At 40.2% G+C, this 72,089-nt stretch overlaps 1 protein-coding gene and 1 pseudogene across 1 annotated transcript; both read right to left on the bottom strand.

Moving 5' to 3' along the window:
* Positions 1–49,581: 49,581 nt before the first annotated feature.
* LOC138811436 (14-3-3 protein zeta/delta-like) lies at positions 49,582–50,843 on the bottom strand (annotated as a pseudogene).
* A 140-nt stretch (positions 50,844–50,983) lies between these two features.
* On the bottom strand, positions 50,984–59,073 carry LOC138811434 (zinc finger protein 25-like). Its single transcript, XM_069999175.1, has 7 exons — positions 58,998–59,073; positions 58,192–58,281; positions 56,551–56,642; positions 54,783–55,422; positions 54,525–54,718; positions 52,725–52,778; positions 50,984–51,079 (listed from the first exon to the last, which is right to left on the bottom strand). Exons 1-7 carry the CDS (start codon positions 59,071–59,073, stop codon positions 50,984–50,986), a joined length of 1,242 nt encoding a protein of 413 aa, XP_069855276.1.
* Positions 59,074–72,089: the final 13,016 nt, after the last annotated feature.

The raw sequence follows: 72,089 nt of genomic DNA on the forward strand, positions 1-72,089 counted from the left end.
CAGGCTTTGACAGCCCTGATGAAATTTCACACAGGCTAATCTGATTTTCCTGTCTACACAGAGATCAATAGACATCTATCACTCAGCAGAAGTGCATTGGGATTATACTTTAGGGACTCATGCTTTTATCTTTTAGCAGTGACAGAACTATTTTTAAAAATAACTACTGGTATGAATTCCACTGGAGAAAAACACTGAATTAAAAATTTAAAGAGCTCACATTTTTACTTAGGACCTTGGCATGTCTAAGACCACTCTCTTTTCCTTTAAAAAAACGGAAATAGGCACCAATAGCTCATGATTCTAATCCTAGTTACCCAGGAGGCTGAGATCTGAGGATTGCAGTTTGAAGTCAGCTTTGTCAGGAAAGTCTTATCTCTAATTGAAAACCAGAAGTGGCTCAAGTAGTAGAATGCTAGTCTTGAGCAAAAGGAGCTGAGGGATAGTGCCCAGGTCTAGAGTTCATGCCCCAATACTGGCAAAAAAAAAAGATTAGGATTGGATGCTTTGGCTCAAGTGGTAGAGCACTGGCTTTGAGCTGAAGAGCTCAAGGACAGTGCCCAGGCTCAGTTTAAGCCCCACAATCAACAAAAAATTCAGGGTTGGAGGCATGGTTTAGTTGGTTGGTAGAGCACTACCCAATGAGCCAAAGCAACAGGTACTAAGTTTGAGTTCCAGTTTTACACCAAAAAACAAAATAAGAAAATAAAAAGGGTCTGCTAAATGTATATGCCCTTTCTACTACCATTAGGGAGTTTTGAAACTCAAAGAAACTATGAACAAATGTTATACAATAAAAATTAAGTATGGAAGATAATTCTTTTAAATACTAAATCTTCTTATTTGTCTTTAAATGTACATTTTCTCTTTTTGACTTCATTTTTGTGTGTGTGTGCCTGTCATGGAGATTGAACTCAGGGTATTGGTGCTGTCCCTGGGCTTTTTCATTCAAGACTAGTACTCCACCAATTGAGCCACAGCTGTGGCTCAGTCCTCCTTCAGGGTCATTGCAGAGCTTCTTCAACAGCTTCTTCAACTTTCTCAAAAGAGTACAGTGTGAAATGTCCAAAGAACAGAAGTCTAGGAGAAAGATGACGTAAAAGAGGATGAAGTACTCAGTATTCACTGCACATGCTGGTATTTCCACCAGTCCCCTCCCTGCTTATTGCAAATAGCCACTTCTCCTTACCAGTTGACGAGCTACCATGGAAAACACTGAATTACAGTGTTTCTACTACAGTTGTCCACTATACTGTGACAAAAGGGATTCCAAAATCACTCTCATGGTTGCCAGAAACTATCCTACATCTATCAAAACATAAAGTAGTTAATATTTTATATGGTACATCATTTACTACATTATTAACAAGAGCAAAGCTAGGGAGGGCTACCTCAGCACCTGAGATACTGGCTGTGTGAACTTGAACTTGAGAAACCACTATCAAGTGTCTCCAGGTGGCCCCTGAGGTTCAGGGCTGGTCTCATTCTGTGCAGATAGGAAGTGGGAAGGCATCTTTACTATTACAGGTTTGTCATGACTTTGTGAAAGAAATCAACTTAGAGGATAATTACTCTTTGCTCGCTAGAATGAGTTGGGGGCAGTGCCAAGATGTCTTGGGATATCTTCTGTTAACTTCTTTTAAACTTCAGGTATCTTTTGTTAACTTCTGTTAGCCTAATATGCTTTTCACCAGGTTTTAGGCTTTATCTTAGGCATCTTTGTATGGACATAGTATGTGCTCAGTGCTGATTTACTGAGGAAATAAAAAGGCCAATGACAGAAGCTGGGTGCTGGTAGCCTGTGGTTGTAATTCAGCTTTACAAGAGGCTGAGAACGAGAGGATTTCAGTAGCTGAACAAATGCATCATTATTGGTATGTCTAACAAATCAATGCTGCTGTCATTGTTTTACACAACATGTCCTACTTCCTAAGAAGTTAATTTGAAGACAGCCTGGCCAGAAAAGTCAGCAAGACTCCATCTCTAATTAATCGGCAAAAAGTCAGGCTAGAGGTGCTGCTCAACTGGTAGTTTCAGCTGAGTAAGCAAGCTGAGCAAGAGCAAGGTTCCAATCTTGGCTACCATTAAAAAAAACAAAACACAACAACAACAACAACAAAAGAGATGAAAATAAAAACAAGAAGGAAGTTTTAGTAATCCTCACCAGTCAGAGATTTTGAAATGCTACTTTGAATCTGTACACTAAAATTTTAATTCCACCATCTTTTTAAAGTTTGCATCATCCCATGGAGTCTCTTTAAATAAAAGATCACAGCAATAAAAAAAAAAAGGCTAGGGAGGGCTATAGAAGCTGACTACCAAAGCAGGGAGAAGGGAACAGCAGATCACAGAAAGGGATAGCGGATCACAAGACCATTAAGCATCATCCAAATGAACAATGTCAATCTAATCTCTGAAAGGGAAAAGTAGTGAAAATTTAAGTAGTTGATGTAACTGATAGTTAAGTTTAAGGTGAGTTTTTGTCTTTGTTGCTTTTCAATGAAGTGGAGATATCACTCGAAGTTATATCTGTGATCCCAGCACTCAGAAGGCTGAGGAATGTGTTCAGTAGTGAACTTTCTCTTTCAATTTCATTCAAGAGTTGGAGAAGTATTGGTGTGAGCTCTGCTTTGAAGGGCCTAGTAGAATTCCACTGTAAAACCATCTGGTCCTGGACTTTTCTTAGCTGGAAGGTCTCTTATTGCTGTTTCTATTTCAACGCTTGATATGGGCCTGTTAAGCTGGTTTAATTCATCTTGGTTTAGTTTTGGCATGTCAATATTTGCTAGGAAAAGGTCCATTTCTGTCAAGTTCTCAAACTTATTAGCATAAAGATTTGAGAAGTATTCCCTTTTAATGTTTTGAATCTTGGTTGTTTCCGTGGGGATGTTTCCATTCTCGTCTCTGAGTTTATTTGTTTGGATGTGTTCTCTTCTTTTTCTGATAAGATTTGCTAAGGGTCTGTCAATTTTGTGATTTTTTTCGAAGAACTAACTCTTTGTTTTGTTGATTCTTTCTATAGTTTTTTTTGGATTCTAATTTATTTAATTCTGATTTAATTTTAATTATTTCTTTCCGTCTACTGAATTGGGGTTTATCTTGCTGCTCTTTTTTCAAGGAGGTTTAGATGTGTCATTAAATTGTTGGTTTCAGATCTCTCTAATTTGTTGATGTAGGCGCTCAAAGCTATAAACTTGCCTCTGAGTACTGCTTTTGCTGTGTCCCAGAGGAGCTGGTAATTTGTGTGTTCATTTTTGTTGAATAACCCTCATCCCAAAACCAGGCAGGGACTCATCAAAGAAAAAGAACTATACACCCATTTCTTTGATGAACATTGATGCAAAACTTCTCAACAAAATATTGGCCAGCTGACTTCAACAATTCATCCAAAAAATCATACACCATGATCAAACAGGATTCATTTCAGGGATGCAAAGCTGGTTTAATATACGCAAATCAATTAATATTATTCATCACATCAACAGGAGCAAGAAAAAGAACCACATGGTTATCTCAATAGATGCACAAAAAGCATTCGACAAGATCCAACACCTCTTTATGATGAAGGTTTTGGAAAAATTAGGAATCCATGGAACATTCCTCAATACAATAAAGGCTGTATATGACAAACCTACAGCCAGCATTATACTTAATGGTGAAAAACTAAAGCCATTTCCTCTTAACTCAGGAATAAGACAAGAATGTCCACTCTCTCCACTTCTCTTCAATCTAGTATTAGAACGCCTAGCTACAGCAATAAGATGCAGACATAAAGGGGATCCAAATAGGGAAAGAAGAAATACAACTCTCGCTCTTTGCAGAGGACATGATCTTGTATTTAAAGAATTCCACAGACTGCACTCCCAAATTACTAAAGCTGATTCAAAACTTTGGCAAAATAGCAGGGTATAAAATTAACCCCCCAAAATCAATGGCCTTTCTGTATGCCAACAATAAGAAAAGTGTGGCTGAAATTAGGAAAGCAACTCCATTTGTAATAGCCCCACAAAAAATAAAATACCTAGGAATTAACTTAACCAAAGAAGTGAAGGACCTCTATGATGAAAACTTTAAAATCTTGAAAAAGGAAATGAACACAGAACTTAAAAAATGGCAAAACCTCCCATGCTCCTGGATTGGAAAGATTAACATCGTGAAAATGGCAATACTTCCCAAGGCTATCTACAAACTCAACGCGATACCTATCAAAATTCCACCCTCATTCTTCAAGGAAATAGAAGAGGCAATCCAAAAATTCATATGGAACAATAAAAGACCCCGAATAGCAAAAACGCTCCTCAACGGAAAGAACACTGCTGGAGGAATATCAATACCAAATTTCAAACTCTACTATAAAGCCATAGTAATCAAAACAGCTTGGTATTGGCATAAGAACAGACCTCAGGACCAATGGAATAGAATTGAAAACCCAGAAATGAACCTACAGACATAGAGCCATCTAATGTTCAATAAGGGAGCTAAAACAATAGAATGGAACAAATACAGCCTCTTCAGTAAATGGTGCTGGCAAAATTGGCTAACTACATGTAGAAAACTAAAGCTAGATCCTTATCTATCACCCTGCACCAGAATCAACTCCAAATGGATCAAAGACCTCGAAGTCAAAGTAGACACTCTGAAAACATTACAGGATGGAATAGGAGAAATCTTAACTCTCCTTGGCTCAGGCTGAAATTTTCTGAATAGAGACCCGGAAACACAACAAATCAAAGAAAGTTTGGAAAAATGGGATTGCATATGGTTGCAGAGCTTCTGCATGGCAAAGGACATAGCTAGCAAGATCAATAGAAAGCACACGGATTGGGAGAGGATCTTTACTATCCATACAATGGACAAGGGTCTCATATCTAAAATATACTTGGAAGTCAAAAAATTAAATCCCCCAACAACAAATCCTCAAAGAAACAACTGCCCAATAAACAAGTGGGCGAAAGACTTAAAGAAAAACTTCTCTGTAGAAGAAACAAGGATGGCCAATAGACACATGAAGAAATGCTCAACCTCCCTAGCAATAAAAGAAATGCAAATCAAAACAACATTGAGATACCACCTCACTACAGTTAGAATGGCAAAAATCAAAACTCTAACAACAACAGATGCTGGAGGGGATGTGGACAGAAGGGAACCTTACTTCATTGTTGGTGGGAATGTAAACTTGTTCACCTACTTTGGAAAGCAGTATGGAGGTTCCTCAAAAGACTTCACATAGAACTCCCCTATGACTCAGCAATCACACTTTTGGGCATTTACCCAAATGTTTACAAACAAGACCACACTAAATCTACCAGCACAACTATGTTTATTGCAGCATTATTTACCATAGCTAAGATCTGGAACCAACCCAGATGCCCCTCAGTAGATGAATGGATCAAGAAAATGTGGTATATATACACAATGGAATTCTATGCCTCCATCAGAAAGAATGACATTACCCCATTTTTTAGGAAATGGAAAGACTTGGAAAAAATTATCTTAAGCGAAATAAGCCAGGCCCAAAGAAGCATAGGCCCCATGGTTTCCCTTATTTGCAATATCTAGTATATGTCTGAGTCAAGCAGAAAAGGTCAGATAATGTGATGTTAGGAAAATGAACCCTTAGATATGTATTTTAATATTTTTTTTCTTTCATGAATGTGTTTCTAACGCATTTATACGATTATTTCTTTGTTGCTTTGTATGTCCCTCCCCCACAGTATAACTCCTGCTTTCACTATATTTGATGCCAGTATAACTTGTGGAGGAGAGAGGGAAAAACAAGTCGTTTAAGGATACAGGTGGACCTGTTGCAACAATGAGAAATACAAGTTGTCATGTCCATAACGAGCTTTACAATGTCTGTGCGGGGGGGGGGGGCGAGAAGGATTGGGACTGGGGGAGAGGGGGGAGGCTGGGATGGATGTGAAGGATAAACAAAGGAGGAGTCTGCAATGCTTGGTAAGAAATGTACGCATTATCCAGCCCATGTAATTGTAACCCCTCTGTACAGTATGTTCACAAATAAAATAAATTAAATTAAAAAAAAGAAGTCTGAGGAAGAACTGAGAATTTCAAGGGCAGCCTAGGTAGACAGCAAGTTCAAGGCCAGCATGGGCTACACAGTGAAAACTTATCTAAAAAGAAGTGGTGATTCCTGTAGTCCTAGCTACTTGGGAGGACTACAGTTTAAGGTCAGCCTAGACAAGAAGTTTGAGAGAACTCATCTTGAGGGACCTCATTTCAACCAATAAAAATCTGAACATATAATTATATAGTTGTAGTTCCAGATATTTGGGGAATACAAATAGGAAAATTGCAGTCCAAGTTGGCCCAGACATAAATGTAATACTCTATTTGAAAAATAATTTAAGTAAACGAAGGGGGTGTGGCTGAGTTATACCTGCTTAGCTAGCAAAGCCCTGAATTCAAATACCAGTACTGCAAAGGAGTAAAAGAGAAAGGGAGAGGGGAAGGGAAAAGGAAAAGGGGAAAAGAAAAGGGAGGGGGAAAGGAAAAGGGAAAAATTGACCAAATGAGTCAACTCTTACCCTTCCCTTTCCTTTAGTTTACAATGGGTCCATGAATTAAGGCTTCTGATCTGCCAAAGCTTAAGTGGATTGATCCAGAACTCTAAGCATTTTGTCATAATTGCTGAGACCAAATTTGGCAGAAGTGAATAGTCAATTTCTCACCATCTGTTGGATTTCATACAATTTTCTTTCGATTTACAGGAAACAAGTATCAATATTTTCAGTGACTTATAAAAGTTATAGATTTTAAAAGCTCAAGACTTTCTTTTGAGGGTGATGATTAACAGAGATGGCAGACTCCCCTCACATGCAATAATATCAAGTATGAGTGCTGTCTGATTGCAAAGAGAATGACTACCCAGTAGAATAACCAAATTCTAAATAAAAACACTTTTGCTAATGGCTCATAACTGTAATCCTAGCTACTCAGCAGGCTGAGATCTGAGGATCAAAGTTTGAAGCCAGCCCAGGCAGGAAAGTCCATGAAGACTCTATCTGTAGCTAAGAAGCAAAAAGCTAGAAGTAGAACTATGGCTCAAGGGGCAGAGTGCTTATGTTGAGCAAAAAAGCTAAGGAAAGTGCCTAGGCCCTAAGTTCAAGTACTAGCACCTTCTCCCCCACTGCTCTGAGAAAAGAAAAAAAGGCTAAGCATGGTGGCTCATGCATGCAATCCTAGCTACTCAGGAGGCTGAGTTTTATGCCAACTTGACTCTCATCTCCAATTAACCAGCAAAAGGGCTGGAAGGGGTGCTGTGGCTCAAGTAGAACACTAGCCTTAGGCAATAAAGCTCAGCCATAGCTCTCAGGCCCTAGGTTCTACACCCAGAAATGGCACAAAAAAGACAAAAATAAGCTGAACAAGGTGGTGACACAGGCTTGTAATTTCAGCACTTGAGAGGCTGAAGCAAGAGAGGCTGAAGCAAGAGAGTCACGAGTTCAGGGCATGCCTCAGCTACATAGTGAGATATTGTCTCAACAAAACAAAAACTTCCAAATAACAAAAACAAAAGCAGAAATAACTATGGATCTGAACTGAAATAAGCCATGTACATACTTGATGCATGAGTGATAACTATCTGTTTTCATGGATTGTATATTGATACTCACATTTTTTCTATAAGGTACAGAGCAAGATCTTTAGCTCCAGAGTTGTGCTCTTCAGTTGCAAATAGCACCGGGAGAGCAGACTACCTTGCACAGACCAGAACAGAGAAAAGACCACAGAGCCAACTTCCCCTCGTGCCTCACTGAGCATCAACAGCTCACACTACAAAGAAACAGACAAACAGGAAATGTCCAAATAATGTGTTCCCAGAACTTGGGCAGGAACTATCTCTATAGAAGCAGCTGTCACTGGCAAAGCAAAAACAAAAACTTATGTGTATGGGGCAAAATTAGGAAAGACCATTCAATCCAGAAGTGAACTAAGAAAAATGGTGTTAAGAAAACTTCCCTATTGCTCTGCATTTTTGTGGAACATACAAATGTTTTTTTTTTTTTTTTTTTGCTCCGCAAGACAACTTCTGCACCCCAAGAATCCTACCCTATTGTTCATCTCTTTCTTGTAATGAATCTTCTGTCTCTGGGCCCTTCTCCTGAGTTTTCAATCAAATCTCCCATTAGCAGGGTTGAGGGAGAATTGAAAAGAAGGTGTGAGTCTGATCAAGGTACATTGCATGAGTTTTGTTTTGTTTTGTTTTTGTCAGTGGTGAGCCCTGCACTCTGGGCCTGGGCGCTGTCCCTCAACTCTTCAGCTCAAGGCTAGCGCTCTACTGCTTGAGCCACAGCGCCACTTCTGGCTTTTTCTGCTTATGTGGTGCTGAGGAATCAAACCCAGGGTCTCATGCATTCAAGGCAAGCACTCTAACACTGAACCACCTTCCCAGCCCCTACATTGTATGAGTACATGCACATGTCAAACTAAATCTACCCTGTACAACAAATTGATAATAATATATGGAAAAAATAAAGATAATCCATCATTGAAGGACAACAATAGGAAAATCACATTTTCTAAAAATTCATTTGAAAATGAAAATATAAATTCAAACATCAAAAATTGTTATGCTACAAGTGCTAGCCTTGAGATGAAGAGCTGAGGGACAGTGGCCAGGCCCAGAGTTAGGCCCCACGACAGGACCAAAAAAACAAAAACAAAAAAAATTTTTATGCTACAGTCATGTAACCTCTTTACTAGACTTAAACAACAACAACAACAACAAAAACAGAATTGCTAGTGATATCACTGATATTGTGTGACTGGGGGCAGTGATCTCACTAAATGTTAGCTCTTCATTTTTGGAAAAGTATGTCTAGTTTCAGGCTAAAGACCAGTGTCAAGGTATTTGAAAAACTAGCAGCTACATATTGTTTTATATGGTAAAAATATATCACTAAAAAGAACAAAAGCCTTTATTTGTTCTTTTTGTGCCAGTTCTGGAGTGTGAGCTAAAACCTGAGTGGTGTCCCTCAGCTTTTTTGCTTGAGGCTACTACTGCTCGACTACTTGAACCACAGCTCTACTTCTGGCTTTTCTGGGAGGTGGGGGGAGAGGAGGTGGTTAACTGGAGATAAAAAATCCTATATTCTTTCCTCCTCAGACTGGCTTGGATCTCAGCTATCTGATTAGATATAAGCTAGCACCTGGTGAAACCTTTTTTTTTTTTTTAATTTTAATTTTTGCCAGTCCTGGGGCTTGACAGAGCCTGGGCACTGTCCCAGAGCTTCTTTTGCTCATCGCTAGCACTCTACCACTTGAGCCACTGTGCCATTTCTAGATTTTTCTATATATATGGTAATGAGGAATCAAATCCCAGGCTTCATGGAAGCTAGGCAAGCACTCTACCACAAAGCCACATTCCCAGTCCAACCTTTAATTTTTTAAAGTGTAATTTACAAAGGATTGAAATTAGACTACTGTGTGGAATCTTTATATAAGGAAGAAGTTTTTAAAGGAGAATTGACTAAATGACTATAGAATTTAGAATTTGTAAATGGAAGAAGTAGCCTTGTAGCTTGTAATCTTCCTACCATTGAAAATGCTTAGAGATTTCTGTTGAAGATGAACATGTATAATAATGAGCCCAAACTTTAGAAATGTCCATTCAATTTGTGTCTGATTTTTTGTGTGCCTGAAAAAAACTTGTGCCTGTATATTGGAAGTGAAGATGGGATTTTCCCACTTTCATATTTTATTTTAAAAACCTGCTTGAAAATAATCCATGGTCCTTCTGTGACTCTTTGTCATCTTTGTTCTTTGGACTCTCTGAATGGGCATGTAGCCTCCAGAGGGAAATTCTGGCACATAAGAATTATGAAGTTGGAGCTGGGAAGGTGGCTTGTTGTAGAGTACTTGCCTTGCATGCATGAAGCCTTGGGTTTGATTTCTCAGCACCACATAAGCAGAAAAGCCAAAAGTGGGCTGAGGCTCAAGTGATAGAGCACTAGTCTACAGCTGAAGTGCTGAGAGACAACACCCAGGCCCAGAGTTCAGGCCCTACGAATGGCATAAAAAAAAGAATTATAAAGTAGCCTGGCTTCAGTGGCTCAGGCTTATAATCCTAGATACTCAGGAGGCTGTGATCTGAGGATCACAGTTCAAAGCCAGCCTGGGCAGAAAAGTCTATGATTCTTATCTCCAATAAATCACCAGAAAACTAGAAGTGGCACTGTGGCTCAAGTGGTAGTGCTCGCCATGAGCTGAAGAGCACAGGGACAGTGCCCAAGCCCAGAGTTCAAGCCCCAAGAAGAACATATAAAAAAAGAAGAACTATGAAGTAACAGGTGCTGGTGGCTCACACCTATAAAACTACCTACTCAGGAGGCTGAGACCTGAAGATCACAGTTCAAAGTCAGCCTAGGCAGAAAAGTCCATGAGACTCTTATCTCCAATAAACCACCAGAAAACTGGAAATGGCACTGTGGCTCACATGGTAGAGCGCTAGCCTTGAGTTGAAATGCTGAGGGACAGTGCCCAGGCCTAGAGTTCAAGCCCCACAACCAACAAAACAAAACAAAAAACTATGAAATATGCTAATATTAGCATTGTCTGTAATTAATTCTTTTAAACTAGAATCAAACCATATACCTCTCCAAGTAAAACAGATAATTATGGTATGTCATAAAGAGACTGTTGTGGTATACCAGTGAATAAAATGACAACACATGAATGAACCTCAAAAATATTGTTAAGCAAAACAAATATTTCACAGAAGATTGTATGCTATAAAAGTAAAAGACAGGCAATACCAACATGTTGTACAGGGATGACTAGAAAGAAAAACAAGGAACCTGTGAACACACACTTAAGAATGATATGACAGAGAGTTGTTTTCACTTATTGTCCATCCATATTTATTCTTTTGTAGTGAACCACATTTTGAAATGGTCCCTTCATGCTGTGGTTTTGCTTTTCCTTCAATCCCATTCTACTTGCTCTATTGGATCACTCCCCAGTTACCACCTGGAGAGCAAAGCCTCTCCACTGAACCTCAGGCTCTGCAATCTCTGGCCCTCTTTAAGTTCTTTCTCTTTTCTCTGCCGGAATTTCTTCCTGATACTCCTTCCTACTTTCCTGGATACCTTCCTTGTAGATTTTTCTCAAGATGCCCATGAGTGATGTGAGGCAGTCCCCAATCATGACTTCCTGTTCGTTTCTGGTTACAAATCTTTAGCCATAATGTCTATCTTGAGAGTGCAACTAGGTCTTACCACCTGAAGGACACTAAAACCATGAATACCACATGTTCAAAATCTACCCATTATCATCCCCTTTTTAGTCACCTGTTCCTTCCCATTTCATCACAGGCCCATTGTAGGTGTACCTCCCTCCATTTGAAATGTCTTTAACTTCCTCTTTGCTTGTTTAAGCCTATTCAAAGTAATGCCCTGAGCTCAGCACTTCTTTTCTAAAATGCTTTTCCCTACATGCCTTCCCTCTCCCTAGACCTGTGTTCATCTTTGACAGCCTGATGTATGGTCAAAACTATCTAATCACACATTTGTTTGGGCTTCTCTACCATTGTATCCTCTGTACCTAATGTGAGACCTCACACTCAACAGGCATTGGGTAGACATTGTTGAACTAACAGACATGAGAAAAATCCCAGGCTAAGTGTACTTTAGACTATTTTTACTTTTTTTTTCTCCTAATGTAACTCTGTCTATCTCCCTCCCTATAACCATAAATGCTTGCTTTTACAAGAAGCTAATTCAGCGGCTGCAATAATCTCTGGCCATCCATGGTTTCCCTTATTTGCAATATCTAGTATAGGTATGAGTCAAGCAGAAAAGGTCAGATAATGTGATGTTAGGAAAATGAACCCTTAAATATGTATTTTAATGTTTTCGTTTCTTTCATGCATGTGTTTCTAACGCATTTATAAGATTATTTCTTTGTTGCTTTGTATGTCCCTCCCCCACAGTGTAACCCCCGCTTTCACTATATTTGATGTCAGTATAACATGTGGAGGAGATGGGGACAAACAAGTCGTTTAAGGATTCAGGTGGACCTGTTGCAACAATGAGAAGTACAAAATGTCATGTCAAAACCAGCTTTACAATGTCGGTGGGGGGGAGGGGGGTATAATTGGGTGGGGGGAGGGGGGAGGCTGGGAAGGGAGGTGAAGGGTAAACAAAGGAGGAGGCTGCAATGCTTGGTAAGAAATGTATGCATTATCCTGCCCATGTAATTGTAGCCCTTCTGTACAGTATGTTCTCAAATAAAATAAAATAAAATTAAAAAAAATAATAATCTCTGGCCTAGAAGGTTTAATGGTACATACAATTTCCTCTGTATCACAGATGAGAGAAAGGGAAGAAAGGACAAGTACTTGATGTGCCAGTGGTAAGGGATTGTGGGAAATTCTTTTGGACAGTCAGTGGGATCAGAGTTGGATGACCCAGTTGAAGAGCCAGGTTTCAGTTTTGTTCCAGCGTCTTGAGCTCCTGCTTCGATCAAGTAATGAGAACCCTGAAGTTTTCTCCCAGTGGCTTTGACTGAGAATGGTAAGAGCTTGAAGAGGTTTTAGAGGTTGAAGAATATGCAGGATTGAGATGTGCTACAAGAGAAAGAGAAAGTATAGAAAATGGCAGAAATAACAATGGAGATTAGAATGATCTGTGGTGAACTGGAAAGACAGCACATATCAATGATCTTGTAGTGAGAATTTTAAGGAAGTCACAGAGATGGGCAGAATAGTCTAGACATATGAGAGAAAACTGATGTGATGGCAAAAATAATACTAAAAAACGTTAAGACTGTAGCCAGGTAGGGTAGCTCATGCTATAATCACAGCTCTAGTTCAAGGAACACCCAGAAAAAAAATCACTGTATCTTACCTCAAATGATATCTGGGGTGGTGTACCTGCTTGCCACTATAATTACTTGGGAGACCAGGACCAGGAGGATCTCAGTCTAGACCATGCAAAAACTGAGACACTATCCTCAAAATGGCAGGAGCAAAATGGGCTTGGAGTCACAGCTCAGGTGGTAGAGCACTTGTTTAGCAGGAATGAGGCATTGAATTCAAACCCAGTACTACCAACCCCACCCACCCTCCAAAAATTCCCCACAGTAGCTGTCTAATCTCACTCTTAAAGAATCATGAGGTAAAGAATGGAGAGGAAAATAGGAGGTACCTCTTGAGCAGCCACAGAAAGGAGGGTAATCATGACAGCTACGACTTCACCAATGTTCATGCCAACAAGGTCACTTTTCTCAGGTAAAAGTAGAAGGCCACCTGGGTCTTTTTCGCTGAAAAGACATAAACTCATTACACCTGTTTGTTGGAAGGGAATTTTCCTGGTAAGGTTCCAATAAAGAACCCAGAGAGATGTCAGCATCAGTCCTATGAAATAGAGGGGTTTGGGTCAGGAAGACAAATGGTAGTTACAACTAGTACTATGCCACTGTCTGTCCATATGTCCTTCCAAAAGCACAGGCACATAAACTACCTTGATATCAGTGTTAACTATATCTGATATCATGACTGGTAACTTGACAATCCAGGCTAACAATCCTTGTATCTTCAAATGCATAAGAAGGAAAACAAAAACCCTCACCACTGCTTTCTGAAAAGAGATAAAAACAAAGGACACAGGGTTGATCTACTAATAATCACTAGTGTTATTCAAGAAGCCATGTGCCCTCTATTTTTTTTGTGTAGGACGAAATAAAAATTATTCAATCAGCTATCTGGTAAATGTAAAGAATTGGGACAATATTCCATTTGCTAACAGAGTGCTTGTAAATACTTAAAGCAGCCTTGTACTCCAGTACTTATTCTGAGTAACATGACAGTATCTAAAAACTGAGCAATAAAAAAAACTGGAGAAACCTAACTTGGTATTATTGTTTTACAGGCATATTTTGAAGTATTGATGAATAAAATGGTCATATACTTACTCCAAAATAATACTGGAGAGGAGGGAGAAGCGTAGGTGAGGTATATTATAAATGAAACAAGATAAGCTTATTATTATTGAAGGTAAGTAATGAGTAGACTTGGAGGTGAGACAACTATCTTTTTTTTTTTTGTCGGTCCTGGGGCCTGAACTCTGGGCCTGGGCGCTGTCCTTCAGCTCTTCAACACAAGGCTAGCACTCTACCACTTGAGCCATGGTGCCACTTCTGGCTTTTTCTGCTTATGTGGTGCTGAGGAATTGAAACCAGGGCCTCATGCATGCAAGGAAAGCACTCTATTACTGAGCTACTTTCCCACCCCTCCCCCTCTTTCTTTTTTGTCTGTCATGGGGCTTGAACTCTGGGCCTTGGCATTGTCCCTCCGCTCTTCAGCTCAAGGCTAGTGCTCTACCACTTGAGCCATAGTACCACATCCAGTTTTCTGGTGGTTTATTGGAGATAAAAGTCTCATGGCCTTTCCTGCCTGGGCTGGCTTTGAAATGCGATCCTCAGATCTCAATCTCCTGAGTACCTAGGATTACAGGAGTGAGCCGTCAGCACTTGGACAACTTTACTTATGCATTTGTTTAAAATTTTCTCATAATTTGGTTGTAAGCATGTCATAAAGCTGGAGACTAAACTGTGACTTGTGAGACAAAAGCTTATACAATACAGATTAGAAATGGGCACAGGGTCATGTCCTTTGATATCTATATTGCATAAAGGCTTTAGAACTTCCTGATTTTACCTCTGAAATTTTAAATTATAAGCCTACCCAATCACAATTGGTTGACTGTTATTTGAAATGAGTTCACGGCCATCCTCAAATGAAGTATAATATGTAGTGAACGACTTAATGAAATACCCCCACAACCCTATTACAGAAATCCCATTTTTTTGCATCTAAGAGCATTTCTTAAAAGTGTACATTTTGGGGTCTGGGAAGGTGGCTCAGTGGTAGAGCGCTTGCCTTTTATGAGGCTCTGAGTTCGATTCCTCAGCACCACATAAACAGAAAAAAAAGCTGGAAGTGTGCTGTGGCTCAAGTGGTAGAGCGCTAGCCTTGAGCTGAAGGGCTGAGGAACAGAACACAGGCACAGAGTTCAGGCCCACCACTGGACCCAAAAACAACCAACAAAAAAAAAACACAACAAAGTGTGCATTTTTCCAGGTGCTGGTGGCTCACACCTATAATCCCACTCAGTAGGCTGAGATCTGAGAATCGTGGTTCAAAGCCAGCCCAGGCAGAAAACTCTGTGAGACATCCTATCTCCAATAAGCCACCAGAAAATCAGAAGTAGTATTGTGGCTCAAGTGGTAGAGCAATAGCTTTGAGCTTAGGAGCAGTGCGAAGTACTCAGGTCCAAAGTTCAAGCCACACAACTGACACATATGTGTACACTTTGTACATATATATATACATATATATATATATATATACATATACACTATAACTATTAATTTCCATACATCACAAGCAAATAACCAATTTTAGGGATTGAACTCATTGCCTCAGGGCTGTTCCCGAGCTTCTTTTCCCAAGGCTACTTCTCTACTAGTTGAGCCACATCTCTAATTCTACTTCCCACATTTGTGGTAAACATTTGGAGATAAGAGTCTTATGGAATTTTATTACGAGGCTAGTTTCAATGCAGAATCCATAGACATCAGGTTTATAGTCAAGAGCTTCCTGAGATCAGCAGCTTTAGATATTTTTATTTACATGTGTTAGGTTATTTCTGGTACTTAGGATGGGTGTGCATTGCTCTTCACACGGACTACGAAGTTTTTCATGGTGTTCATTGCACTGCACACAGCTGACATGCTATTCATCATCTGATTTTAAAAATGAGAAAGAGTTACTGATGCTCCAATATCAAGAAGCTATTTAAGTTTAGTTCTTTGTAAATCATGTCCACATAGCAGAACCCACATAGCAGAATACATTGTTTTTTGTATTCATTCAATAAGCATTCTCAGTCTCCTAGAAAGTGAGATGGCTATTTTTCTTAATTTCTGTTTCTTTGCTTCTTTTGTGTGTGTATGTCTGTGTTGTATGCCAGGAATGGGAATTAAATGCATGACATGGTCACTGTCCATCCCTCAGCTTTTTCCATTCAAGGCTGCCACTCTATCAGGTAACCCACAGACTCCACTTCCAACTTTTCACGGGGTAATTGGATATAACTCTCTCAGTCATTCTTGCCTTGACTGGCTTTGAACTGTGATCCTCTGATCTCATCAACAGTTGTGAGTCTTCTAATTATTGTTTGCGTTATTTCTTTTGTAAAACAACTTATTGATTGTACAGTAAATTGCAGTCAGGGACTGCCCCCAGACATGGAGGTATGCTTACACCATTTAGTTGTAAAAACAAGATCTTGTTCCAGTTCTATCTAGGCTCAATTTACTCCAATTTCCTGATGGATTATGCATAGGACATGTGTACCGCAAAAGTGCCATGAAACTCCTGGGGTTCTAGAGCTATGATTGAATTGAAAAGCTCAGACATCCTGTCTCTTCCACCCACACTGAACATGCTCTCCAGAGAGGCAGTATAGAGCCTTCATCTCAAATGGCCTAGCATGCCAGTGTGGCTCAAGAGGTCCTGCAAGGAGGACATGGAGATGTTGTTTCCATAGAAACTGAGCTGGGAGCACTGGCTCATGGAGAGCAGGATGGGTCACTGGCGTCTTTATAACCCAACCCCACACAGAGCATCGTATATGAATCAATCAGAGAGTAGCTTTTGATGGTTTTTCTGAGCCACCACAATTACACCTTGGTTGGATGTTGTACTCCAGATTAATTCAAACAGTAGATTTAACCAAAAAGTGATAGGATTAAAGGGGAGACCCACACAGCCCAGCTTCTTTTTGAAATGTAAAAAAAGGCTGCACCAAAGACTTCCCATGCACACCTTAATCCCTCCAGACCTGTCCACAGATGCTCCACTGCCCTGAGCCTCAAAAGGATTCAAAAAGATCACCTGAAGACTACACGTAGAGCTCCACTAAACCCCAGCAATCCCACTTTGGGGCATTTTCTCAAATGATCACAAAGCTACACTAAAGCTACCAGCACAACTATGTTTATTGTGGAATTATTCACCATAGCTAAGATATGGAACCAACCCAGATGCCCCTTTGTAGATGAATGGATCAAGATAATGTGGTATAAGTCAGAGAAACAGCTGTTTACCAGAGAAATATAAGAAATGAGAAGGCACGGGCCATACAAAGGTGGGTAACATGGCAGGAATTGCCAAAACTTTTCACTTCTGTAAATACTCATGGAGTTAAATCCCAATTAAATGAAATAGATTGAGTAGTTGAATCAAAAATCAAGACCCATCTATTTTTGTCTTCAAGAGGCACACCTTGCCCACAGAAACATCTGAATGGGTAGAATAAATTCTATCAAGGAAGTAGTCCCCCTAAGCAGGCCAGAATAGCAATACTAATATCAGATAGAATATACTTCAAATTATAATTAGTGAGAAGAGACTAAGAAGGCCATGACATACTAATAATAATAAATGGATCTTTCCTATGGGAGGATATAACAATTCTAAATACCGATAGCCCAAATGAACACCCACCTTCAAACAGATACTACTTACCCCATAATATACACTGATCCAAACACATTGATTTTTGGTGACTTTAACATACCAAAATCACCTATAGATAGATCACCCCAGCAAAAATTAATCAGAGAAACCTTAGTATTAAAGAACTGCATTGACCAACTAGACTTTACAGACATCTACAGAATAACTCACCATGCAGCATAAGAATATACATTCTGATCAGGAACAGATGACATGATCTTGCTTTGAAAGAAACTATGTCATAGATTCCTCTTCCAACTTACTTGAGCTGATTGGAAACTGGCAAAGCAGCAGGCTATAAGATTAACACAACACACTCAGTAACTTTCCTGTGTGCCAACAATGAGAATAGTGAGGCTGAAATCAGTAAAGCAACCCCATTTGTAATTGCCTCATAAAAACAAAAGCTAGGAATTAACTTAATCAGATGTGAAGGGCCTCTATAATGAAAACTTTTAAAACCTGAAGGGAAATTAAAGCACACTGAAAGAAATGGAAAAACTTATGATTCTGGATTGGGAGGATCATCATCATGAAAATGTCAATATTGCACAAAGCTATTTACAAATTCAACACAATACCCTTCAAAATCTCAACAATATTTTTTAAGTACATAGAAGAAGTGATCCCACATGCATATGGAGTTACTGGAGATGTTGAATAGCAAAAGCAGTCCTTAGTGGGAAGAACAGTGCTGGAAGACTATCAATACCAAGCTTCAAACTCTCTAACAAAGCCTTACTACTACTACTACTACTACTAGTAATAGAACCCACAGACCTGTGGGTAGCCTCCAAACATTTGATAAGGGAGACAAAAACTCAAGATACAAGACAATATCTGCAAACAATGATGTTGGCACAACTGGCTATACACCCAGAGAACTAATTAGATCTTTCTATATCACCCTGCACCAGAATTAATAACAATTAGATTGAATGGATGACCAGATACCCTGAATATATTACAGGAAGGGATAGGGAAAACACTAAGGCTCTATGGCACAGGTCAAAACTTCCTAAAGATCCAAAATTTAAACAAATCAAGGTAAAACCAGAAAAATGGGATTGCATAAAACTTAAGCTTTTCTGCATACTAAAGAACATTGCTACCTGTAGACAGGTGACTTCTGGCTAAATGTTTTAATTTTTTTTTTGGGGGGGGAGCGGGTTCTGGTCGTGGGGCCTGAACTCTGGGCCTGGGCGCTGTCCCTCAGCTCTTCAGCTCAAGGCTAGTGCTCTACAACTTGAGCCACAGGGCCCACTTCCGGCTTTTTTCTTTTTGCTTATGTGGTACTGAGGAATCGAACACAGGGCCTTGAGCATGCAAGGCAAGTGCTCTACCACTGAGCCACCTTCCCAGCCCCTGGCTAAATGTTTTTCTATATTTGTTATCCTCAATTGTTTCTCTGCTGTATGTGTTCTCAGATGCAGTGAAGACTGACTTTGGATTCAGTAATTACACATTTGTTAGTTCTATTTTCTCCTACATAAGTCAGTTCTCTAATGAATACTAAGAATGCCATCCAGGTGACCTTCTATAGTTGTGCTCATGTTTCTCTTTTCTGTGTGTTCAAAATGACAGCCTGCTTTCTTGGTGGACTTTCCACATCTGTTACATTCATGTGATCTCTGCTGTGTTTGTTTTCTGATACAAACTTAGTTTTGTGAAACTCTTGTTTTGCAACTTTCCACATGTTTCTTTTTTTGTTGTTGTTTTTTGTTTTTGTCGGTTGTGGGGCTTGAACTCTGGGCTTGAGCCCTGTCCCTGTGCTTTTGAGCTCAAGGCAAGCACTCTACTGCTTGAGCCACAACGCCACTTCCCACATGTTTCTTTTGAAACAGGTCTCTCTTGTGATGTCCAATGATAGAGCCTGTGCAGTGCCTTCTGGGTGAAAGACTAAATACTGGGCTACATTCTTAAGGCCTCTCTCCCATGTGTGCTTTTTGATGCATACTGAAATATGTTTCACGTGAGAAATTTTCCACATTTATTACATTCCAAAGTTTTCACGTGAGTTACTAAGGTGTGAATGCTGGGTGAAGGACTTTGCACATTTACTATATTCCTGAGGTTTCTAACCTATGTAAATTGTTATGCCTGCTGAGGTGTGAACTGTTTGAAGGTCTTTGCACATGTTGCTTTCATAAGGTTTCTCTACTGTGTGTGTTCTCTGATATAAAGTGAGTTGTGACTTCTGTCTGAATGTCTGTCCAGTTTTTTACTTTCATAAGTTTTCTCATGAGTGTGTCCTCACATGCGTATTAAGGTTTTACTTCTAGGTAAAGGGCTTTTCACAATTCTTACATTCACAGGGTTTTTCTCCTATGTGACTTCTCTGATGTTTAGTAAGGTCTGCCTTGTAAGTGACTTTCTACCTGTTGTATTCGTAAGGTTTCTCTCCTGTGTAAACTATGATGTGAAGTGACATGTCACTGCTGCATGAAAGACTTTCCACACCTGTTCATTCATGCTGCTCTTGGTGTATATTCTGATGTGAAGTGAGGTTGTCTTCTGTCTGAATAACTTCACACATTTATTACATTCATAAGGTTTCTCTCCTGTGTGTATTCTCTGATGCAAAATGAGGGGTGACTTCCGTATGAAAGCCTTTCCACATTTATCACATTCATAATGTTTCTCCCGTGTCTTCTCTGATGTAAAGCAAGTTTTTTTTTTCTGCCTGACTTTCCACATTTGTTACCTTCATAAGGTTTCTCTCCTGTGTGTATAGTCTGAAGAACAGCAAGTTGTGACTTCCAGGTGAAACACTGTCCACATTCCTTACACTCATAAAGTTTCTCTCCCGTGTGAGCTCTCTGATGCAAAGTGAGGTGTGTCTTCTGTCTGAACAACTTTCCACATTTGATACATTCATAAGGTTTCTCTCCTGTGTGTGTTCTCTGATGCAAAAGGAATTTTGACTTCTGTCTGAATGACTTTCCACATTTGTTATATACATAAGGTTTCTCTTCTGTGTAATTTCTATGGGTGGAAAATTGCCTATATTCCTCATATTCAGAGTTTTTCTTCTGTTGGTGTTTGAGGCTGTAAATTCAGGTCTGACATCTGAGAGGTAAATTTTAAACACTGAATATGCTCATTGGAATTCTCTGGATATTTGCTCTGAGGCTTTATGAGGTCTATTTCCTTACTGAAAGATTTGTCACATGCACCACATGTGCAATGTTTCTCTCTTGTGTATCTTTTCTCATGTGTAGTGGCTGTAGGTCTTAAGTAGAATAGTTTTCCACACAGACTATATTCAGGAGTTTTTCTTCCTCCCTGAAGTACTTTCTGGGAAAAGTAAGCAGAGTTATAATAGTAATCTCTATATTCATTATGGTTATATTCATTCTGTCTTAAGAATATGCTCTCTGAGTATAATGCTTTTCCTTCTCCACCATATTCAAAATATGGCAGCTCATTTGGACTCACATCATTTTGACTAAAATGCTCAGAATATCTAAGGGATTGATCAACTAGGGACACACCAGGCCTATATGCAGCACATATCTAATCAGGCTCATTATAGGAAGGCATGTTATGACACTCAATGAAACCCTGTCCTCGTCTCTAGGGAGTCCTCATTTTTCCTACTCAACTCTGGCTTATGTTTTGAGCTCACATGAAAAGTTACTAAACTCAGTCTTTCCTCCACTGTATTAATATTCGTGACTGAGACTTCACATGGACTGTCATCTGGATTTTGCTGGCACATCTTATTCATTTCGCAGATATCTAAAGTAAGTCACAGAAAAAAAAGACAAAACACAAATGAGATCCAAAGATTCCATACTGTAAAGATATTTTTTCTCATTCTAATTATTAAATATTTTAAAATATCAAAGTAGGAATGGATTGTTGATAAATATATGCTTTTCTCCATAATGTCTTAATTAAGAAAGTAATACTGATGTTGTACAATGGAAAAGAATGTCTGTGTTTCAGTTTTCTTCTTTTTATAACAGAGGAAATATTTCCTAAAATTACTTAGCTATGTACTGTCAAAATAGTAAGCTGTGTACAAAGTATACCCTTTAGTATTCTTTGGATTGTTTTTCTCAATTTTTATTTTGTTTGGTCATAAGGAAATATTTGTTTTTTATTTCCTTGAAATAATTTATATATTTTGTTGTATTGATTCTCAACCATTAGGTGAGGAACAAAAATATTTTCTATTCTGAGAAACCATAATATTTCTTACATATCACTGTGCCAATCATGTAAGCATGAACTGTTCCTAGCAGTAAGATTTTATACCTACATCTCTTAGGTTTGAACTTCTCACTAAGAATTATGAGGTATCTATGGGAATTTTAAATTTTGTCTTCACAGTGGATCAAAGTCTTTTAAAAATTCCTTTTCTGATATTCCTGCCTATCAGAACCACGGAAGAACAAAGATTCTTCAGCCCATCAGCCAAATAACCATCCTTTCTCGACTAAAAGCTGCAGTTCTGAATCCCAGGTTATGTCTTCCAGAACTGATGATCTATTTTACTTATCAGGAGAGCAGGTCTGGAGTACTTCTTATTTCTTCCTACCTATCTAGTTAAGTCATCTGAAATGATATCTGCTGCATTTAATGCTCATTAATGTAAATGGTTGAACAAACCCATGGATGCCCAATATGGTTATATTCAACACAGCCTCATTGCAACTCCCACAATAACAGTACTTTATTTTGTAAACTGTAACCCACTATTACTCCGTTTTCCCCTCCCACTCCAGCTTCAAATGCACATGATGCAGAGAAGTTTTAGTTAGGGGATGCACATGAAAAATAATAAAAAACAGCTTCCCATTTAGAAAATATATTCCCCATACTGATTAATTCAGGCAGCTAACTCTGGTTTATGAAACTTTATTGTAGAAAAATAAATCAAGTACTAGCATAGCTATCCATCACTTACCTAGTAACAACTTGCATCATTTATTCAGTGCTATATTAAGCAGTGTATTGGAAGACAGATTAACTAATAGCTCTGTCTCCTAACAATTTAACTGAAAATTACAAATGTTTGATACCCTATTTTGAAATACAAAAGGTGTTTGACTTCTAATTTCCATTTTCTAGAGCAGAACAGCTCACTCCTTTATTGACCTGTATAAAATACACCACATTTTCTGTTCTGCTGATAATATAAATTCAATACCAATTCTCCAGCCACATCATTTAGGAGCATAAAGTACATGTAACCTCAAATCTCTAACAGTGGAAGGCTTCATCAAGAATGGATGCTGCTAAAATGTTGTTTCCTTTGATGTGACAGGTGAGAATCCAGATCCCGTCCCCTCAAATGGCTTCTTCATCATGTTAAAATAGTGAGGAATGGTTTGGTTTCATAATCAGGTTGAGAGTGAACATAGGAAGTGGTGCTGTAGCTCAAGTGGTAGAATGCTAACCTTGAGCTGGAGAGCTGAGGGACAGCACTCAGGCCCAGATTTCAAGCCCCATGACTGACAAAAAAAAAGGGCACATACTGGCTGCATAATACAAATGCTGAACTTAAAAAAAATGCGTCTTGGGCAACTGCTTTCTTGTAACTACAGTTTCTAAAAGCAGTTATTGTCCAAATCTGGAAGAACCTAAGTTTTCTCAGATGAGAATGTAAATGAAAGGAGAGGGAGGTAAGGAAAAAATAAAATTTAAAAGAAAAGATGAGGTCTGATAGGGGAGCAGCCAGACAAGAAATCAAAAAAGGAACAGTACTTTCAAGTTCATTTCAGCTATAATACAGGTTATTCTGACTTTAAGGTAGCATCAATGACATACTTTTGATTCTATTCCCAAGATACTCTGTTGCACTTGTTTCTGTCTGTTTTATTGTCCATGCAATCTCTGGCTCTAGGAGGTCATCTAGGTTCAGATCACATAGCAGTGAATAAATGGATAAATGAACGTTAGAAATAGTTAAAGCAGGAGACCACTGTGACCTTAGAATATCAAGACACATACTCTCATTATTGTTAATATTTGGATGATAAATTCTTGTTGTAAACACAACCTCAGGTGGTTTGATGGGGTAGTCTGTAGGAAAATAAATTGTTAAAAAAACACTTCCATGATATGGGCTGTCTTACATAAAAGAATATGACAGAAAATTGTTCCTTATTAATCCATTTCAACACCATAGCCTGTGCTTTTCACCTGGCTCCTCACTTTCAAAGGATCTGTCCCAAACTCTTGATTATCCAAATGGCTGGGGAAAGACAATCTTCATCTTACACTGGCTTTCCCAGACACAGGCACAAAGCGGCCAGGGGCCAGTGGAGCAGTGGCCTCAGCGGCAGCCTCCTCCCCATGCAGCAGCTGGTGCTTCCCCAGTCTGAAGAAATTGTAATGATTGAAATGTGGTCATAGATACCCTGATACTTCCTTCCTCTGTAAGAACCGCTACATGAACTTTGGTGAACATTGCATACCTCCTACAATAAGAAATTTAGGTGACAGAGGAATAAAATATTTCTTGACTACAATTGCATTTTATTAGGGCTTTATTGAAGGATGGAGGCAAAGGGCAAGGGGCTTCTGGAACATTAAAAATGACAAAAATTGTGAAATATGACCACCACAAGCAAAACAGAGGATAAAAAGGATAAAAAGTGATGTGACCTAAAAACTCTAGAAGGATATTTTAAAAGTTGGAATGAAATATGTACTAATTTGTTTTGCAGAGGCTAAATGGAAAGACTTTTGATTTGTACTTTGAACCTCATTACAAAGGAAGAATTGCCAACAATCATCCCGCCAATCCAGCCATGCATGACAATACCAGTGGTGAATGTTGACTAGCACACAAAAAGGAAAAATATGTGTAAAGTGTTGAAAGAAAATAACCTTCAATAGATAATCCATTGGGTAGAGGATAGAGGAAGTCTTCAGAAAATGTAGATTCTTCCATGTAGTTGTGCTAGCCTAAACTGTTTGCTTAGTGAAGATAATGTACCAGTTAGAATAGGTACAACTATTAGAAATATAACACTTAATTTGAAATGTGAAATACTGGAATTGAGGTTGAATATTAGTTCTACATAAACCAGTAATCTTGTTTTAGTATCAAATTAACTGTTAGTGTTAAATGTTCAGGTAAGAAAAAAGCAAATCAAAATAAGTGCTCTAGCTCAAGATTGTTATCAGACCCTAGCTACTCAAGGAGGCTGAGGTCTGGAACCCAGCATGGTAGACAACTCAAATTAATTTGAAATTTTGGAGTGGAGGTTGAATATGAATTCCATATAAACCAGTAACAGTACGTTCTGGTATGAAAAACAAAACATGTGCTTCAGGAGCAAGAATGTGTCCTAGTTACTAAGGAGGCTGAGGTCTGGAAGCAGCCTTGGTGGACAACTCAAATTAAGTAGCTAGTAACAGGTTGGAGGCATGGCTTACATCAAAGTGTCAACAGTGACTGAGGAAGCTGACTGACTGAATTCAAGATCTACTACTAGCACAAGAAAGCATGGTCGGGACTTTGACACTAATTGTGGCAACACAGTCCTCAGACATAAAGAGAAATGAAAATGAGTGGAGCGGGGAGAGGAGAGAAAAGGGGCAGAGAAAAGGAGAGCTGACAAGACAGTAGTGGAAAACAAGGGAAAAAGAAGGGAAGGGAAAGTAGGAAAAGAAGAGACAAGAGAGGAAAGCTTCATGACATTAGACTTGACAGTGACTCCTTTGATAGGACACCAAAAGTGTTTGATATTAGACCAAATCAAATTTAGTGCATATAATTAAAACATTGTATATCAGAAGGCGTGATCAACAAGGAAGAGAAAGCATGGTATTAGAGAAAATACTTGTATATATCCCTAAATAGATTACTAACCACAGTGAATTAAAAATATAAAACAAGGCTGGGAAGGTGGCTCAGTGTTAGCGTGCTTGCGTTGCATGCATGAGGCCCTGGGTTTGATTCCTGAACACCATATAAGCAGAAAAAGCCAGGAATGGTGCTGTGCCTCAAGTGGTAGAGTGCTAGCATTGAGCTGAAGAGCTGAGGGAGAATGCTCAGGCCCAGAGTTCATTAAAAAAACAAAACAACAACAACAAAAAAAAAAAACACCAAATTTCTATAACTAACCCCTCCCATGGCACAAAATCTAATTTCAAAATGGAAAAAACTGAAGACAGTTTTCTAAATAGAATATATACAGGTAGCTCATTAAATTTAAAAAAAGTTCAATGTCAATAGTTACTAGAAAACTTCAAATCAAAATGAAATTATTTAATACATACTTTTTTTTGGGGGGGTGGTTCGGTCGTGGGGCCTGAACTCTGGGCCTGGTTGCTGTCCCTCTGCTCTTCAGCTCAAGGCTAGCGCTCCACCACTTGAACCACATCACCACTTTAGTCTTTTTTTCTTTTTGCTTATGTGGTGCTGAGGAATCGAACCTAGGGCCTCATGCATGCAAGCCAAGGGCTCTACCACTGAACCACTTCCCAGTCCTCATACATACTTTTAAACAAAAACAACAAAAAAGTTTCTAAAGTCTAACAACTCTTGGGAAAGATATGACAACAAAGTGAATTTTGATGCATTTCTGGCAGCAATTTAAAACAATCAACGATGGTATGGAGACTTCTAAAAGAACTAAATATAGAATTACAAAGGAATATGGCCTAGCACTTCTATTTCTAGATTTATACCAATGGAAGTAAACAGGGACTAGAACAACTATTTGGACAATCACTACACAACAACTACTCACAATAACCAAAAGACAGAAGCCTGGAAAGAATAGATAAATGTGTTTAACAGGAAGAAAGCTTTAATACATTTTACAGCAGGGATAAATCTTGAATACAATTAAGCTAAATAAAATACACCAGGCATCAAGTATCAGCCATGGTATGGTTTCCCTTACTGCGCTTCCAAGGATCAACAAACTCATAGACCCAGTAATTATAATGATTCTAAAGACTGGTAGGAGCTGTGTATTTAATGATTTTACAGCCTCATATATGGAAGGTGAAAAATGCTGTAGATGGATGGAAGGCATGACCATAAAACAATGTGGCCATATTTAGTGGTTAATGTAACCAAAAAGGATGGAATAGACCTATACTCCCTGAATTTGGGATTACCAGCCGACGTAGGCTAGGCTACATAAAATTTCAAGAGCAAGCTGGACTACATAGCAAGACCTGCCTTCAAATGGAATACGGCAAAATCAACAATCATACAATGTGTAAGAAAAATTCCAATTCTAAGAGCCACTCCAGCAAAAGAAAATTTGTAAGAAAAACTAGATCCCAGACAGAGCATTTGAAGAAAAGTAAAAAGTGAGAGACAGATGGAGGGAAGACAGGCTGGGAAAGAATACACAGAGAAAAATAGATACATAAAGAAAAATACAAATGAACAAAGCTAGAGAGCAGAAAACAAAGACTAAAACAGAAAATAGTGTGTGGGGTGGGGGAATCTTGTGAGGACACCTTAGAAAAAAAAAGAGGGATTTCTAGAAAAATCATTGACCATATATCATCACATACAGCCTAAGTTTCAAGTAAAAAAACGACCATGAAACAGTCCAATAATGTATGAAGAGTAATTTAAGTACATATTGCTTACTCAGTCTTCTAAAACATTCAAAGGTGTGTGTGACCACACTGTTTCAGCAACTCCTTTAAGACTTCATTAAGATAGTTCAGTGTTACTCATGAGGATGGGATCTCTGACAAATTGCTAGGGAACCTTCACCTTCCATGAGATGTCACCTCCTCTGGGTAATTGAATCATGTAACAGTGTGATTACTTTTTCTCACATCAGAAAAACTAGAAACAAGCTGAAGCAAATCTGCACTTAATATAGACAGAATGTCAGATTTTAGGGCTGGGAAGGTGGCTCAGTGGTAGAGTGCTTGCCTTGAATGCCTGAGGACCTGAGTTCGGTTCCTCAGCACCACATAAGCAAAAAGCCAGACGTGGCACTGTGGCTCAAGTGGTAGAGTGCTAGCTTTGAGATGAAGTGCTGAGGGACAGTGCCTAGGCCCAGAGTTCAGGCCCCACGACCAGACCCAAATACAAAAAAAAAGAATGTCAGATTTTATAATATGCTAAACCTAATAGCCATTTTTATGTGATTTATGAACATGTTACTGAAGCTGGATCAAAAAGTCACATCTTCACTAAAACTACCTATTACTCAAATACACATAGAGATGTATGATCTATTATTCTATTAATGCAAAGATATATTAGGACTCCACTGAGCATTTGTATTCTAACACATTCATTTATATAATTTAAACACCATGAAGAACACGAATATTGTAACTCAGTATTTTTCACCTAAACTTATAGAGGAAACATGTATACAACACAATTTTTTTGTGTTATACTGTTTTAATGATGATTGTCAAATGGCACATTTCCTTGTATCCAAATACTGAGAGCACCCTTATGAGGGCAGAGAATCAAGGACAGTTATGATTCCTGGGAGAGTTGGTCAGATTGTCTGAAGAATTCTTGGGCTTTCAATGACCTTGAAGGTAATTTAAAAAGGCTTAGGGACAGGCACTGGTGGCTCATGCATGTAAATCTAGCTAAATCAGGAGGCTGAGATCTATGGATCATGGTTCAAAGACAGCCTGGGAAGGAAAGCAAGTTGAATCTTATCTACAATTAACTACCAAAAATCTTGGACATGGAGCTGTGGCTCAAGTGGTAGAGCACAATCTTGAACAACAATGTTCAGGGGCATTACCCAGATTTGAGTGCAAACCCTAGGAATCACAATCACACACACACACACACACACACACACACACACACACACACACACACACACACACACACACACACACACACAAATGGTCTGGCAGACAGGGACTCTCATTTACGTGCCCATGTCCCTTCAATGCACTTACATGGAGACTGAAGGAATGCTGGGGAAGAGGGATAGACTCAGTCAGTAAAGACAGCGTGTGGACAGAGAGGAAGAATAGACAGCAATGAAGAATTGATGCTTCCTCAAGGTTTCCAGGGAGTCCATGAAATGATTATATGTAAGGTGTATGATGTTCCAGGGGATCAGAAGCAGAAGAACAGGAGGCTAAATAACGGGGTGATATGGGGTTCTGTGAAAGCCTGAACTTGGAGAGCCTTGAGTTGCAGTGAGCAATCTCCTCCTGCTGCCCTAATCCATTTGGCCATCCCACTAGCTTGCTTTCTCCTCTGAAGAAAGCTACAGGTGTTGAGTGCTGAGGAGCAGAGTCAACAGCTGGCTGAGGAACCATGGAAATAGTAAAAGGGTCAGAGGGAGTTGCTCAATGGGCATCATTGGCACCCACCAAGAGGGCAGTGGATCTGAATCTACACCAGCCATGCTTCATGGCCTGCATGCAGAGGCCAAAGAGAACAGAGAGACCATAGGAAAAAATTGTGTGTGTGTGTGTGTGTGTGTGTGTGTGTGTGTGTGTGTGTGTGTGTGTGTGTGTGCCAATTTTGGGTCTTGAACTCAAGTCCTAGGCCCACTCCTTGATCTTTTGTTTAAGGCTAGTGATCTACCACTTGAGTGACATCTCCACTTCTGGCTTTTCAAAAAGTGGTTAACTGAAGATAGGGGCCTCACAGCCTTTCCTGCCCAAACTGACTTTAAACCCTGATTATCAGATCTCGGCTGCCTGAGTAGCTAGGATTATAGATGTGAACCACTGGTACCTGGCTAAGAAGGAATCTTAATCACACTCAATCCTCTGAGTATTGGGATTAGTGGTATGTATGTCACTTGTGCACAATGCAAGAATTTTTTTTTTCTGCTCCTGGGGCTTAAACTCTTGATCTGGGTGCTATCCATGAGTTTTTGTTCTCAAGGCTAGCACTCTACCACTTGAACCAAAGCTCCACTTCCAGTTTTTCAGTGGTTCATTTGAACTAAGAGTCTCACAGGGACTTTCCTGCCCAGGCTGGCTTTGAACTGATCCTCAGATATCAGCCTCCTGAGTAGTGAGGATTACAGGCATGAGCAACTGGTGCCTAGCTAATGCAAGAATTCTGGACACAGTAAGTAAGTGAGGGAAAATGACACACAGAAACACAAAATAACAATATTACAAAATGTACTCAGAACACCACTATTCTACAAACAGAAAAACTTGGGCTCAAAAAACTTGGGCGTGGGGCTGGTAACTCATACCTTGATCCTAGCTACCTAATAAGCTGAGATCTGAAGATTAAAATTCAAGGAGAACCTGGGCATGAAAGGCCATGAGACTTTTATCTTCAATTAACCAGCAGAAAACCAGAAATGGAGCTATGGCTCTCATGGTAGAGTAGCAGTCTTGAGCAAAAGAACACAGGAACAGTGTTCAGATACTGAGTTCAAGGTTGGCCAGTGGTGAGCAGAAGAACCACAAGCAGGCACATCTCCTTCTGTGAAAGGCCCTCTGGAAGTTCATAAATCCAGCTAGGTCCTGCTGATCCTGTTTACTAGATTAGTTGACTGAATAACTCCATATACAACATCTGTCCCCTGTAACTTACAGAGCTGTTCTGAAAGGTTCCAAGGCCTGACTGATGTGGACCCCAGGGGAAGGTTAAAAACTGTTGTCTAAGCCACTCAGCTTGCAGAGATGCTCAGTTCTGCCCTTTCCATTGGGCAGAGCCACTCTACATCCAGCTTTGACCCTGTTCTGCATCTTGCAGGCTCCATTCATGGCAAAAGGTTCTGGCAATTTTACGAACATCCATTATCTCAGAGTCTAAAGCTGGGTGCCAGTGGCTCACACACACCTGTAATCCCAGCTTTTCAAGAGCCTGAGATCTTAGGATCATGTTTCAAAGTCAGCTCAGGTCAGGTAAGAAAGTTCATGAGACTTTTCAGTTCGTTTTTGTTGTTTGTGGAGTTTGAACTCAGGGCCTGGTTGCTTCACCTGTGCTCCTATTCCTCAGGGCAAGTGCTGTACCATTTTAAATCACAGTATGTTGCTAATTGGAGATAACAGCCCTGCTCTGGCTGGCTTTGAACCTCAATCATCAGATATCAGCCTCCAGAGTAGCTAGGATTACAGTGTGAGCCACTAGATCCTGGCCTAAAAAAACCCAAATGGAGGCACTGCTCAAGTGTTAGCATCAGCCTTATCTTGAACACAAAAGATAAGGGAGAGCTCACAGAGGCTGAGCTCCAGCCACAGTATCAGCATGTGTACACATGCATACAGGTGCATACATATCATACATATACACACAAAATAGTTGAAGATTGATTAAAAAAAACCAACAATGAAGCTGGGCACTGGTGGCCCATGCCTGTAATCCTAGCTACTCAGGAGGCTGAGATATGAGGATCACGGTTCAAAGCCAGCATGGGAAGGAAAATCTGAGAAACTCCTATCTCTAATGAATGACTCAGAAAACTGGAAGTGGTGCTGTGGCTCAGGTGGTAGAGCACTAGCCTTAAGCTGAAGAGCTCAGGGACAGAGCCCAGGCCCAGAGTTCAAGCCCCATAACTGACAAAACAAAACAAAACCCAATAATGATAAATTATAGGTGAGTTGTGAGAGAACAAGTAAGGTAAATCTGGAGGCAAATGAAACTGACATCTGTGATGGCTAAATCTTGAGGATGAACTTAACTGAGATCGATTGGGTTTAGATGCATCCAGCTGATGAGTAAAGCAAGCCTGTGTGTATATGTGTGTGTGTGTGTGTGTGTGTGTGTGTGTGTGTGTGTGTGTGTGTGTGTGTGTGTGTGTGTTGGGTTGGGTTTAGATGCATCTACCTGATGAGTAAAGCAAGCCTGTGTGTGTGTGTGTGTGTGTGTGTGTGTGTGTGTGTGTGTTTGTTGGGTTTAGATGCATCCAGCTGAAGAGTAAAGCAAGCCTGTGTGTGGTGTGTGTGTGTGTGTGTGTGTGTTTGTGTGTGTGTGTGTGTGTGTGTGTGTGTGTGTGTGTGTGTGGACATCAGTTTAACTAAACTAGAAATCTCTCTTGCCATGATTGCCTGAAATCTGTGACACGAAGCAAAATAAATCCTTTTTCCCTTAGGTTATTTTGGGCAAGTAATTTGTTATAGCAACAAAAACAAACTATATTACTAACACAAAGCCCTATCTTTCTCTTCTACTTCATCTCTTGTTTTATTTTTTCACTAGTCCTGGGGCTTTAACTCAGGGCCTGAGCACTGTCTGTGAGCCTCTTTGTGTTCAATCAAGGCTAGTGCTTTACCACTTGAGCCACAGTTCCACTTCCAGTCTTTTCTGAGTAGTTTATTTGAGATAAAAATCTTGCTGGGTGCTGGTGGCTCACACCTGTAATCCTAGCTACTCAGGAGGTGGAGACTTGAGGATCGTGGTTCAAAGCCAGCCTGGTCAGGAAAGTCTGTGAGACTCTTATCTCCAATAAAGCACTAGAAAACTGGAAGTGTCACTGTGGATAAAGCAGTAGAGCACTCGCCTTAGAGTACACTCCTTGAGCTGAAGAGCACAGGGACAGTGCCAAAGACCAGAATTCAAGCCCCTCCACCGACAAAAAAAAAATTACAGACTTTCTTGCCCTGGTTGCCTTGAACTATCATCTTCAGATGTTACCTCCTGACTAACTAGGATTACAGGCTCCAGTCATTGATACCTGGCCAACTTCCACCTCTACCTCTACATCTTCCTCTTGGTTCTTCTTCCTCTGCCCTCACCTCCCTCCTCCTTCCCACCATGCTAAAAATGTCCAGAATACCACTGAATGAGACACTCAGCCCAAGGTTGCCATCTTCACTCAAATGAAATATAAAGCTAACTTTAATGGGTGAACTTGGTAATAAATTATCCTAGTCTTACACACCTGGCCATTGGAACCCAGAACAAATGATTGGCCAGGGTCAAGATTACAAAACTTGAATCTTGGTCATACAAATATCTCAATCCAAATTCAGTAGTGAACATGAGACTCGAACCGAGGCACTCTCCTCACCAGACAGAGCCATGTACTTAATCACACCTGTGAGTGTTGTTGATTCCTTGGTACCGGAATATAATGGGATGACAAAGACCACACACAAATGGAGTATTATTTGAGGGTGTGCTTTGCAATTGGAAAGATAAAAGATAAAAGCCCCAGCTCTGCCATTTACTAACTTGAGACATCATAGACAAGTCATTTCATTTTAATTTTTTTGCCTGTTTCTACATCTGTAAAATAGAGATAATCAGAGCCCCTTCCCTCATAGAAGAGCAGGTTTCCAATAAGGTGAAGGGGTTCTTGCCTTTAATCCTAACTACTCAGGAGGCTGAGATCAGAGGATTGAGGTTCAAGGCTAACGAGCAGGAAAGTCTGTGAGACTCTTATCTCCAATTAATCACCAGAAAACCAAAAGTATTGCAGTGGTTCGAAGTGGTAGAGCACTAGCATTAAGCCGAAGAGTTCAGGGTCAGTGCCCAGGCACTGAGTTAAAGCCTGATAACCAAAAACAACAACAAAAGAGCAGGTTCCACTCATGAGTTTAAGATAGTATATTAAGTTCATAGCCAGCCTAGGCAGCTAAATCTGAGAGATTTATCTCCAATTAACCTGCAAAAAGCCAGAAATATGCTTGGTGCCATGGCTCCCGCGTATAATCCTAGCTACTCAGGAGGCTGAGATCTGAGGATCGAGGTTCAAAGCTAGCCCGGGCAGGAAAGACCCAGTCTCTTATCTCCAATAAAACACTAGAAAACCAGACTCTTATCTCCAATAAACCACTAAAAAAACCGGAAGTGACACTGTGGCTCAAGTGGTAGAGCGCTCGCCTTGATCTGAAGAGCTTAGGGACAATGTCCAAGCCCAGAGTTCAAGCCCCACCACCGACCAAAAAAAAGCCAGAAGTATAATTGTGGCTCAAGTAATAGTGAGCCAGATCTAAGCAACCACCCACTACCTTCGTTTCAACTTGGCACAGGCCCAGCACAAATGGTCCAACAACAGATATTTGGTGGTGAGAAAATGAACGAGTGAAATTTAGCAGGGCCTCACCTCCTGCCAACCTTTCTTGTCCAGCCCCTCTCTGGCTGCAATGTTAATTATTCTCTCATTGTGTGAAAATAAGTATAGCATAAAACATTCTATAAGAACCAAGTATACAAATACACTTCAGTTGCTTTAAGTACAGTCATATTTCAAGCAACTTCACTGATATCAACTTCTAGAACTTTTCTCAGTACCCAAACTGAAATTGGGTATCTATTAATTAGCAGCACCCACCCATCCCTTTTCCAGCCTCTGGAAACCCACCATTCTACTTCCTGAGGTTGAGATGAGAGGATTACAGTTCAATGCCAGCCTGGACAAGCAAGCCTGACACTCTTATCTCCAATTTACAAGAAAAAAATCAAAACACATAAACCAGAAGTAGAGATGGGGCTAATCTCGTAGAGCACCAATTGTGAGGGGGAAAAAAACAATAAAAAATATGAGGTGGGGCTGGGGATTTAGCTCTAGGAAAAGCACTGTCCTGAGAAGTACAAGGCCCTGAGTTCCACCCCCACCTCTGACATGACAACAACAACAAGAACAAGAAGTAGTACACAAAACCCAGAAGCAAGCCTTAAAGATAATCGCTACCTCATCCATCTTTTCAAATATGAGCTGGGTGCTGTTGACTCATACCTGTAACTCTTCCTGCTGCTACTCAGGATGCTGAGGATCATAGTTCAAAGCCAGCCTGGGCACAAAACTCCATGAGATTCTATCTTCAGTAAATTACTCAGAAAAAGCTGGAAATAGAGCTGTGAGTCAGTGGTAGCCTTGAGAAAAATAATCTCAGAGATATTTCCCTAGCTTTGAGTTCAAGCCCTAAGACCAACAACAACAAAAAAGAATATGAGGTCCTGAGTTTAGGCAACTGCACAAGCTGTAGAGACACACACACAGCATAGTGCCAACCCCAACCTGACCAATTAAATTCAAGTCTCTTGGGCTGCCCCCAGGCACTTTGCATTTTAGCTCAGCTAAGTCAGGTGCTGGAGGCCCACAGCTGTTATCCTAGCTATTTAGAAGGCTGACATCTGAAAATCATTGTTTAAACCAGTCTGGGCAAGAAAGTTCATGAAACATCTCCAATGAGCCACCTAAAAACCTAGAATTAGAGCTGTGGCTCAAGTGGTAGAACTGAGCAAAAAAGCTCAGTTTATAGTACTAGGCCATGATTTCAAGCCACAGCTAGCACTAAAAAGTACACTGAAAGACCCTATTCCCTTAGGATAATTTCGTCAATGGGAGGGCGCCCCAGAAACTCAGACTCCAGGCCTGGAGATGCAATAAGCAAGAGGAGTTTATTTGACGTTTGCGCAAACAGACTCCCTGCCCCGGGTGGTCAAGGAGCCCCGAACATCAGTTACAAGCCCTTTTAAAGGCAAAACCCACAAGATTAACGCATAACACAAAGCATCCCATGATTGGTCCATTTAAAGGTCATCATATACTCCAACAATCACTTTGCCACGCGGGAAATTTTGTAACACTCTTTGTAAAATGATTGGCACGGGGGACTCAAGGGGGGTGGTTACTTTGGACAATAAGGGTGAGGGGAGTTCACATAGTTACAGACTTGTAATTGGTTGACATTTGGATTAGCTTGTGGTCTTGCCAGGTGGTCCTTATCTCAAAGTCCTGTCTGGGGAATTTCTAAATGGGAACTGAGGAACATGTACTGTCTGTTTTTTTTATCTACGACCACTGACCTTGTCCTGGGGCCGGCATCTGGTCCCTGAAACTTCTTAACTCATTTCTGGGAAGGGAAGGGTCAATGCTAGCATAAGCAAGTTTACAGAAGCAGAATCAGCAGTTAGCTGGTAATGCTCAATTTTTAATCTTTCAACACAAAGACCTACCAGTTAGTAAGCAAAAGAGCACACACTGCATTCACTCCAACACCAGTCTCTCCATGGCTCATATAGGTGGAAAAGAGAGTGCGTTTGTTTGTGCCAGTGCTGGAGCTTGAAGTCTAGGTTTGCGTGCTATCTCATAACCTTTTCTCTCTAGGGTGATGCTCTACTACTTGAGCTGTGGCTCACTTCCAAGGGAATGAAAGTTAAAAGGTTGTACATGCCCAATAATTAGATAAACTTGGGCACAATTCCAGGCAGGTCAATGTTAATCTAGCTAGTGATGGGGATCTCAAACAATTTCAAGCCCCACAGAACACCAGTTTCCTTATAGGTTTCTGGAATGAGAGTCCTACTAGTGCCTAGAACTGCCAGTCATAGCATAGTACTCTGAAAGTCAACAAGAGTATCTTTGTGTTTCAGTTTTCTTTGTTTTATTTTGGGGACTGGTCCTAGTGCTTAAACTCTGGGCCTGGATCTTGTCCCTGAGCTTCTGTGCTCCTATCATTTGAGCCGCAGATCCACTTTGTGGCTTTTTGGTAGTTATGTGGAGAGGAAAGCTTCACAGACTTTTCTGCCCAGGCTGTCTTTGAATCATGAGCTCAGCTCTCAGACTCCTGAGTAGCTAGGATTGCAGGCATGAGCTACTGGTGCCAAGGTAACTAACTATATTACTTTATTAACTAGCACTCTGGTAATCCATAATGCCAGGGCCCACTGAGATACGCTGGAGCTAGGCTCATATCTAGGACCCATCACCCTGAAGTGGGGGTGAGCTTCTCTAGAGGCTCCTGAACCTCCCCTGCTGCCAGCCTGCTTATCATCACTTGCCGAGGAGAGCTTAACCCTGCCTGTGGGTCCTGGATTAGTGTTAGCAGCCCTGGTTACCAGCTTTCCTCCAGTTCTTACATGAATTTGGGAAAGAGGAGAGGTCTCAAAGAGAGATCTGGGCTAGGTTATCTGTGGCTCACCTCCTTTCCCCATTTCACTGCACATGCTACAGAGGATCCCTCCATTCCCAGTTCCATTGTGGTTGTTAGGAAACAACAGTTTCACTTAAGTCTTTGTCTTTCTGACTCTGACACATGTATGAAATGCAGAGATTCCAGCATATGCAAAATACAGAAAACACACAACTCATTCACACAATTCAAACATTGTCAAGGGCAATTAGCTGCTACAGGACATACTTCTAGCTGCCAAGTTAACCTCAAAGTATTAACTAGAACATTTGATAAGCTCCATTTGATTAGCCCTGTGGCAAAGAGCCCTCTGTATGCAACACACCAGAATGGCCAGAGACCAGTGAGAGACTGAGGAGAAAGGAAAAGCATCTTCCTTTGAGGCCAGCCAACAGTCAGTCAAGTCAGATACACAAATTATCCACTTCCTATGGGACCAGGAAAAATCCCATAAGCAAATCTGAAATGTCCCACTATATGAAGCAATTTAAGTATCCATAGACTAGCTAGGAGATAAGGGAGTTGGAATGATGTGACGGAGCAGTCAAAGCCAGGTGCCAATGCTTCACACATGTCATCCTAGCTACTCAGGAGGCTGAAATGAGAGTCCTTGTTCTAAGCCAGCCCAAGCAGTGAAATCTGTAGGACTTATCTCCAATGAACCACCAAAAAGCCAGAAGTGGAGCTGTGGATCAGGAGGTAGAGCATGGGCCATGAGTGAAAAATACTAAAGGAGAACACCCAAGCCCTGAGTTCAAGACTCAGGATCTGAACACACAAACACACGCACATGCACACGCGCGCACACACACACACACACACAAACACACACACACACAAAATGCAAATTTAGCCTAAATGCATGTACACAGGTGCAGGTACATGATTAAATTCCAAAAAGGCAGAAACAAATATGATCACAGTTTGGAATGCAAAAAATACCAAGTCCTGTCAATTCAGAGAAGAGGAGGAAGGCATGTAGCAATCTACCATCAAGGAATTGCGCATTTGGGGGATCCTTCCACCAGGAAACCTCCATACTCCTGGTGAGTCAAAGGTGGCAAGTTCCTCAAGAACCAGAAACTCACCTTTCATTCTATCCAAGGCACCTGAAGCTCCAAGAGGATCTCTGCACTCACTCCCCAAGGAATCCACAGGACCTGAGTAAAAAATAGGTATGGGGAAAAGCCAAATAGGGAGAGGGGAGCAGGGAGGCCCACTGGGCCCCTGTGCAAATGGTAAAATGCAAAAGGGACTGACCTGAGCAGAAACAACTGGATCAGGTGAGGTGGGGGGGGAGATGAGGGAGGAGAGCAGATATGAGGAGGGAACCACTCCTACAGAAGACATCACACCCTGGGATACAGGCATATGTGGACAGGGTTCTCCCCAGAAAGAGAACACTTGATGAGGTCAGGGGATGGGAGAGGGCAACAGAAAAAAGGACTGACTGTAAAGCATGGAATTTTGAAATAAGAGCCCAGACTGTGGCACCAAGTGCTCTGGGTTCTAATTCTGACTCAATTGAGTGGACACATTTCCATCCTTGGAACCTCAATTTGCCCTATCTGGGAAAAAAAGCGGGAAAAAGCACAGATGTTCCCCCTGCTGCCTCTGAGGACTCCGACAGGAGGAGAAAGAGCAAGAAGGGGTAGCAGAAAAGTATTTGGAGGAGGGGGGAGCAGCATTCCATGCCATACCTGACCGAGGCACTCACCTGCCCGGCCGCTAGAACCAGCACTTTTTCTTAACCCCCACGGGTGCCACTGAGCTGCCTCTCATGGTCCAAAGCCCACAGCCCCACATTGGGCAGGAAGACCAGGGCCACCTGTACCACCACCTGAAAAAGCCCCTGCAGAGCCCGACAGCCCAGCACCGCACTAGCTGTGTTGTGAGCTATCCCTGAAGCCACATTTTGGAATATGAAATACTGGAGTCTTTATTACACAGTTAACAGGCTGCAGGTGGCCCACTGTCAAAAAAGCCCACAGCCCCCTGAATACACATAACACAGCTTGAAAACAGGCTAAAGAGGAAAGAAATAAAAACGATACCAACAAGGCAATTCAGCTTCCATGGAGATCTGAATGACGATGGCATGATGACCAGAGATGAGACAGGTTGCAGGACTGGATGATGACCAGAGATGAGACAGGACGCAGGACTCGACTAAGGAGACACACGTGGCAAGATTTAATATCGCTTAGTCTGGTCCCGGCCTATAAAAAGATCGACGCAAGGGAAGATCCATCAGAAATTCCCAGTCCCAGGCACTGGAATGACAGGTTCAATAACCTATCAGCCAAGGCTCACCCCAAGGATCCGGACTCGCCCATCATCTGGCTTACATTGATTGGCTCAGAGGGCAGAGCCACAGGAAATTCCCACTCCCAGGCATTGAACTGACAGGTTCAATAACCTATCAGCCAAGTCCCCACCCCTGCCTTCAGGGATCCGGGCATGCTCATCATCTGGGAGGCATGTTTTCCTCCCCCAGCATGAAGATTAGATGCCAGTCCCTACAATCACCATTTTGCCAATATGGCGACAGCCAGACCTGACCTCCAGTACATCAGCATGTCCACGTAGTGGCAGTGGCAACAATTAACCAAAAACACAACAGCTATGGCACCATTCTACTCCGACTCTATAGCACTTCCACCGCTGCCTGCTCGTTGGGCATTGGTGCTCATGGTGCATTTTGGTGCAGTTGGAGTGCACTCCAGGATTTGATCCCTGCCTCCTCTGCTGCTATGGTCACTGGAGTCCAGTTCCTTGGGCTCTGCAGATAGTACTGGAGCCCCACCTTTGCTCAGCCCCCAGGATCTGGGGCTCCCCTGAAGGCTTGTATCACCTTGGCTCCAGTGCACATTCCTGGGGTTGAAACACAAGAGTTAATGAAACTTGCAAGTAGTAGCTCCTGCCTATATGCCTAGCTCCTCAGGAGGCCATGATCTGAGGATCAATCTCTGTTTGAAGCCTGCCTGGCAGGACGCCCTTGAAAGTGTTAAGCAGGGCTGTGGCTCAAGTGATAGAGCACTAGCCTTAAGCACATGGAGGCTCAGGAACAGGACCCAGGCCCTGAGGTCAACCCACAGGGCTGGCCAATAAAAGAGTAATCCAACCTCTCCTGTCTTCTCTACCCTTCCTTGTCAGCCTAGTGCTGGCTTTGTGTGCTCTGCTCTGCCACGGTGCTGTTGAAAAGGCAGGTCTTTGCACCCAGAAAGCTTGCTCTTTCTCACCGGCACTGGCCGACTCATTCTCCATTCGAAGTTGAACTTTTTTGTGTAAGGCTGATATTCTACTGTTGAGTCCCACCTCTACTTCTGGCTTTTTGGTATAATTGGGTTGAGTCCCAGAGATTTTTCTGCCTAGCCTGGCTTCAAGCCTCCATCCTCAGTTCTCAGCCCACTGGGTAACTAGTATTATAAATGTGAGCCATAGGTACCCAGCAAATTTGACTTTTATTTATTTATTTTTACTATTGTTTAACTATGGATGTGGAAACATAAATTGTCATTTTTTATATCTGGTTTATTTCACTTACAATATTTTAAACATTCATTCATGTTGTAGCATGGGTCCAAATGTCATTCCTTTTTAAGACTGAATAGTATTTCATTGGATGCATAGATCACATTTTGTTTATTCATCCATGGACATTTGGGTTGTTCCTACCTTTCCACTACTATGAATGATACGATGACTGATATTATACTTCTTTTATATTGAGCACACTGCTGTAACAGAGTAGCCAGAGGCATCCTTTCATCAGAAACCCAGGTGAACATCCTTTCATGAGAACCCCAGGTGAACTGTGGGGACTCACCAGTACTTTTCCTTTATATTAACAATCTACAAGTATCCTTACAGACTGCGAGGCCCATATGGTATGACTGACTTATGCCTTTTGCTATTCTCCTCGAAATGTTGATCTTCCTGTTTTCCTAATTAAATAAATATCCAAGAAGTTGGCAAATCAGGCAGGGCCTTTGCAAATTTGCTCTGTCCTTCTCTAGAAACTTCTTCCTCTAAACCTTTGTGTGGACCTGGATATTTGAAAGCTTCTGCTTATAACCCTAGCTACTCAGGAGGCTGAGATCTAAGGATACTTGGTAAAAGCCAGATTGGGCAGAAAAAGCTGACAGACTCCTATCTCCAATAAACTAGCAAAAAAAACCCCTCAAAGTGGAGGTTTGGCTCAAGTGGTAGAGGATCTGCCTTGCAGGAAAAGCCAAGCAAGGGCATGAGACCGAGTTAAAGCCCCCGTACTGGCATGCATACACACACACACACACACACACACACACACACACACACACACACACAAATAAACCTTTGTGTGGTTCTCTCCATTTTCTCAGGAACAGGAGCAGAAGTTCAACCTCATCAACCCCTTCCCTTGCCTGCTGACCTAAAATATTCATTTTCTCACTAGTTCTTTGATTTCTTTCTCAGTTTGGGCCTCCCTCCGGAGGATGTGAGCTCCTATGTCACATTCTATTCTATACCATCCTTATCTCTAGCAGCACCTGCTTCTGTTTATTGAGAATCAGAAAACTAGAGCTCTTTCTGGGCAGAAGAATTTGCAGAAAAGGTCCCCCTCTCCCTGAGCCACGCAGCCCAAGTAAAGCTGAGACCTGAAGATTTTAGCTCATATACATCTCCACTATGGGAAAGTAAACTGAGGACCTTCCCCTGCTAGGTACATTGTAACTATTGTATTCAGTAATTACTGCTTGAACAAAGTATAGCAAACAAAGTCATAAAAGGAGGGAAACTATTTAGTCTCTCTCCCCTTCACCTCTCTTCAACTAGCTCCCTAGAGGACTCTGAAGGAAATTGGATTTGAGGTATTGTTTTGTTTTGTTTTAATCTTCCCTGATTCACTTTTTATTCAAAGCTACACACCAGGCCAGGCTTCCCACAATTGAGACTCAGCCCTAAGAACCCAGCTTTAATCTCATGCCCTTTCATCACTTTTGCAATATAGGATGCACCAAACAAGGGAAGGGGCTTCTGGCATTTTATCCTCCTCCCAGAGACAAGACTACTTTCAGTGGAAAAACAGACCTGATCATTGACTGAAAGTGAACCAGAGGTGATACTTTCAGACTGAGCCCTCCTATTAGGCAGCCTTGGGCATTAAATGAGATAATATATAATAAAAGGTTGCCTGGCTGTGGTGGCTCCCATATGTAATCCTATCTACTCAGGAAGCTGAAGTCTGAGGACTGGGGCTTGAACTCAGGGCCTGGGCCCTGTCCTTGAGTTTAAGGCTAGTACTCTACCACTTGAGCTACAGCTTTTTTGAGTAGTTTATTGAAGATAAAGTTCTCATGGACTTCACAGCCTGCGCTGGCTTTGAAACAGGATCCTCAAATCTCAGCCTCCTGAGTAGTTAGGATAACAGGTGTGAGCTACCAACACTTGACTCACAATGACCCCTTTAAAGCCCTCTCACCTGCACTGTTTATCTTTCTATGGTTGCATATAATTGTTTATTTACTTGGTTGTCACCGTGCTTCCTCAAATAGATAATTGTTTGTGACTTGGGTCAGCACATTGTCAGCTTCTAGACTCTTGTATTTGATGAATGATAAGTCTCTCCTCCCACTATCCCCTTGCTACTTCTCTTTTTATTAATTTTGTGTGGTCCTGTGCCTTGAACTCAAGGTCTGGGTCTTGTCCTTGAGGTTTTATTGCCTAATGCTAGCACTCAACCCCTCGAACCACAGCCCCCCCCCCATTCAGCTTTCTTGGTGGTTAACTTGATATAAGAGTCTCACAGACAGCCTACGCTGGTGGCTCACACCTGTAATCCTAGCTACTTGGGAAGCAGAGATCTGAGAATCTGGGTTTAAAGCCAGTCAAAGCAGGAAATTTCGGGAGATTTTTATTTCCATTTAATCACAGAAAGAGTCAGATGTGGCACTGTGGCTCAAGTGATTGAGTGCAATCCTTGAGCAAATGTTTAGGGACAGTGCCCAGGCCTAGAGTTTAAGGCCCAAGACTGGCAAAAAATAAAAAGGAAAGCAAACAAGCAAGCAACTCACTGACATTCCTGCCCAGACTTGCTTTGATAGTGATCCTCAGATATCTGCCCCACAAGTAGCTAGGATTATGAGCATGAGCCACCAAGATCTCAAACTTCTTATTCATCGTCTATGTCTTCAACCTTCCAGGTGGGATACAAAACTTTTCCTACTAGGTGTCCTTACTTTGGCTTTTTTATGGACCTTCAATGTTGATGCTATTCATTCTGGGAACTCAAGCTGATGAAGCCAAAGCCTTAGCCAAGGGATTTGAAAGAATAGATTCACCAGTCTACAAGTACTGGTTTATTTAAAACACATTTTATTGATTGTATGTGTGAGTGTGTGTGTGCGTGTGTGCAGGTGTGTGTGCATGCGTGCACGAGTGCTGTGATACTAGGGCTTGCTCTCTTGCTTAGCTTTCATGCACAAGTCAGGTGTTTACCACTTAAGCCACACTTCCATTTCTGACTTTTTAAAACTGTTTTTTTTTTTCCCAGGCTTTTTTGCCCAGGCTGACTTCAAACCATGGTCTTTAGATCTCAACCTCTTAAGTTGCTTGAATGGCAGGCAGGAACCACCACTGCCTGGCTTGTTTTTAATATTGTTTAACAAACTCCTCATTCAAAGACTGAATCTCCAATGAGATGTACAAGTCGTTATGTTGGAAACGAACTTTACAACAACTTTGGTGCAGACGGGGGGTCGGGGGAGGCGAGGATTGGGTAGGGGGGGCGGGGAACAATGGGAAAGGATGGGAAGGGGAAACAAAGGACGAGGCTACGATGCTTGATAAGAAATGAATTCATTATCTTGGCCATATAATTGTAACCCCTCTGTACAGTATTTTCACAATAAAAATTTTAAAAAGGTGTGTGTGGGGGGAAGACTGGGTCTCCATTTTCCCATTTCATCATCACAAACCTTTAGTCACCATTATCTTCTCTACCAAGTAAGGATGATTATAATGGTGTGATTTCCAGGCTGGGAACAGACAGATCAGCTTAGCCAAAAGCAAAGCCCAAAAATTATAAGTATGAGATTTCTAACAAAGATCCAGGAAAAGGGATTGGAATGCAAGTGTTTAAGGACAATGTCTGTCAACTATGGAGGAAATGAAGGTTCAGAAGAGAGACATGACCTCTCACAGTCCCACTGATGGCAGTGGAATACAGGAAGAGCCTTAGTGCCCTGTACCCCGGACATGGCATGCTTGCAGTGAGTGGGCATTCATCTAACTCCTTGGAGGCCTCCAAGAGGGCAGTGGCATTTATCAGATCACTCACACTCTGGCAGATGTAAGAGGAAGCAGGCTCAGATTCCATACTGTCTGTCCCTGGCTTATTCCCATATGTTTGCCCTAGTCATCATAATAGCATTGCAGTAGATTCCTGGGACCAGAGACTGAGTGACTCAGTCAAAATAGGAGGGAGTGACAATCAACACCAATGATAACAAGGGAGTGAAAAGCCAGGGCAGGAAGCTAAGGACGTTGGTGGGCCTGAAAAAGGGACAAGAAGAGTGCTGTAACCAGGTGCACGTTGCTCACACCTGTAATTTTCACTTCTCAGGAGACTGAGATGAGAGAATGATGGTATAAAGTCAGCCTGGGAAGAAAAATCAAACAGACTCTTATGTTCAGTTACTCAAAAACAAAAACTGGAAGTGGAGCTGTGTCTCAAGTGGTAGAGGGCTATCCCTGAGTGAAAAGTCAAGTGAGGTAGATGCTGGTGGTTCACACATGTAAACTTAGCTACTCAGGAGGCTGAAATCTGAAGATCATGGTTCAAAGCCAACCTGAGCATGAAAGTTTGTGAGACTTCTTTTTTTGAGTTACTACAGCGGGTAGGGGGGAGTCAGTACCGAGGCTTGAACTCAGGACCTAGGTGCTTTTCCTGAACTCTTTTGCACAAGGCTAGCACTCTAGCACTTGGAGCCACAGCAACACTTCTGGTTTTCAGGTGGTTAATTATAGATAAGAGTCTCATGGAATTTCCTGTTTGGGCTAGCTTTGAACCATGATCCTCAGATCTTAGCTCCTTGAGTAGCTAGGATTACAGGCATGAGCTATGAGAAACTCATTTCCCTTTAATTACAGATGTTCCTCAAAAAGGTAGCATGCTAGCCTTTTGCATAAACAGCTCAAGGTCAATGCCCAGGCTCTGAATTCAAGCCCCAGGACCTGAATGCATACACACACCAAGGAGGGTCCACTAACAGCCAGAGTGATGAAAGCCATGAAGAGAACTTTCATTCACCTGCCTACCACACTAGGACCTTGCAGCACAATCTAGAACTATATAGAGAATTCTGTCTCCTCCCCATTTGCTGTTCTCCCTTGGATTTGGTTGTTGGCCCTTCCTGTTACTTAATTCCCTATTTCTAGGCCTGTAGGAGACCCTTCCTCCAGTTTTGTCTCCAGCACCACACACAAAACACGACTCACAGTCAGCCACCACCCTCTATACCCCACATCCTATGGTCATACTACCATATCTTCCTCTCCTTGTGTGTGTGTGTGTGTGTGTGTGTGAGTGTGTGTGTGTGTGTATGTGTGTGTGTGCACACATGAGTGTGTGCATGCTCATCCTGGGAATTGAACTCAGGACCTGCACACTGTCCTTCAGCTTTTCTACTCAAGGTTATCTCTGTATCTCTTGAGCCACAGCTCTGCTTTCAGCTTTTTGATAGTTAATTGGAGATAAGTGTCTTATGGACTGTCTTGCCTTGTCTAGCTGCACACTATGATCCCTGCTTCACTCCCAGTCCCCTGAGTAGCTAAGATTACAGATGTGAAATACCAGTTGTCAATCAATTAATCAATCTATCACACTATCAATCAATCAATCAATCAATCTATCTATCTATCTATCTATCTATCTATCTATCTATCTATCTATCTATCTATCTATCTATCTATCTATCTATCTATCTACTGATTGCTGGTAATGAGGCTTCAACTCAGAACCTAGTCACTATCCCTTAGCTTTTTTGATCAAGGCTGGAACTCTGCCACTTGAAGCACAGCCCCACTTTGGAATATTTGCTGGTTCTTTGAAGGTAAGTCTAGGGACTTTTCCTACCCAAGTTGTCTTTGAACCAAGATCCTTAGTTCTCAGCTTCCAGAGTCCTTCTTCCTGTGTTATTTTTGCATATCTGTTACTATTTATCTGCTTTTGTCCAGAGAAGCTGATATGAGACCCTTCCCAGATCACACTTGCTGCCATGTGCTGTGTGGCAAAGGAATGGCTTGCAGAATTGAGGAATGAAGTCTGTGTTTCCAGCTTCCATCCTGGGATGTGGCAGGTTTCAGGTTAAGGCATTAAAGGTGTCTAATTTATGTTCCCTGCCCAGTGAGCCTATGTTCTTTCCATAATGAGAAAGCCCTACAGCTGGACAGAAAGAGATGAGATCTTGGGGGTGGCAGCCCTGAACTCCAATTCTGGTAGAAAAAAATGTTCTCCCTAAGAGAGTTTTGGGAGTCTGTGATGAGAAAAAAAGTAGTCACTAGAAAAGAATAGGCATAGCCCAAAAGGCAGGGAATAACAGAACACTCCCTTCCCCTCACCCAAAATCTAAGACCACTGGACAATAAATGTTTGGTGTGAACATTGCTCAGCCTTTTGACTGGGTTTTACAATGTTCCTGCTTCTGGATGTGTACGCACGTGAGCATGCGCGTGTGTGAGCACACACACACACACACACACACACAATGGATGAACTTAGAAATATTATTTTAAAAAATCATCTCTAAAACAAGTCACTGATGGCTCACGACTGTAATCCTAGCTATTCAGGAGGCTGAGATCTGAAGATCTCAGTTCAAAGCCAGCCCCAGTATATATATTTGAGGGATTTTTTTCTTCCATGAACCAGCAAAATCCCAGAAGTGAACATGTGGCTCCAGTGGGAAGAGTGCCAGCCTTGAGAAGAAAAGCCTAGTAAAAGTGAGAGACTGAGTTAAAGCCCCAATGCTAGCAAAAATCAAGCAAATAACTAATTTAAAAAATCATCACAGAGCTTTCCTCATCTGTAAAATGGAATGATGAACAAGATAATGGAAGAATGAAGGAAGAGAATCCTGAAGGGCCTCAGTTCACCCCATTATACCCCCAACACCTAGCAAATTTACAAAATCACCTGCTCATTAGAGCCCAACCAACTAGGCCTGCCTAGCCTTGTTGATTTAGTGCCACCTGCTGGTGCAGATGCAAAATGCTGCATATTGCCATCCTATGAGTCACTTGGGAAAGTGTCTAATTTGCTTCACACACCTCTGCTATATAAACACAGTAGACTCGTTCTGCTCCATATCCTGCATCTTCCTGGCTTGTGATTTTCAGATTATTTCTTTTCTATTACTCTGCTGTCCCTTAATATTTATGCTCAAGGCTAGCACTCTACCAATTGAACCATACCTCCACTTCTGGCTTTTTGGTGATTACTTGGAGATAAGAGTTTCATATGAGCTAGGTGTTAATCGCTCAGGCCTTTAATCCTAGTTACTCAGGAGGCTGATATCTGAGGATGACAGTTCAAAGCCAGCTTGGGCAGGAGAATCTGTTAGTTTCCTATCTTCAATTATTTACAGAAAAATCTAGAAATGTTGCTAACTTTGAGCAAAAGAGCTCATGAATAGCTCACAGATGCTGAGTTCAAGCCACAGGACTAGCAAAAAAAAGTTATAGGTTTTTCTTTTTGCCTGGGCTGGCTTTGAACCCTGATCCTCAGATCTCAGCCTCCTAAGTAAGTAGGATTACACACAAAGGGCCCTTCTTACAGAAGTTCTGCCTCCTATCACCTTGACCTTCAGCCATCCTGCATGCGAGGCCCTAGACTTCATCTCATCCTGCCTTGAGCAGTTAAGCATGTGGGCCACTGGGCATCACATTGTGGCCCATCACCCCTGGAAGACTTGTACATGAACACTGGATTGATTGGAACTCAGAGGTGTTTCCTTTCTTTTTAGTCCCCTTTTTTGTAGAGATCTTCATTTCTTTGGTTTTCAATCCCAAATAATTTAATAATCTTACTGATATCTCTTCTTTCAAAACTGATCACACCTCCTTTGTGTGCCTATTTTTAAGGTCCTTATATGGACCTTGTGTACTGTTGTGGCCTCTTCTGACATGAGCTTACTCAGGAGGACTAATGCTTGTGCAAAAGATGTGATAAGTTTACAGTGTTATGAAGGAGTCTGGAAAGATTCAATGACTGGATGAGTTTGTACTGATTTATACATAACACTAATATAATATTTCATATTAATGAATTGTAATTTTACTGATTACTTCAAAGCATTATATGTGTGCTTATATACATATATGTGTCTATATGTTTGTCTTTGAAAGAATGGCAGGTTTTATTTTAGAACTATATCAAACTCAAAAATAGTAATTGGTATAGTTGGTATTTCGAATGAAGAAAGCAGATTTTTTTTGCCTCCAATCATCAATTTTTATTGAGCATTTACAGTCTATTGGACACAATAGAACATACAGAAAATATTGTCCCTGCTCTGAAGGATCTTACATTCTGAAAGAAAACAATCTTTTTTTTCTCAGTCGTGGGGCCTGAACTATGGGCCTGGGAACTGTCCCTCAGCTCTTCAGCTTGAGGCGAGTGCTCTACCACTTGAGCCACAGCACCACTTCTGACATTTTCTGTGTTTGTGGTGCTGAGAAATAGAAACTAGGGCCTCATGCATGCAAGGCAAACACTCTATCACTGAGCCACCTTCTCAGCCCCACCTGTCTTTTAAAATGACACTTTTATTTGGTGTCTTCTGTAACATTCTAAGGAAATATTCTGTAGAGTGAGATTTGGTATAACTCAGACCCATCATTACTTAGAGAAGATTTAAAGGCAAACAATGGCACACCATTCAGGAAGAGTTTATAGGAGATACACAATCTCATCAAGTAAGGTGAGATGTGCTGCAGTAGAGGATGAGGTTAATAGTTAGTGGAATGCAGGCAAAGAAAGCAAGGGATCTTAGACAGTGAGTAGAGCCAGAAAAGTCATGTGACCTTTTCCGAAGTACATGGCCACCAAGGAGGAATGGTTGGTGACAAGACAGAAGGCTAAATAAAAGGAAGGTAATCCTGTGCACCTGACAAATGAAATGTCCAAAATCAGAAGGCAAACTGAATCAAGAAATTCTCAAAAACCAAAACAGAATTTATAGTTAATGCTAACCAAAATCATGATGGGTCAAAAACATTGTGGCTTCCTAACTTAGAAAATGCTATATATCAAAATTTTAACTGGAACATATTACTTTTCAAATCAATTTTCCCCTCCCCAAGGAAAAACTTGGCTCTGTAGGAGATGGTCATTAGATAGATTAGTATTTTTGTTATTGTGATAAACTTTGCACTTTAAATTTGGTGAAAGCCCATTAGCTGCCAAAAGGGAGTAAAGAACAAGTTTATAATAATGTACAATTCCTTTTGAGGTGTTTCAAAACCAAAAGACTAATTTACATGAAAGTTATAGAAAAAGTAGTAATAATGATTACCAAACAGTTCATTTTCACTGCATCTTTACTTTTACATTTGTTCGTAGGTTGCCTAAAACATTTAAATACAAATAAAATGTGTAGCAAAAATAAGCAGCAAACATTACAAATAATGGAATGTGAACTATTTCTGCCCTTATCCAGAGTTAATTGAGACACAACTTTGTCTCACAGAATACTTCTAGTGCTGTACTCTAGGTGTGCACACTGAGATAACTCTTCCACAGAAATACATGATTCCAACATGTAACAGCCATGGAATATCTGTTTGTACCACAGGCCTGCAAGTGTGCCCAAACTTTCTAATATCCGGAATAACTACACCTGTGCCTGAAACCAATTTTCCCTTTTATTCTCCACCAGTACAAACCAATATGTAGGAAGATTTCTTCACTTTGACATGGAAGCAGTGTTAACACTGGCCTTTGTCAAGTCACCATGTACCAAAGTACATGCCAAACATTTACAACTTGTATAAAAATTCTACATCCTCAGATTGGTCATCTCAAGATGAAAACAGATAGCTCACTAAATGTTAATGGTCAATATCTATTCCCCTAATATTAAGCAACAAAAATTACCCTGGGGAATACAGAAATTCAAATAGAAGCAACGTAAACCTGTCATAAATCATAAACAACAAACTATTTGTGGGACAGCATGGATGACATATGGTCTACTGTCTAAATTTTAGAATGAGGCAGACAACAGTTGGAAAGCCATTTAATTTTCCCCTCCTTCTCCTGCTTTCACTTCATCTTATAACCACAATGTCAACTTTTCGCTCAGTAACTACGTTATTAGCGTGCGGTCTTTGAATCACTCTTCACTGAATGTATCAAGTTCAGCAATGACTTCATCAAAAGCTGTCTTTGCAAGAAAGCTAGCTTTCTCTCGGGAGTTCAGAATTTCATAATAAAACACCGAGAAGTTAAGGGCCAGACCCAACCTGATAGGTTTATCAGTTGTGAAGCTTGGACTCTGGGTCTGGGCGCTGTCTCTCAGCTCTTCAGCTCAAAGCTAGTGCTCTACCACTTGAGCCACAGTACCACTTCCAGTTTTCTGAGAGGTTTATCAGATATAAGGGTCTCAAATGTTTCTTTCTTGCTATTGTTTCTAACATATTTATAAGATTTCTTTATTGCTTTGTATGTCCCTCCCTGATGGTATAACCCCTGTTTTCACTGTATTTCATGTTGTATAATTTGTGGAGGGGAAGGGAAAAAACAGATTGTTTAAATAGGGATACAGGTGGACCCATTGCAACAATAAGAAGTACAAGACGTTATGTCGAAAAACAAATTTTACAATTTTGGCACATGGGAGTGGAGGGTGTGATAAGATGTGAGGGGGAGATAGGAAGGGATGGGATGGGGAAACAAAGGAGGAGGCAACAATGCTTGATAGGAAATGTACTCATTACCTTGCTCATGTAATTGTAACCCCTCTGAACACTATTTTCACAAGAAAAAAAGTCTCTCAGACATTCCTGCTCAGGCTGGGCTGGCTTTGAATGGTGATGCTCAGATCTCAGCTTCCTGAGTAGCTAGGATTACAGGTGTGAACCACCAGCTCCCAGCTTGCAATTCCTTTTGGCTGATCTCAAAAGCTTCTTGATATGCTGGTTATGAACGATTCACAATCCCTTTCTTGTCATCATCATCAGCAATCTCAGCCAAGTATTGGTAGTAGTCTCTCTTCATTTTCAAATACAAGATTTTGCTCTCTGCTTGTGAAGCAATAGGGATGCAGAACTTTTCCAAAAGTGACAGTGAATCATTGTAGCTATCTCTTAGCTCATTCTTGATTCTCTCTATGTTCTTCATCATCTGCTGTTTTTCTCAGCACCTTCCATTTATTTGCTCAATACTTGAAATGACATGCTAAGATGACCTATGGTTGTCTATAACATTTCTGTAAGCAACTGAGAGAAGATTCCTTTAATCATTAGACAATTCAGCTCTTTGCTCAGTGACAGACTTCATGTCACCATATTGCTCATCCTGCTAGGTCAGTTTGGCCTTCTGTACCAGCTCATTGTACCCATGACTTGATTTTGTGTCCTGAGTAGGTGGTGGAGGACAGACAGGATTTCAGTGGCTTCTGGGTGGTGGCAGGAGTGGCATCAAGGCTGAGACTCGGCCCCCTGGATCTTGAATTTCACAGGCTCCAGTGATGGGGTTTCCTCCAATCCAATTTTATTGTTTTTTTTAAATTCACACTGAAATTTTCAATCAATGAAAGCACATTTTGATTGATGCTCTCTTTTTCCATTTTAAAATGATTTTATATCCTGTCATTATAGTAACTTGTGGTTGTGGGATTTATTTTTGAAACAATACAATGTCAATGTGTATGTTGGCAGGTGCTCAATGTGAACATTCTATGACCTCTTACGACAATGATGAGATGAAGAATGAAGTTTTGCCTTCAACTCCAACTGTCATTCAGCGCCAAGAGGTTTACATTTGTGAACAGTAGGGATATGCTCAGGTTCCTTCTAAAATTCTGAGAAATGGGAAATCTTTACTATTGCTATAGAGGTATGTTTAGAGTTTCTGAATGCTGCTTTTACAAGAGACTGCTCAATGTTACTTAATCTATATTCCTCATCTTTTTTTTTTTTTTTTTGGTCAGTCGTGGGAATTGATCTCTGGGCTTGGGCTCTATCCCTGTGCTCCTCAGCTCAAGGGGAGCCCTCTAGTGCTTGAGCCACAGCACCACTTCCAGTTTTTGAGTGGTTTTTATTGGAGATAAGAGTCTCATGGACTTTCCTGCCTGGGCTGGCTTTCAACCATGATCCTCAGATCTCAGCCTTCTGAGAAGCTAGGATTACAGGTGTGAGCTACCGGTGCCAAGCTATTCCTCTTCTTTTTAAAAAATTCTCTAATAGGGGCTGGGAAGGTGGCTCAGTGGTAGAGTGATTGCCTTATATGCATTAGGCCCTGGGTTTGATTCCCCAGCACCACATAAGCAGAAAAAGCCAGAAGTGGTGCTGTGGCTGAAATGGTAGAACACAAGCCTTGAGCTGAAGAGCTGAGGGACAGTGCCCAGGCCCAGGAAAGACAAAAAAAGGAAGAAAGAAATAAAACCAAGCAATATCTTTACTTATTTTTAAATATGCATCAAAATACTACATTTTGACATAAGGTTCTGCAATGAAAATATTTTTAAAAATATTTTTCTAATTTAAAATATTGTAGTTCTTTGAATGTAAACATCTTTTTGTAAACATCTTAAAAGAGAAAATGTAACAGGGGGCACCCCTTCACTGCCTTTATCAGAAGGACTTGTGATACAAAATAGAACAATATCAAAATTTGATATGTTGCATAAGGAGTAGAGCTCCAAGCTTGAGCATAAAAACGAAAGACTAATGTACCATGAGTTTAAAGCTCTCTACGAGCACAAACAAAAAATATATACATATAGTAATAGAATATCATGAAACAAATTGTGCATCATCTTATTTGTTTTGATGTCCAAATAGAGAACATTAGACATGGAAATCCAGAAATTTTAGATGGGTTTTCAGAGTAGTGTGTGTGTGTGTGTGTGTGTGTGTGTGTGTGTGTGTGTGTGTGTGTGTGTGTGTGTGTGTGTGTGTGAGAAAGAGAGAGAGAGAGCGAGAGAGAGAGAGAGAGAGAGAGAGAGAGAGAGAGAGAGAGAGAGAGAGAGAGAGAGAGAGGATAACTCTCCCTGAAAGAGAGAAGATAACTTTGTCCCTATGACTAGGGGGATCCTGGGGAATTGGTCACAAGGAGTAGTGTCATCAGGTCAGTAGAGTGCATAGTGGATGATGAGGGGAAAATAGCTTGGATGGTTCTCAGTGAGTTAACGACTGTGGGAGTGACTGGGTATCTAACCTGAAGCAGCTGGTGAGGGTAAGACTGACTGGGCCCCTGATTGTTGAGGAGGACCTGAAAAGGCAGATAACTTTTCTCAGCTGAATTGACTCCTGGCGTGTTTGACTCACATCAATAATCAGGAGAAAGTTGTCATTCTCTTCATAGCATCACTTCAGTAGGACGAAAGACTAACCGGGGCCAATCAGTCAAGGAAAAATGAATTCTTGGCACAGATATCAATTGGTAATTGGTTCAGGATGTTCTGAAATGTGAACCATCTTGGGAGCCACGTAGAACAATGGTCACAGGTGGGGTCACCTACTGATCAGAAAGGCTCCCTAGAGTTCTTTGACAGCAAGATGGTGAGTGGATTGTACAAGTGTGCTCTTCCTCATGTCCTTCAGAAAAAGTCCATTTAGAAGAAGGTGACCTATTTTTCGTCAGGAGTGGAAATGTAGACTTGGTAGGCATTCATGATTTGAATCTTTTCCTGGCTTAGACTATCTACTAGAGCATCAATATTTCCAGGATAAGTTTGTTGATGAAGGTTTGAAGAAATGGAAAGAGACATGCTCTGGCTTTTGGATTCCATGACATCATGCAGAGGAATGAAGGGTTCCATGAGATAGCTCTCCAGCACTCAACTAGATTCTTTTCTCATTACCATCACTCAGGAGTGTTGGGAATCTGAGGAAGTACTTTAAAAAATCTACCCTTCCCTCAAGGCTGGGTTGAGATCACAGGAAACAGTAGATATTATCTATGAGCTGCAAGTTATTTAACCACATAAAGCAAGTAGAGTTAAGGCTCACTTGACTTTCCCATGGTTAGACAATTGGAATAACATAGGCAGGAGTAACATGTCCACAACAACCAACATGGAACTGTGGCATAGAATCATCTATTCATTGTATAGATGTCATGTTCTATTTGAATCCAGGGCTCAGCTATGCCTTAATGGCTAAGGAATTTCCATATTTGTTACATTCATATGGCTTCTGTCTTCTGGGTATTTTCTGAGACAAACTGACCTACGTCTTCTTGAAAAACTTTTCCACATTTGTTGTATTCATAATATGTCTCTCATGTGGGTATTCAATGAAGAACCCTAAGCTGTGCTTTCTGAGTGAAAAACTGCACATTTGCTACATGCATGAGGCTTCTATCCAGTGTGGGTTCTCTGATATAAATTGAGTTTTTTCCAGGTGAAAGATCTTCCACATTTGTTATATTCCTAAGATTTCTCATGTATATGAATTCACTTATGCCTGCTGAGTTGGGAAATTCTGGTTAAATGACTTTCTACATTTGCTACATCTATAAGGTTTCTCAACTGTGTGAATTCTATCATGTGTGACCTCCACTTAAAAATCTTTCCATAGTTGTTGCATTCATAAGGTTTCTATCCTGTGTGTGTGTTCTCTGATGCAAAGTGACATGTGACTTCCGGTTGAAAGACTTTCCACATTTATTGCATTCATAAGGTTTCTCACCTGTGTAAATTCTCTTATACCTGTTTGTGGGGAAATCTGTGGGGAACAAAAGTAGCAAAGATGGTCCTGGGAGGAAGTTGAGTGGGCAGAGCTGGATTTGTTCAGGTTCAGGGTGTAAACAACTCATGGAAGCTTAGGTGCATGTTAAGGTGTGGCATTTCAGTGATTGGTTGATCCCATTTCCTCTGCTCCCACGCAGTCTTTTGCTTTAAAAAGGAGATGGTCCTTGTTAATAAATGAGTTCCTGCTTGACTTGACTCCTTGCTGCATCTGATTGTCTCCTGGGCTAAGGGAGGCTGGGGAACGGGTGAGGGGCCACACTTACCTCTCCTCGGACCCTGTCCGTCCAAAGATGGACGAAGACCCAACAGCTGTTGAGGTTTGACTTCTGGGTAAAGGATTTTTCACATATCTTACAATCATAAGGTTTCTCTGCTGTGTGTATTCTCTGATGGACACGAAGTTCTGTCTTCTGGATGAAAGACTTTGCACATTCATTACATTTATATGGTTCCTCACCTGTGTGAATTCTTTTGTTTGTTGAGGTTTGACTTTCAGGTAAAGGACTTTTCACACATCTTACATTCATAAGGCTTCTCTCCTGTGTGTGTTCTCTGATGAATAGTAAGTTCTGCCTTCCAGTTGCAAGACTTTCCACATTTGTTACATTCATAAGGTTTCTCTCCTGTGTGTGTTCTTTGATGAAAATGAAGGTATGCCTTACAGGTGAAAGACTGTCCACATTTTATATACGCATAAGGTTTCTCTCCTGTGTGTATTCTCTGGTGAACATGAAGGTGTGTCTTACAGGTGAAAGACTTTCCACATTTGTCACATTTATAAGGTTTCTCTCCTGTGTGTCTACTCTGATGCAAAGTGAGGTCTGACTTCTCTCTGAAGGAGTTTCCACATTTGTCAAATTCATAAGGTTTCTCTCCTGTATGGATTCTCCAATGGACAGTAAAGTTTCCCTTGTGGCTGAAAGATTTTCCACATTTGTTACATTCATAAGGTTCCACTCCTGTGTGTATTCTCTGATGAAAAATGAGGTATGACTGCCTGAAGGTCTTTCCACATTTCTTGCATACAGAAGTTTTCTCTTCAGTGTGAGTTCTCCAATGTCTGCTGAGAGATGACTTCTGGGTGGGAAATTTCCTACTTTCCTCATATGCATAGGGTAGCTCTACTGTGGGTGTTTCAGGCTGGAAAGTCAGGTCTGACTTCTGAAAGATAAATTTTGCAAATTGAATACTCATCAGACTACTCCTCTGGAGATTTGCTCTGAAGTTTTGTAAGGTGTGTTGCTTTAGTGAAAGACTAATGGATTAATGTCCACTACATCGACAAGGATAATGTCCTGAGTATATTTTCTGATGTGTAGTGACTATAAGGCTAAAGTAGAATGTTTTCCTACAGACCATACATTCAGGTGCTCTCTTTACTCTCTGAAGTATTTCTTAGACAAGGAGAGCTGACTTATAGTCTTTTCTATATTTACTGAGGTTATGGAAGGTCTCTCTCACACAAACCCAATTACATGTAAAGAATATGATCTCTAGCCGGGCGCTGGTGGCTCATGCCTGTAATCCTAGGTACTCAGGAGGCTGAGATCTGAGAATATCGGTTCAAAGCCAGCCCGGGCAGGATGGTTGTGAGACTCTTATCTCCAATAAACCGCTAGAATACCGGAAGTGGTGCTGTGACTCAAGCGGTAGAGTGCTGGCCTTGAGCTGAATTGCACAAGGACAGCGTCCAAGCCCAGAGTTCAAGCCCCACGACAAAAAAAAAAAAAAGAATATGGTCTCTAACCCAGGCACTGGTGGCTCATGCTGTAATCCTGGTTACTCAAGAGGCTGAGATCTAAGAACTGTGGTTCAAAGCCATTCAGGGCAGGAAAGTCTGTGAGACTCTTATCTCCAGTACCAGAAAACATGAATTGGTGCTGTGGCTCAGGTGGTAGAGCACTGCATTGAGCTGAGTAGCTGAGGGACAGTGCCCAGACCCTGAGTTCAAGCCCAACAACTGACAAAACAGCTTTTTAAATAAGAAAAATTTTAAAAAAAGAATATGTTCTCTGAGTTTAATACTTCCCTTCTCCGTATTCAAAATTCTGAAGCTCATTTGGAGTTCTCATACTTTTGACTAAAATGTTCTGAATATGGGCAGGATTCTTCAATTACAGGAGACCCACCAGGCCTACATGCAGCATGAATCTCATCAGGCTCACTATAGAGAAGCACGTTCTGATACTCAATGAAATCCTCAGTCCTTATCTCTAAGGAGTTCATATTATTTCTAATCAACTCTGGCTTATGTTTTGAGCTCAAATGAAGGGTCATTACTAATCTCACCCTTTCTTCCACTGTGTTAATTTTCATAACTGTTGCTTCACACAGACATTCATCTGGACTTTGCTGGCACATCTTAATCACATCCTCAATTCCTGGGATATCGAAGATGAGTCATAGAAAAAAGATAAAAATAAGTAAAATCAAAAGTTCACTTAATGTAGACATTTATTTCATTGTAAGTGTTAGAGATTTTAAAATATCAAAGTCAGAAATGATTTATAGAAAATATATGCTTTTTTCTCAAATGTATTGAAGTAATACTGATTACTTCCAGTGGAAAATAATGTTTTTGTGTTTAAGTTTTTTCTTCTTTTATTATTATTATTATTATTATTATTTTGAGTCCAGTCGTGGGGCCTGAACTCTGGGCCTGGGCGCTGTCCCTCAGCTCTTCAGCTCAAGGCTAGCGCTCTACCATTTGAGCTACAGCGCCACTTCCGGCTTTTTTCTTTTTGCATATGTGGTGCTGAGGACTCGAACCCAGGGCCTCATGCATGCAAGGCAAGCGCTCTACCACTGAGCCACCTCCCCAGCTCCTTTTTCTTCTTTTATATCAGAGGAAATATTTACTCAAATCACTCAAGTATGTGCTGCTAGAATTTTAAGCCAATAACTAGCCATCTGGCTTTAGTAATTACGATGTAGTTTTTCTCAAATATACTTTTGTTTGATCATAAGGAGATAGCTGCTGTGTTTTTCATTTTTCTTGAAAAAATTTATGTACTGTGCTGCTTTTTTCTTAACTAGTAGGTTAGGAAAAGGAATATTTTCTAGATTGAGAGACCAAAAGAATGTTTTATACACCCCTTGGCCTTTCACTTAAACAGGAATTGTTCTCAGAAGTAAGGATTCATACCTAAATCTCTTCAGTTGTTACTTCTTAGTAAGAATTACTTTTAGGTCCCTTTGAGAATTTTAAAAACCATTTCTCTCCATCTTTAACAAAGTTTCATCAAAATTCCTTTTCTAACACTCCTGCCTTTTAGAATCATGGAAGACCAAATATCCTCCAGGTAAAGATCACTCAATTATCCTCTCTGTACTAAAATCTTTGGTTCTGAATCCCAGCCTCTGCCAACCATGAATGATAAGAAATTTGCCTTCTCTGGGGCTGGGAAGGTGGCTCAGTGGTAGAGCGCTTGCCTTGCATGCATGAGGCCCTGGGTTCAATTCCTCAGCACCACATAAGCAGAAAAAAAAGCCGGAAAGTGGCACTGTGGCTCAAATGGTAGAGCGCTAGCCTTGTGTAGCCTTGTGCTGAAGAGCTGAGGGTCAGTGCCCAGGCCCATGACCGGACCCCCCCCAAAAAAAAAAAAAAAAGAAATTTGCCTTCTCAAAGGATAGCAGCGCAGAAGTACTCCTTATTTCCACTTACGCGGATTGTGCTAGTTTCAAAGAAAATGATATCTCATTTCTTCCATTACTTTTTGTTTGTTTGTTTCAGAATGATTTCCACACAAAGAAAGAGAATTGCTAACTATAACTCAACTGCCACACAGAATTCAGGGTATCTTGATTCACAATGGGGATAAAGGATCTCATAATTCTTTGACTAGGAACATTATTGCTCAGTTCAGCACAAGATGAACTTACCAACTGGGTGCTGGATCCAATGTCAATAAGCAAGGTGCATTAACTTACCTGTGAAATTCTTGTCTGAGGCTTCTCCTATCCATGGATCTGCACCTTGCTCCAGCTTGACAATCAAGTTACGTTTAGGAACACAGTGCTCTGTTAATAAGAACCAGTGCAGAACTATTGTTCATGCTTAGTTATCATTCCTCTAACATCTCAGACATCCTGTTCACAATGTTGCTCTTAAATGTTGTTTCTAATTTCTCACTGGCTTCATGATTGACTTTCCCCCAGCTTTGGATTTATTTTACCGGTTTTGTTGCTTAATCTCGGCCCTTGTGCTCTATGATAGCATTGTACCAGTTTAAGTCCCCTCTACTCTTTTAATTTTTGAGTGGTTAATTGGAGATAAGAGTCTCATGGGGACTATTCAGCCATTGCTGGCTTCACACTGAAATTCCCCAGATTCAGCCTTCTGCATATCTACGATTATAGGCTTGAGCCATTGCACCCAGAGACAGGTTTGGATTATAAATATCCACTTTCAACTAGTGATTTCCAGTTCATATTTCCAATAGTCATACCTCTTCTATTGTATACAACCTAAAATAATCACCTCAAGTTTGGGAAGACAGTCTCCTGTTAGTGGAGCATAGTTTAGATCTTTTGTCAAATTTCTGATTTGCTTCTTGAAGAATGAGAATAAAATTGCCTCAGGAGTTACATGATAAAGTTGAAGTTTTCCTTTGGAAGAAATGATACTACTACACACTGGAAGCTTACATCTTAATAATATTGAAAATCTGACAAATATTCAGATGTCTACTGAAAACAAATCACTTGAATTTGTAAATTAGTATGACTTTTCTCACCCAAAAGCACCAGGTTATTGTAGGTCTCCAGCATTACATCTCTATACAAGGTCCTCTGAACAGTGTCCAGGTCCATCCACTCCTCCCAGCTAAAGTCCACAGACAAATCATCAAATGACACCGGCTTCTGTGAGGGTATATTTCCATCAAATAATTAGCCCTCAGTCATGGGAACACTAGGTCTGGAATTTCACCCTTTTAACATGTATTTTGTGTCATCTATACATTGGGAGAATTAAAATCAAATATTTTGCCTCTATGTTAAAACAAATTAAAATACAAAGATTCCCTAATAAATCAGAACACATTTTTGGTGCTAGTGAGAGAAAGGAGATAACAATTCTAAGGACTTAATAACATGACATGATAACATTAAGTATAAGTAGGTACATGAAAGATATTTTGATAAAATTTACTACATATGAGGGTAACAATGTAGTAACAAATTACTTTTTCATGCATTTTAATATTCTGTCCCAGTGAAGAGCCTATCTAGATCGTCTATTAAAAATATTGTTGTAAGCAATCAAAACACATTAAGGACATCACACGGACTACATACCACATTAGTAGATCTACAAAAGGAACAGTGTTCAGGTTAATGGTAAATGGAGTAATAGTACTCATGAAAGTAGCTAATGATTGATAAGGCCATACAAGATTTGACTTAGTTCCCACAATAACAATATCTTATATTAATCATTTTGTTATTAAATTTCTAAAGAATGTAGTGAGGTCATAGATATCCTGATAGTTCCTTCCTAAGTAAAAAAGAACTGCTAGCATGAATTCTTGTGAACATTGCCTACCTCCTACAATACAGACTATAAGTTAGAGAGTAATAAAATATTTATTGAAAGGATTATTAGATATAAAATACAATACATAATTTGAATCATGAAATATTTGAGTTTAGGTTGAATATTAATTCTGCATAAACCAGTAACAATAATCTTGTTTCATTGTAGTATCCAATTAGCTATTAATGTTAAATATTCAGGTAAGAATAAACAAAACAATTGCTTCTGGCTCGACTGGTATGCTATCCTAGCTACATAAGAGGCTGAGGTCTAGAAGCTAGCCTGAGTAGACAACTCAATTTAAGCACCTAATAAGCAGATTAGACTCATGGCTAAAGTGATAGGGCCAACATTGGATGAGGAAGCTTACTGACTATGAGGGCTATGAGTTCAAGATCCAGTACTAGCCCAAGAAAGGTATGGTGGTGGCTGAGTTAGTTATATCAAATGAGTTTCCAAGTTAGACACCAACTGTGTCAACACAGCAATCCTCATTTCAGAGCTAAAGAGAAAAGGAAAAGAGTGGAAGAGGGAAAGAAGGGGAGCAAAAGGGCAGCGAAGAAGGGCAAGAGAGGTATAGAGAGGAGGGAAAGAGAGGGAAAGGGCAAGGAGGAAAATTATAGAGAAAAGCTTTATGACATTAGATTTGACAGTAACTCCTTGGATAGAATACCAAAAGTACCTTATATGAAACTAAACATTATTTAAATTCATACACTTAAAACTTTTGCTTCAAAAGATACTATGAACCAAGAAGAAAAAGCATGGTATAAACGAAAATGTTCTCACATATTTCTAAATATGTTAATTATGGGAATGCATTTGAAAATATGAAACCAAATCCAAAACTACTGCACAGAAAATCTGATTTTAAAATGAGAAAAAACTCGAAGCGACTTTTAACAGAATAATATATACAAATAGTTGATTAAAATAGATGTTCAATGTCAATAGTGATGAGTAAAGTTTATATCAAAATTAAAATGAAATAACTAAAAATCTCTCCATGTGTATATGTCTTTGGGTTATTCTAATTTTCTTTGGCTCTGGAATCCAATAGAACTATCTAGGCAAGACTTTCCCTATATAATGGATAATAAAAATCTGTATTCTAAGAGCCACATCAGCAAATTAAATTGATCAGTAAGAAAAACTAGTTCCCAGGTAGATCAGTTGAAGAAAAGAAAAAGAGACAGATGGACGGAAGAGGGCCTGAGAGAAAGAGAAAAAAGTATAGAAAAATAGATACAAAAAGAGAAAACGAGAGAAATAACCTAAGCTAGTGAGTAGAAAATCGAGACTTAAGAGAATAAATAATTCTGGAATCCTTAGCCAGAGTAATAAGGTAAGAAAAGGACATTAAAGATAGTCACAAAGGGATGGAAGAAATTAAACTATCCCTATTTGCAGATGACATAATCTTATACCTAAATGACCCTCAAAATTCCACTCCCAAACTCACAGAACTTATAAATCACTTGGGCAAAGTAGCAGGATACAAAACAGAACACAAAAATCAGTTGCCTTTCAGTATATCAACATACAAGAAGAAAGGGAAATCAGGAAAACAACCTCTTTCAAAATAACCTCCAAATATCTAGGAATTAACCTAACCAAAGATGTAAAGGACCTATTAAGTGAAAACTATAAAAGCCTAAAGAAAGAAATCAAAGAGGACACCAGGAAATAGAAAGACCTTCCATGTTCTTGGACAGGCAGAATCAATATTGTGAAAATGGCTATACTGCCAAAAATGACATAAATATTCAATGCAGTTCCCATAAAAATCCCAATGACATTCTTTATGGAAATAGAGAAAACAATCCAAAAATTCACCGGGAACAGCAAAAGACCTAGAATACCCAAAGCAATCCTAGGCAAAAGTAGCAAAGCAGGAGGTATTACAATACCAGATTTCAAGCTCTTCTATAGAGTCATAATAATATTGGAACAAAAATAGCCCTGAAAACCAATGGAATAGACTAGAAGACCTAGAAATAAAACCACATACTTACCATCAGCTGCTGTTTGACAAAGGAGCTAAAGACATACACTAGAAAAAACATAGCCTCTTCAACTATTGATGCCACATGTAGAAAACTTTAGTGGACCCCAGCCTAACACCATGCACTAACATCAAAATTGATTAAAGATCTTAACATCAAACCCCAAACTCTGAAACTACTGCAGGACAGAGTAGGAGAGACACTAGAACTTAAAGGCAAATGCAGTACCTTCTTGAACAGAGTCCCAGGGTACCAACAAATTGGAGAGAGACTTGACAACTGGGACTACCTTAAAATAAAATGTTTCTATACAGCTACAAACATAGCTACCAAACTAGAAAGACAGCCAAACAATTGGGAAAAGATATTTGCCAGCAATATATCAGACAAAGGCCTAATATCCACTATATACAGGAAACTATCGGGAACTCAAGAAACTAATCTCTCCCAAATCTAACAAACCCATCATTAAATGGGAAAGGGATCTAAAGGGAAACTTCTCAGAAGAAGAGATAAAAATGGCAAAGAAACACATGAGGAAATGTTCATCATCCCAGGGCATAAAGGAAATGCAAATAAAAACAACCATAAGGTACCACCTTACTATAGTCAGAATGGCTTATATCCTAAATCCAAAAAACAACAAATGATGGTAGGGATGTGGAGAAAGAGGAACCCCAATGCATAAGTGGTGGGAATGTAAATGAATACAACCACTCTGGAAAGCAATCTGGAGGTTCCTCAGAAAACTAAACACATACCTTACTTATGACTCAGCCATATCACTCCTAGGTATCTACCCTGGGCAACAGCAACCAGGATAAAAGGACACATGCACCTCCATGTTCATTGATGCACTTTTCACAATAGCCAGATATGGAAACAACACAGATGTCCCAGTACAGATGAATGGATCCAAAATTGTGGTTCCTATATACAATGGAATATTTTATGTAGCCATTAGAAAGGACAAAAATAATGACATTTGTAGTGAAATAGAACTAGAACAAATCATGTGAGGAAAATAAGCCAAAATCAGAGAGAAAATTGACATATGGTCTCCCTGATATACAAGTGTACATATGAGGGAAGCTAGGAGGAGGGCATAGAATCAGAAAGAAACAAGTGATAAAATACAGCAGAGAAGTCTATCAGCTGCACTGGACATTCATGAAAGTGAGCTCGCAACTCAAGGGCAGTGAGGGAATGAGAGAGAAAGAGGAAACAGCTTACACTAAGGACAAAGAAAGAAATGTGCATATCACCTTACGTGGAAGAAATAGTTGTATTGTCAAACTTTGTAGAGTTCATAAGCTTTATAGACCATGATAATGACAATTAGCCTTGTAAAGTTTAAAATGTGTTTGTGACTTTGGCTAAGTATAACTATCCCACAATATTGTGGAAATTTATGTAATCACTTAATCTCAATAAATAAATTTTAAAACATTGGAAACAATCAAGCACATCTGCACTCAAGTAAGACAGAAGGTGAGATTTTATAAACTACAAAATCAATAAGCAATTTTTAGTTAATTTATGAACATGTTTCTCAAGCTGAACCTGTTTTTTCTGTTTTTAAATCGTGGACAGACTTAGGTTCATAAAATGGAATGTACAGCAAAGTAAGGAATAAAAAGCAACTCACCAGAGATCCTTTCATTCTTTCTTGCTTTGACAATGAACAGATGATTCTGGAAGCATGGCTGGAAGATAAGCCAAATGACATAGTCAGGAAAAAACCTCTGTGATTTTGCCTCAGATTTTCCTGCTCAAAACATTATACATAAGCTGGAAAAGCATAAAGCCTTCTTATAGGGGAAGACTTTCAAGTCTGAAGTAAAGCATTGAACACTCCACTAAAGACAAATCCACGGTCCATTAGTTGGTATAGTATAAAAGCAATTCATGTCTATATTTAATATGCATGTAGAATTCATAAAAAACTAATGTTCCCACAAAAAATAATTGCATAATTGAAACCAAAAAATCATATCACATTTTTACTAAAACTAGTTATTACTGAAATACATTTAGGGACACACGAGTTATTAATCTATTAATGCAAAGGTATCCATCTTAGGACTCCATTGATCATTTGTCCTCATACATACTTAGACACCATGGAATGCATGTATGTTATAACTTAATTTTTCTCACCCAGAGTTATATTGGAAAAATATATACAATTCTTTTTTCTAGTATTATAATATTCCAATAATGGTTGCCAAATGGCATAATTCCCTGTATCTAAATACTCAGAGCACCCTTGTGCAATGACTTGCAATTTGCCATTGAACCTGCTTGGTCAAAGGGACACCAGTAAAGATGATGCAAACATAGGTTTGAGAAGCTCCTAATTCTCACTTTTCTAAACAGTCAAATTAAGAACCTTGGCCAGACCAGGCGCTGGTCACTCACACCTTTAATCCTTGCTACTCAGGAGGCTGAGATCTGAGGATAATGATTCAAAGCCAGCCCAGCCAGGAAAAACATCCATGAGACTCTTATCTCCAATAAATCACTAGAAAACTGGAAGTGGTGCTGTGGCTCAAGCAGTAGAGTGCTCCCTTGGGTGCAGGGACAGCACCCAAGCCCAGAGTTCAAGCCTCACGACCAACCAAAACAAACAAACAAACAAAAAACCTTGGCCATCCTGCTGGAGATACAGGGCCTAATAAAGATGCAACATAACATATTGCTCACAGGAATGACACAATCCCAACCAACCACCCTCAGCCAAGGAACCAGAATATTAAAGTTTTCTATGTTCGTTAAAAAACATTAACACAAAATACTAAGCTAAGGACACCCCAAATTTTAGATTCATAAAAGTTAAATATAATGAATTAAACATATTATACTTATTGGTTTATACTTGTTGGTTTATCACATAGGAATTGCTATTAACCACAGTTCTGTTTATTTTACTTAGAATGGAAAATGCTAATATAAAATAACATGAACTGGGTTGGAGGGAGGGAAAGTAGAAGAAAATTGAGGGAAGGGAGAAAACGTTTGAAAAGAAATGTACTCATTACCTTACTTATGTAACTGCAACCCCTCTGCACATCACCTTGACAATAAAAAAGGAAAAAAAAAAAGAAGTAAAATCTGAAACACCACCTTATTGACCATACACATAATTGCTCTGTGTGAGAGAACACAGAAACACATAGACATACGAAGTCCTTGATCACTTACTTGTTTGTTTGTATTTTTTTTTTTTGGACCTGAACTCTGGGCCTGGGCATTGTCCCTCAGCTCTTCATCTCAAGGCTAGTGCTCTACCACTTGAGCCACAGTTCCACTTCCGGCTTTTTTTCTTTTTGCTTGTGTGGTGCTGAGGAATCGAACCCAGGGCCTCATGCTTGCAAGGCAAGCGCTCTAGCACTGAGCCACCTTTCCAGCCCGTCCTTGATCACTTATATCAATGTTTGGTAATAAAAACAGAGATCATTATATTATGTTGAATTCTCTGTTGGTGAAAAAAATTGAACTTTACAGTGACATTTGCAAAGAATGAATACTCTGCAGTTTTCAGTGAGGATGTTTTATGCTAGGAAAGACAATATGAATCATTTTAAAGCAATGTTTGGATCTTACTACTGATTTTTTCCACATCACCTGAATGATTTCATACTTTAAAAATCTTTAAAAGATTCAATTATAGGCAATGTATCTATATTCACAATGCTTGAGACCAGGAGTGTCATATATTTTAAGGTGGACATTCTTTTTTCTTTTGGGATTTGGACTATCACTATAAACATAAGTGACTGAACATCACTCCTTAAACATTAAAAAATTCTATTTCATATTATTTTATTAGACATATTACTACCAATAATAGCTGGGAGTAGAGATGTGGCTTAAGTGGTAAACATTGCCCCTGAGCATAAGAAGTTCATAGTCAGTGTTTAGTCCTTTAGTTCAAGAACTGGGACTAGCACACAAAAAGAGGGCATTGTATTTTAATTATAGTTTATCAATTGTTTTGGAATATATTTTAGGGCACTTTCTCATTTTAAGTGATGTAAAATTTTCTCATTATCTATTGAAGAAAGTGTAATTTATCAAAAACAGAAAGTAGAGAATATCCATGTTAGTAACATTTTAAAGTTGCAAATGCCATAAGTGCAGAGGACAAAAATAGGACCAGCATGTTTCTATAAAGTATTTTACAGGAATGTTTATGCTTTATTAATTTCTATTTCCAAAAGGAATTTCCTAAGCAAATTAATACTTTTTTCAGAAGATTGTGGTAAATAGGTAACACTAGCTAAATCTTCAGGATATAGAACATCTACAAAGCATACAACCTTGAGCAATACTTCTACAATTTTCTTAGAAGCCAAATGTCTCTTACCAACTCCCTGAACTGCCAGGAAGTACCAACATGGTAGAGCTAGCATGAGCAAATCCACATATGGGGCACTGAAGATAAGTTTGACAGATCACATACTATAAATGATTGTGGAAAGAGGCTGAATAAATCATTGAGAATTGGATTAGGGATTGTTACCTAGACAGATATTTTCAGTTGTGATAGTTTTCTCTCTACCCTAAACCATACCCCCCTGTACTCTCTGATACCTGTGCTCTGGCTTATTCCTCAGCTCAGCTCACTTTCCCTCCTGAAAGTTGGTCTAAACCTTTCAAAAGCATCAAGTGATCGCTTCAAGAAGTAGAACCAATTATTGCTTAAGGCAAGGAAAGCTAAAAGCATCTTTGCCTTCCTGTGCTTTTCTGCCTCTGTTCCTTAGGAGGGAGATTGCTATTTGTAGGGTGTCCTCCTTGCAACGTTGCTAAGCTTCATTCCTGAAACTACAGGACCAGCACACACTACTCCAATATCCCATGTAGACCTGTCTCTAAAAACAAGGTCATGTACAAACATGAGTAAACTCAAGCCAGAGGTGCTAAGAAGGCTAACAAACAGAAAGCAGAGTAAAAATGCCTCTCAGATAAACAACACAGAACCCCAAAATATAAGAAGATTCAAGGCACAGACTTTACAATTTTACTGCAATTGTTATCATGCTCATGTTACAGCCGAGCGAAGTGAATAAAATCACATTGATTAACAACAAAATCTCTAGGTCATGGAGAATAAACATAAAGCTCCAGGGTCTCCTAGTCTGGAGAAATACCCAAATTGTTCTTGGAGATTCAGAAGCCAGATTCTGGTGTCTGGAAGCACACAGGCTAATGGCAGCACAAGCTCAGGACGCCCAAACAAATCAACCCCAGACTGAAAGAACACATGGCAAGGTACAACCACGGGGTCCTGTGCCCCGCTTGCAGTTAGTGCCTGACATCGGATCCCTGGCTTGAGATTCCTTACAGTTACAACTCCCAAAGTCCACTGAAGAGAGACTGAGTGCCTGCCTTGGGATTCCCACCTACTGAATGCAAAATGGAATTTAAGAGCACTTCCAGCAGCAATGCAAAGGGCCACAAACTGGAATTTATAAATGGAAAACACCAATCATGGGTGGGGAGGCTCACATGTAGAAGGACCACACACACACACACACACACACACACACACACACACACACACACACACACTTTCAAAGTATCTGGGTGCAATTGAGATTATAATTCCCATAATGTGATGAGCCATCCTGGAGAAAGTAGGCTCTTTACATGGCTTGGACCAATCTTTGACCCTAGGTCCAAGGCTAGGATGCATGGGGACCTTCCTCTCCCTCATGAAAGTTCAGTTTCTTCTTGAAAATCAGTTCCTCCTGAAAAATTCCAAGACCAAACACAAAAAGGAAATGTTTGGGGAGCATTAGATGAGTTGGCATTTAAATCTTAGTTCTAATAATGTAATTGAGGTTATGAGACTATGTTGTTTTCATTTTTATTTTTGTTTAACACATATATTCTGCTGAATGTAAGTTATGTCTCTGTTTTGCCTTAAATTTTTGAATATCTACCCTCATAATCAAGCCACTAATTTGATTCTTGGGATAATTTTCCACTGCTCTAATGTATACACTGGAATGAAACAGTAGGACTGTTAGGTAGATATAAAGCATAACGCTTGTTTCGAGTTAGATTTCTCAAAAATCTATTAATTAATTTCCCAGATGCTACCAAATTCCATCCATGAAACATTAAGGAATTTTTGGATGGTTGTTTCTGAATTTTGCCTTTCGTTTAATGTGTTTGTTGTGATTGGTCCTGTTGCTTGAACTCAAACCTTTGGCACTGTTTTCATTTGCTGTGTTCTACTTGCCTTTTCTTCACTAATTTCTTCAGCTAACTAGTGAAACTCCTACAGGAGTTTCTCAGAGCATGGTATATCACCTCTATTGCCCTTCAAGAAATTCTGGATTGCTGTAATCAGGGTGAATATGGGTTTGAGTAGAGGAATGAAGTATAGGGTAGGTCTCTGTTGATGTGACCTTTTATCACTTGCCTCAGTCCAGTCCGTTTTTGTCTTCTGCTTTGCATGCCTTACTTTTTTTTTAATTCTTACCTCTTGACTGATCCTAAAAGTTCCACTCAGCAACTCTAAGCTATATATCTATGGGACATCTAATTTATCTTCCCAGATCTTATCAATTAGAACTCAGCAATAAATCTACTGTCTTCCTCCCACATATCTGAGTTTCCATGCTTCTTTTTTTAAAGGTTTCTTGTGATTTTGGATGATAAAATATGATTTGAAAAGACTGGATAGGAAACGTTCATGCCTGATATTCAGTCCTTCCGTGTATGGGTCCTCCATGTCTCTTTTGTGGACCTGATCTATTCCTCATAAAAATGGAGCTCATAGAGCATATTTGTAAGTATAAGCTTCAAATTGAGAGCATCTATTGTAGGATAAAGGACAAAATAATTTCCTTCTATAAAAGTAAATTATTGAGAGGCAAGGAGATAAGGATCAGGTAAAAACAGGGTGCTTTGAAAACTCGTTATGTAGTGCAGTTTTCATTTTTTGAGATTAAATTTTAGATCAATTTATTTCAAAATGTTTTTTTTATACTAGTATAAACAGAACTGACTCCCTACATTATTTTTAAATTGTTCATTGCTCACAAAGGTAAGTTCAATTATTTTTATACATATATTATATGCTTTTGGGGCCTGGGAAGGTGGCTCAGTGGTTGAGCGCTTGCCTTGCATGCCTGAGGCTCTGGGTTCAATTCCTCAGCACCACATAAACAAAAAGAAAAAAAGGCAGAAGTGGCGCTGTGGCTCAAGAGGAAGAGCGCTAGCCTTGAGCTGGAGAGCTGAGGGACAGCACCTAGGCCCAGAGTTCAGGCCCCACGACCGGACCCCCCCAAAAAAAATTATACCCTGTTAGTTCAGTGAATTCAGTTATTGACCATAATTACTTTTAGCGAGTCTTGTGACTTTCTAAATAAAAGACAATGTCAGCTTTGGGCACCAGTGGCTGTTGCCTGTAATTTGAGTTTCTCAAAGATTGACTATTGAGAATTACAGTTGAAAGCCAGTCTGGACAAAGAAGTACATGAGACTTATCTCCAATCAACCATCAAAAAAACAGAAGTGGAGCATTAGCTCAAGTCGGAGAACTCTAGCCTTGAGTAAAAATCTCGGGGATAGCACACTATCCCAGAATTCTAGACCCAGGATTGCACAAATAAAAAGATAATTTTATCTGCACAAAAGGTAATTACACCCCTTCTTATCTACATAAATACTTACATTTCTATTGTCAAATTGACCTGGCTAGCAACTCCATATTCCATAACAGTGCAACTTAAAATTGATGAGACTATATATATTTATTTTGTTGCTGATTTTAGGATATAACTACTTGTGATTTCACCATTATGTAGCAGATTGGCTATCAGATGTTCTTTTTAAAAAATATTTTTATTAACATATATCAGTTATACAGGGGAGTTTCATGGTAGCATTTTTTTTTGCAATCATGTGGCTTGAACTCTGGGCATGGAGTGCTCTACCACTTGAGCCACAGTGCCACTTCCTGTTTTCTGGTGGTTAATTGGAGATAAGAGTCTCTTGGACTTTCCTGCCCATGCTGGCTTTGAACCACGATCCTCAGACCTTAACCTCCTGAATAGCTAGGATTACAGGTGTGAGCCACTGGCACCTGGCTTCATGGTGACATTTCAATACAATAATATCATTTACTTCATCAGCCCAACTCAATCATTCTTCCTAATTCACTCTCCTTCCTAAAATAATTTTAACCTATTTCATTGCCCTGTTTTTGTAAATGATTCTATATACTTTGACAGAAAGAGAATAAACATATTATTTGCATGTGTAAGAATAAAACAATGAAACATGTCCAAATTATTTAACATCATGATGAAGGGAGGTAGCCTGAGGAATAGAATACATTATAAACATATATAAAATGTCATAATGAAACCCTAAGTATATAACTAATATATTCAGTTTCTTTTGTTCCTTTCTTTGAACTGTCTTTGAACTTTTATTTTTTCCCCTCTACCCTCTTCAATGGGCAGAGCCACTCTACACCCAGCTTAGATCCTATTCTGCATCTTGCAGGCTCTATTAAAGGTAAAAAGTTCTGGCAATTTTAGGAACATCCATTATCTCAGAGTCTGAAAACAGGGTGCCAGTGGCTCACTCACACCTATAATCCTAGCTACTCAGGAGACTAAGATCTATGGATCAGAGTTCAAAGCCAGCTTAGGTAGGAAAGTTGGTGAGTTTTTAGATATTTGTCAGTCGTAGGGTTTGAAATCAGGGTCTGATTGTTGCCTTGAACAACTTTTCCTCAAGGCTAGTGCTCTACCACTTGAATTATACCTGATGGTTAATTGGAGATAAGAGGCCTGCTCTGGCTGGCTTTGAGCCTCAATCCTCAGATCTCAGCCAAATGAGTAGCTACAAGTGTGAGCCATTATAGGCTGGCCTGTGAGACTCTTATCTACTATGAACCACCACCAAAAAAGCCAGAAGTGGAAGCAGGGCTCGAAGGGTAGGGCATCAATCTTATCTAAACCCAAAATCTGAGGGAGAGCTCACAGAGCTAAGCTGAGTTCAAGCCACAGAATCAGCACATGTCCATGCATGCATGCATACACACGCATACACACACACACACATACAAAGTAGTCTAATAGTGAAAAATCCCTCAAGAATGATAAGTGATAGGTGAGTTTTGAGAGAACAAGGAAGGTAAGTATGGAGACAAATGAAGTTGACATCTGTAATGGTTAACCTTGAGGTTGAACTTAATTGGGATTGATTTGATTGGATTTAGATACACCCAGGGGATTAGTAAAGCACCAATTTAGTGAGGGGGACCTTCCCTAGCAGATTAACTGAAGCTGAAATCCCTCCTGCAGGTGGGTGGCACCATCCCTTAGGCTCGTGTTTCATATGGAATTCAAGGGGCCTGGTAGAGCGAATCCTGCAATCCAGGCATTTGCTTATCCTTCCCAGTGCTTCCTGGTTTCCACGAGTTGTTCTGCTTTGTCTCATTGCCTGAAATCTCTGACACTGAGCAAAATAAATCCTTTCTCCCTTATTTGGGTCAAGTATTTTTTTATGGCAACAATATCAAAACACATGACTAACACAACCTAATCTGCCTCTTTTCCTTCTACCTCCAGTTTTTTAAATTTATGTATGTATGTATTTATTGATTTATTTTTGCTGGTCATGGGGCCTGGACTCTGGACCTAAGCACTGTCCCTCAACTCTTCAACTCAATGCAAGCACTCTACCACTTGAGCCACAGTGCCACTTCCAGTTTTTTCTGCTTATGTGGTGCTGAGGAATCTAACCCAGGGCCTCATGCATGCAAGGCAAGCACTCTACCACTGAACCACCTTCCCAGCTTGTTATGGAATTTGCACTCAGTTCCTGAGCACTGGCCCTGAGCCTCTTTGGGCTCAGTCAAGGTTATCGCTCTACCACTTGAGGCAAAGTGCCATTTCCAGCTTTTCCTGAATAGTTTATTAGAGGTAAAAGTTTCACAGACTTCCCTCCCTGGCTGATTTGAAACACATCCTCAGATCTTAGCCACTTGAGTAGCTAGGATTATAGATTTGAGCCTAGCCACCTTCCCCTCTTCTCTTTCATCTTCCTCCTCTCCCACCCTCTCCCCTCTTCATCCTGACCATGCTAAATAAATATAGGCTTTACCACTGAATGAGACACCCAGCCATAGGTTGCCATCTTTACTCAATGAAACAGCTGACTCTAATGCGTTGCTGACTATATAGGCCAGAAACCAACCCACCTTTTGCTATGTGAACTTGCTAACAGACCCAAGAGATAGGTAATGATTATGTTGG

This window comes from Dipodomys merriami, unplaced genomic scaffold (genome assembly GCF_024711535.1).
Source record: "Dipodomys merriami isolate MVZ:Mamm:240054 unplaced genomic scaffold, mDipMer1.0.p SCAF_529, whole genome shotgun sequence".
Taxonomy (NCBI): domain Eukaryota; kingdom Metazoa; phylum Chordata; class Mammalia; order Rodentia; family Heteromyidae; genus Dipodomys; species Dipodomys merriami.

Bases quoted from the DNA above. Each gene is read 5' to 3' on its own strand.
- LOC138811434 (XM_069999175.1), bottom strand. From the start codon at position 59,073: ATGGACCTGGACACTGTTCAGAGGACCTTGTATAGAGATGTAATGCTG. The intron at 58,282-58,997 runs GTGAGAAAAGTC...TCTTATTAACAG, and splicing joins CAATAACCTGGTGCTTTTGG to AGCACTGTGTTCCTAAACGT. The intron at 51,080-52,724 runs GTTAGATACCCA...TGAAAATTTCAG, and splicing joins ACCCTCACCAGCTGCTTCAG to TGTGAATTTAAAAAAAACAA.